This window comes from Hyperoodon ampullatus, assembly GCF_949752795.1.
Source record: "Hyperoodon ampullatus genome assembly, chromosome: 1".
NCBI classification, from domain to species: domain Eukaryota; kingdom Metazoa; phylum Chordata; class Mammalia; order Artiodactyla; family Ziphiidae; genus Hyperoodon; species Hyperoodon ampullatus.
This window is the reverse complement of record NC_136914.1, coordinates 180,471,126-180,532,073: the sequence shown is the minus strand read 5'-3', so window position 1 is coordinate 180,532,073 and position 60,948 is coordinate 180,471,126. Positions and strand designations below refer to the sequence as shown.

General features: G+C 37.1%; 1 protein-coding gene across 3 annotated transcripts; it reads right to left on the bottom strand.

Moving 5' to 3' along the window:
• Positions 1–1,837: 1,837 nt before the first annotated feature.
• Positions 1,838–30,305, bottom strand: BMPR1A (bone morphogenetic protein receptor type 1A; the record flags this gene model as incomplete). Of its 3 annotated transcripts, none has more annotated exons than XM_079713945.1 (11): positions 1,838–1,963; positions 2,051–2,181; positions 3,209–3,384; positions 5,011–5,308; positions 7,701–7,893; positions 12,008–12,152; positions 16,430–16,532; positions 16,696–16,792; positions 22,815–22,917; positions 25,449–25,611; positions 30,239–30,305. In XM_079713945.1, 11 exons carry the CDS (start codon positions 30,303–30,305, stop codon positions 1,838–1,840), a joined length of 1,602 nt encoding a protein of 533 aa, XP_079570071.1. The 3 variants fall into 3 exon arrangements, with proteins under 3 accessions (XP_079570071.1, XP_079570072.1, XP_079570073.1); XM_079713946.1 differs by having other exon boundaries at positions 7,701–7,887; XM_079713947.1 differs by lacking the exons at positions 12,008–12,152; positions 16,430–16,532; positions 16,696–16,792.
• Positions 30,306–60,948: the final 30,643 nt, after the last annotated feature.

The following is a 60,948-nucleotide window of genomic DNA, read 5'->3' as shown; positions in this document are numbered from 1 at the left end:
GTAAGATGAAAATTATTAAACTTGGTCAAAACTGTTAAAGCAAGTCTCAAATTTGTGATTGATGTATAGACAAATATGTAAGCATTTCATCCTTTAAATGTCAGTCACATTTATGGCAATGGATGGATACATCCTCTGATTCCTCCCCTTTAAAGATTTTTTTAACTATGTTGCGATATAATCACATTTATTTTATGCTATATTCAAGAAAACTGTCTCACTTTATGCACCCATGAGTTGTTTCTTCAGAATAAGACATTAATATTTAAAAGGCATTACAGAAGTATAGTAAGTTTAAGTAGATCAGAATTACTCCTTGGGGAAACAAGGCATCCATAATATATGTAGCATTTTATTGAATAACAGCTATATGGTATAGATATAGGTACTGACTAGATATTGAACTTTTTGCCTGATTCTTCACTGTCTTCACAAACTTACGGAACAGAAATCATAAAACCAAAAATCTCAAATGATTTAAATGTCTAAAACAGTTGTTGACAAATGTATATTAACTCTGAGACAGAAATCTCTAATTGGAGGATCCTTTCATAAAGGAGAATTGAGATGATGGCATCTTAATGAAAGTCTATACCTATGGTCAGTTCTTGATATTTAAACAAAGTCCTAGACTTGATATACTACTTTGAATTAATTCTGAAAATTTACATGTAGTTCTACTTTACAACTTTTTTTTTCTGAAGATCTTTTAATTTTTTTTCCCTTAAGGATGGTATATGAGGTACACATGAGCTGGTTTCTATAGTATGAATGTATGTACATACATAAAATATGGTTGTAAAGGAGCAGGTGTTTTGCAAGTAAAGCATATTACACACAAAATATAAATAACTTCCCTTTTAAAAGTTACTGAGAATAAAGAATACAGAACATGGTTATAGGCACTTAAATTGCTATCAAATGCAGTAATTAGTATTCACTTCAATAAGAAGTGTTTTCTTTAGAAGGTTCATGGCATTGGAAGTTCCAACTTTGGATAGGATGCTTTTCATGACAAAAATAATAATTATAAAAAAAAAAGTTTGTGGTGGGAGGAAAACAGTCCAAATTTACATACACTTTAAACTCCTTTTGGCCTTTATATCAACTTTAATGTTAAAAAATAAAGTTGGTGGAGAAGCTAGCTCACTTGCAAGGTAAATGGCTTTTATGTGATTGGCAAATCTTGGTCAGATAATGCATTTTTAAAGCACAAAACCAACAGCCACCAATATCTTCCTGTGCATTCATAAATTATTTTCTTCTAATTCAAATGGCAGCAGAGGACCTGGTATGCATGTATGTACACAGACACATACACACACACCATTATCAAGGCATGACAAACTATCATAAACTAAGCAGTATCCCAAACAGATCATGATCCATAGGCTGTTTACAAAGGTAGAATACAAATAGATTAAATTTTCTCAGGTAGAAGGTAAAAGTGTATATTTCTCCATCTCTGCTGAATTCATTTATCTTCTTAAGGCTTTCACAGAAAGCACCATTTTATGAACAGGTAATTCAGCACCCAGAGTTTGACTGGAGACATTAATCAGGATTGAAGTCTTGATGCAGTTCATAAAAACCCAATAAAAAAAAGCCATCAAAAACCACATTTATAATAAAGCTGTCCATATATAAAGAATGAAGTGTTTAGAAGTTCCCAGCTTGTATTCTACAGAGTACTGAAAGGTTTAATATTAGCAGCCTGTGAAGGTGTAGTGAGGAAAGAGTCTGAGAACCAAGTTAACATCCTTATTCTAATTCCACCCGTTCCTTGGGTGAAAACAGTTCTTGCAGTCTAGAATTTCTCCTCATGATTATTTGTCTGTCAAATCTTTACATCTTGAGATTCAACCATCTTGGCAAGTGTCTTCTTGATTCTCAGAGCTGTAAGTCTGGAGGCTGGATTGTGAGCCCAGCATTCTGACATTAGCTTCAAAACTGCTCGTAGACACTGAAAAGTAAAGAGAATGTAGTGAGTAGGTAAATATCGTTGGCAACACTCAGCAATTACTTCCTAAGGGGACTGAATTCCACTTACTTCATCACTGTTCCATCGATTAGACACAATTGGCCGCAAACGTTTGACACACACAACCTCACGCATATCTTCATATGATGGATCATTGGGTACCATGTTATAGTATGGCAATTGGTACTCTTCTACAATTCCTGTAGTGAGTTAGAAAGTATAGTTGGCACAAAAATGGTGGCTGGACAAAATACATCAATCCATTCAGTACCTCCTACTGAACTATGGAACTGAAACAAATCCCTCCATAAAGAAGAAAAGATTACAGAGTGGATGATTCACTTTTAATAGTAAATGTATGTTCTCTTTTTTTTATGTCTAATTATTTTCTCTATCCCCACCATAGCTGCCCATATTGGACATACCAATATCCCTTAAAATAAAATAAGCAAGGTGAACCACTCACTTACCCTAAATTTTCAGTCTAATTATTTATGTACACAATTGTTTCTACTAATGAATGAGGCTTTAATTTTTTTAATTATTTTTTTTTCTGCAGTAGAAAGACAACATATATGCAGAAAAGAGTTAATAAAGCAGACCTGAAACTGCTATTCTTAAAAGGCCTGCTTGCAAGACTGGCACTTGACTGGTGTCTGAGAACTTGCCTGGTAAACAGCTCCCTACACTCATAAAACTAATGAAAAGGTGAGTCACTGTGTCTAGACTGTTTGTGCCAACAATATGGTTTATGCTGGACACCTGGCTTTCTTTCTAGGAGTTTGGAATTTTGATACATACTAGGCAGAGGATGCCCACGTGACCAGCCTCCAAAAAAATCTCTGGGTACTAAATCTCTAATGAACTTCCCTGGATGACAATATTTTACACATTATCACAATTCATTGCTGGAGTAACTTAAGCAAACCCCAAGCGACTCCACTGGGAAAAGACTTTTGGAAGCTTGTACCTGATTTCCTCTAAACTTTCTGCCCCATGCACCTTTTCCCCTTTGCTAATTTTGATGTGTAGCCTTTCAGTGTAACCAATTTTAGCTGTGAAGACAACTGTATGTTGAGTCCTGGGAGTCCTAATGAAATCACAGAACCGGGGAGGGGTCTTGGGGATCCCTGACACACACGACATCTAAATTATACAACTGGAGCTGTTATTTTTTGAATTATGAGTATACAAACATAACCAGAAACATGCTACCTAAACTCCTACCTCCTGTGATACAACGACGAGCCATTTCCCAAATAATCAGGCCAAAGCTATAGATGTCAGCCATTATGTAGGGCTGGAAATGGTTTTTATTCAGGCTTTCATCTAGCACTTCTGGAGCCATGTAGCGTTTGGTACCCACCCTAGTATTCAAAGGTACATCAACTTCATTTGTATCACTGAAACAGAAGACAGACAATGTCCAGGTTGAGGGCCAAGAACAAAATCGTTTCTCATCTATTTTTGTCGCATATTGTAAAAGTCAGGGTCTCTCTCTGTATATGTATAACAAAATAAAATAAAGATCTATCTATCTATCTAATATGTCTACATTCCCTTATCAGAAATCCTTGGGGTCAGATGTACTTTGAAATTCAGCATCTTTCAGATTTAAAAAAGTAATATACCCTTTAAATATATGCTTTATATTATATAAATCTCCAGCAGGGTCTGCAGCAGTACTCAATCAAAATCATTAGTAAGTACACAGTGAAAGACTAAGTATGAATATTGATACTAAGCTGGATAAATAAAGACAGTAAATACCTCACATCAGTTCAAGTTTTGTCACCAAACAAGTTTTGTGCCTCTCTAAGAAAGAGAACAATACTGAATATTAAAAAAGTGGTACATAATTATATCCCAGAACAAGTGAATGTGAAAATTAATTGAGAGGAATCATTTGCTTTTATCATTTTCATGTGAGCCTTTGTGATTTAGGATGACATTTTATTTCTTTATGGGTCCAACCAACTTAGCTCTATTGTGAGTAATGTTTACATAATCATATTGAAATGATGTTTATTGTTTTTTTCAATTTTTGGAGTAAATTTTAGAGTTAGAAGACACGAATGATTTGTTTTTAGGTCCCCAGATCTATTAGGTTCTGAAAACTACTCTGAGGCAGAGATTAATATAATGTATTTTATATTTTCTTAAATTAGCATCTGATGAATATTTGAGCCAATAAATACTCCACTGATAAAAACAACAGGTTAGAATACTGTAAAATGATGGAAGAAGATTAAAATTTTTTAATGTTTGCTTTATTATGGACTAGTACTTCTATTTTATGGCCTGAAATGAGTTTTGAAATGTGAAATGGCTGCTGTATTCCAGAATTATAACATTAAAACAATTTAAATGGTTTTCTAAAAATCTGATATTCTCATTGTTTAAAAATATTGACAATATCAAGTAGTGATGAAGAAATGGCGTACTTATACCTTGTTTATGGGAGTGTAAACTGATGCACGCTTTCTAAAGGGATAACCTACAACATACTATTAATATAACTTAATATGTACATACTCTCTGTCTAGCCCCTTCTCTAGCAATCCATCATGAAGAAATACTTGCACAAGTATTCAAGGATATTATATATGGATAAAATACAATATTCATTAAAGCATTTTTAAAATAATAGAGATAAACTGGAGGCAACTTTAATGCTCATCACTTGGGTCACAGATGAAATAAATTATAGTACAGCTATAAAATGGAAAACTTTCCTTAACACTGTTAAAAAGAATGAAGTAGATCTATATATACTGAAACGAAGGATGTCTAAGACAATAAAAAGTAGGAAATCAAGAATTATGTAGAGTAGGATGTAATTTTTGTTAAAAACAGAAAACACAATGACAACAAAACACGAAGACAAAAACCCCCCAAAACCCAATTTATATAATTATATAAGCACAAATACATGTTTGGAGATCCACTGTCCTGAATACAAATATAAACAGGTAAGTATCTTTAGGAGACTGAAATAATTTCAAAACTATAGGTAAAGAACCACTCACCTGTTGAATTTAACAGCAAGGCCCAGGTCAGCAATACAGCAACTTCCATTTTTCTTGATGAGGATGTTTTTGCTCTTTAGGTCGCGATGAGCAATTGCAGGCTTTCCTTGAGTGCCATAAATTTCTGTGTGGAGATGGCACAGACCACAGGCAGCTGAATAAGCCAACTTAAGCAGGGCTCTGGTGTCTAGTGTAGCACATTTCAGGAAATCATAGAGAGATCCATTTTCATGGTAATCAGTAATCAAATAGAGCTGAGTCCAGGAACCTGTACCTTTAATATCTGCTGCTATAAAACCTGTTCAATTAATGAATTTAAAAGGTTAGTTATCAGATGTGGCTAGGAAGAATAATGAATGCTCATTTAGGGTACTGAGAATAACTTAGGTATAATCTACAGGTAATAAAAATTTAACTCATCTGACAAAATCTCTTGAATATGTTACCAAAATTTTTTTTCTGTCATTTACATATAAAAGTCTAGACTTTTTAAATTAATTTAAAGTAATCTTAATGATAATCATAAAAATGATAATAATATGACTAAGAAAAAGATCACATATATAATAACCTAGGGAAATGTTATTAATCTACATGATTCTGTAAGTATGAAGAACTATAAAGAAGGAATGTGGAAAAGGCTCTTCATTTCAAACTGAAAAGTGGACCCATTAAAATAATAAAGTTAGGGCTTCCCTGGTGGTGCACTGGTTAAGAATCCGCCTGCCAATTCAGGGGGCATGGGTTCAATCCCTGGTCCGGGAAGATCCCACATGCCTCGGAGCATCTAAGCCCGTGCACCATAACTACTGAGCCCACGCTCTAGAGCCGGCGAGCCACAACTACTGAAGCCCACGCGCCACAAGTACTGAAGCCCGTGTGCCTAGAGCCCGTGCTCTGCAACAAGAGAAGCCACTGCAATGAGAAGCCCGCACACTGCAATGAAAAGTAGCCCCCGCTCGCCGCAACTAGAGAAAGCCCGCGTGCAGCAACGAAGACCCAACACAGCCAAAAATAAATAAAATTAAATAAAATTTAAAAAAATAATAATAAAGTTAAATATGTTCAACTAAGAGTTCGCTCCTAACTAAGCCAACTCCCACTTGCCCATCAATGCCTAATCACATTTTCCTTTTCAGCCTGGCTCACTGACAAGCAAGTTCACAATACTGGCCTCCTTTCTTTCTCCTTTCTCTTCTCTTCCCTCTCTTCAGAAAAAGGTGAGTGCCGAGTTGAATAATGTCCCCCCCCCATTCATGTCCACCTGGTACCTGTAAATGTGACTTTATTTGGAAACAAGGTCTTTGTAGATATAATCAAGTTCAGATGAGGTGATACTAGGTTAGAGTGGGCCCTAAATCAATGACTGGTATCCTTATAGGAAGAGGGAAATATGGACACAGACACACAGGAGGGAGGCCATGTGCCAAAAAAGACAGAGATAGGAGTGTGGTCTCCCAAGCCAAGGAATGCCGAAGATAGTTGGCAATCACCAGAATCTGGAAGAGGCAAGGAAGGGTCCTCTCCTAAAGCCTTCAGAGAGCATGGCCCTGTCAACACCTTGATTTTAAACTTCTGGCCTCCATAACTCTGAGAGAATTAAGTTTCTGTTGTTTTAAGCCACCTAGTTTGTGGTACTCTGTTACGGACAGTGCTAGGAAATGAATATAATTAGTATAGGAAACTATACTCTTAGCAACATGTTATGCACTCTCTAAATTAAAGGGCAAGGAAATAGTACCTGAATAGAAAGTCAGGGAAGGTAGATGAGTTTATGCACCCTACTGATCAGATCATACCTAGGTTATTTCGCTACTGTGTAAATGGGGGTGAGGAGAGAGACCTACTAAGCATAGAACATAATAAATAAAGCTACATCTTATGAGGGAGGGGGGTGATTTAATTTGCAACAGGCAAAGGTACATATAGTTCAAGTTACCCTAGAAAATTGCTTAAATTACCTTAAAAGACTTGTTTTTTGTTACTATATGACTAAGTCCAATAAACTATATTACTTCCACTTTGAAACTCACTGCTATTTCTCCTCAGCTGGGTAGTAAATATAGACACGCCTTGTTTAACTGAGCTTCACAGATACTGTGTTTTTAGCAAATTGAAAGTCTGTGGCAACTCCTGCCACAAGTCTATAGGAGCCGTTTTTCAAACAGCATTTGCTCACCTCATGTGCCACATTTTGGTAATTCTCACAAACCTTCAAACTTTTTCATTATTATTATATTTGTTATGGTGATCTGTGATCAGTGGTCTTTGATGTTAATATTGTAATTGTCTGGCATTTTTTAGCAGTAAAGTATTTTTAAATTAAGGTATGTACATTGTTTACTAGACATAATGCTACTGCACACTTAATAGACTACAGTACAGCATAAACATAACTTTTATATGCACTTGGAAACCAAAATATTTCTGGGACTTGCTTTATTGTGATATTTGCTTTATTGCAGTGGTCTGGAACCCAACCCCAAAATATCTCTGAGCCATGTCTGGAAAGTGGTTGGTTGCCATCCAGGACTGGGTTGTATTTAAACTGTATATTCCACTAGATTTCCTTTAGCCAAATGCACACAACTGAACTCACATATGTTTTCAAAGCCCATGCGCCAGGCTTCCACCGGCATCCCACTAACCTTGAAGAATATGGAACTGACTAAAATCAAACATGTACTCACCGAGTATGTTTTCATGGCGCATTAGCACGGTTTGATAGATTTCCGTTTCTCGAAACCAGCTAGCTTCTTCAGTGGTAAAAAACACTTTGACTGCCACTTTCTCACCACGCCATTTACCCATCCACACTTCTCCATATCGGCCTTTACCAACTTGCCGAACCATCTGAATCTGTTTGGCAATAGTTCGCTGAACCTTCATAGTAAAAAGTAAAATGAGAAGAACATATTAAGATTGAGAAAGTGGTTTAACAGGCCATCCCATCAAAAAGGATGGTACATACAACCAACAAACTCGAAGATTAACATATATACAGTCAGCCTCCATATCCGTTCCGCATCCTTGGATGTGGAAGACCGACTGTATGGGACCTGAGCATCTGTACATTTTTGTATCTGCAAGGGGTCCTGCAACCAACCCCTGAGGTCGATCCTGAGGGAGGACTGTACTGTATTCAAAAGGAGATGAAACAATGTACAATATATTCTAAAATCACAAAATAACAAGTTAGTCAATGTGGCAGATTTTTTGCAAAAATGGACTATATAATTCCCCTCCCAGTACACACACCCTTGGGTAGTGTCCTCCAGACTCTGGGCTTGGCTACATGTCTTGCTTTGGGCAAAAGAACAACAGCAATTGTAAAACAAGTGAAAAGTCTTTGTGCACCGGGGCTTGCCCTTTCTTGCCATTCTAGGGCACACTGTGACCAAAATGAGCAAAACCATACCAACTGTTGGTCATGTACATAAACTATACCATTTGGCTCTAGCTGAGCAAATTCAGAAAAAGAACTGCCCAGAAGACCCACAGAATCATGAAAAATAACAAATGTTTGTTGTTTCAACCCACTAAGCTTTGGGGTGGTTTATCATGTAGCAAAATCTAAATGACAGTTAAAAATACTCAACTCAGTCTGTAAGACCCTACATGATCTGGTCCCTGCCTAACTCTCCTGCCTGATCATTGACTTTAATCCCCTACCCTCACCCCTCTTATTTACCTTGTTTCAATTTTTAGAATTCACTCAAGCTCATTCCTGTCTCAATCTTTTTGCATGTGCAGTTCCCTTTACTTTTTCAGAAGCATTAGCAGCCATTCTAAATTAAAAAAACAACACTAAGGTCCCGGTTGGAAATGTAGTTAAAGTGGGCTAGATTTTATGAGCATCTAAACTGACTTACTTTATGTATTACTTATTACAAATTCCTTTTGTGATTTCATTTTAGAAAGCCAGAATTATTGAGGTCTAATTTACATATACTAAAATGCACTCTTTTCGAGAACTGTGTTTTGACAAATGTATACAGTTATGTAACCACCAACATCACAGTTAAGATACAGAACATTTCTATAACCCAGGAAAGTTCCCTTTAGCGCCTGAAAGTCAATCACCTCCCCACCTACCTTGAGTCCCTGGCATGACTGATCTCTTTTCTTTCCCTACAGTTTTGAACATGACATAAATGGAAACATACAATAGGTAGCCTCTGTATCTAGCTTCTTTCATTCAGCATAAAATACTTTGAAATTTACCTGTGTTGCTATTGCATGGATCAGTAGTTTGTTCCATTTTACTGACAAGCAGTATTCTACTCAATGAATGTACCACAATTTGTTTATCCATTTACCAACTGATGAACTTTTGGGTTGTTTACAATTTATTATGAATAAAGCTGCTATGAACATTCACAGTCAGTCTTTGTATGGACATGTTTGCATATTCCTTCCATAAACAATTAGCAGGACTGCTTCACTGTATAAAAAGTATACGCTTAACGTTTTAGTCAGCTATAAACCTGTTTCCCAAAGTAGCTGTATTCTGCATTTCAATCAGCAATATATGAGATTTCCAGTTAATTTTATTTATTTATTTGTTTGTTTGTTTGTTTATGGCTGCGTTGGGTCTTTGTCGCTGCACGCGGGCTTTTCTCTAGTTGCGGTGAGTGCGGGTTACTCTTCGTTGCGGAGCGCGGGATTCTCTTGCTGCGGATCACGGGCTCTAGGTGTGCGGCCTTCAGTAGTTGTGGCACGCAGGCTCAGTAGTTGTGGCTCGCGGGCTCTACAGCACAGGCTTAGTAGCTGCAGTGCACGGGCTTAGGTGCTCCGAAGCATGTGGGATCTTCCCGGACCAGGGCTCGAACCTGTGTCCTCTGCATCGGCAGGCGGATTCTTAACCACTGTGCCCCCAGGGAAGCCCTGATTTATATTCTTTTCCACTTAATATTCTCAGTTTTTGTCATACTAGTGAACATGTAGTATCTCACTGTGTTTAATCTGCATTTCCCTGATGATGCTGAGCATCTTTTCATGTGCTTATCTGTCATTCTTATATCTTCTCTGGGCAAGTGTCTGTTCAAATCGTTTGTCCATTTTTTAAAAATTGGGTTGTCTCATTACTGAGTTGTAAAAATTCTTCATATATTCTGCAACACAAATTCTTTATCAGAACTCCTTTGCCAGTCTGTGACTTGTTTTTTCACTTTCTTAACAGTGTCTTCTGAATAGGAAAAGTTTTAAATTTTAAGAAAGACCAATTTATCATTTTTTAAAGTGACTCTTGCCTTTTGTGTCCTAAGAAATCTTTACTCAAGGTCACAATAATTTTCTAAAACATTTTCTTTTAAAGGTTTTATACTTTAATTTTTACATTTAGGTCTATGATCCATTTCAAGGTAATTTTGTATATGGAGTGAGATAAGGGTCAAGATTCACCTTTTGGCAAATGGATGCCCAATTTTTCCTGCACCATTTGTTGAATGGACTCTTTTCCCCACTGAATTACTCTGGCATCCAAATCAATTGATCACACATGTGTGCGTCCATTTCTAGACTGTATTCTGTTCCACTGATGTACATACCTATCCTTATGCCAGGATCACATAGTGTTGACTACTGTAGTTGTACAATAAGCCCAGAAATCAGGTAGTGAATCCTCTTTATTCTTCTTCTTCAAAATTGTTTTGGCTCTTCTAGGTCCTCTGCATTTCCAAATAACTGTTAGAATAAGCTCATCAATTTCTACAAAAGTTTGCTCTGATTTTGATTTGGATTGAATTGAAACTATAAATCAATTTTAGGATAATTGAAATCTTAATACTGAGTCTTCTGATTCAAAAACAGGTTAAAAACCTTAACGCTTATTAAGGGTTTTGTTCATTTCTTTTGGCAATGTTTTCTGGTTTTTTTTCTTTTTTCTTTTTTGCGGTACGCAGGCTTCTCACTGTTGTGCCCTCTCCCGCTGCGGAGCACAGCTCCAGACGTGCAGGCTCAACGGCCATGGCTTCACGGGGCTAGCCGCTCCGTGGCATGTGGGATCTTCCCGGACCGGGGCACAAACCCGTGTCCCCTGCATAGGCAGGTGGACTCTCAACCACTGCGCCACCAGGGAAGCCCCAGGTTTTCTGATTTTAAGTGTACAGGTCTTACATAAATTTTAAGTTTATTCCAAAATATTTCATGTTTTTGATGCTATTTTAAATGATAGTGCTTTTAAAATTTTAATCCCTAATTGTTTATAGCCAGTGTACATAAATTCAATGATTTTTGTACAATGACCTTGATAAACTCACTTATTGGTTGTTGTAGCTTTATGTTATCATCTTTGAGATTTTCTATGTAGACAATCATGTTGTCTGCACTGTCCTTTCCAATTCAATTACAGAATTACCTGATTCAATGAATTTTATAATTAGAGATCAATGTATTTACTTTAAACAAACCAACTAAACACAGAATTTAAAATCTATCTAGATATCTAGTATTTATTATAAGGGTCCCCTTGACCCCTAAGTCTGAATATTTCTATATATATAATTCTCTTAGAATTATTTACAACTCGCTTTAACATCATTTTTATGAATTGTGTTTCGGTAACATAGTATTATATTGAGGGAAGTATCCTCTCTATGAAGATGATCTGTGGGAGTAACTTCCTTTTGATTTCAGAATCTGAAATAGTTATACTTCTCCCAACCAAGCAGTTTAACCTTACAGATGCAAGGTATTTTACACCTGATTCCTCAAGTTGGCTGTTAAAAACCTGTGAGCTAATGTTACATAGCACTTCATGACCACATTTTCTCTCTTAACCTTGCTTGTGACTCTACCTTACTTGATATTCAATTTTTCTTATTTCATATTTTAACTAATTTCATCTTGCATTACTGTAACCATCTTTCTAAATAAGAAGGGAAAAAAGTGTGTCTAGTAAAGTCCCATAATATGTAATTATTAAGCTGTCTACCATCATATGACAACACATTCTATATTAATAAACCATTCATGTTTATATGACATTTCAGCTTACCAATAAGGGTAGTCCAGATCCACTACCAGAACTTTGTGACTGGTCAATAAGGTCTTTTAATGATTCCCCAACTGGAATAAATGCTTCATCCTGTTCCAAGTCACGATTGTAACGGCGTCTGCTTGAGATGCTCTTGCAATAATGTCTTTTAAAAAAGCAGAAAATAATCTACATTAACATTCTAAAACTATAAAATTCTAAGGTAAGAAAAATCTTGAGGTTGTTGACACTATCATCCTTCCTTCATCACATGGGTTCATATCCAAATTACTCTTATCATAGAAAAATATATCCTCTGTTAAAATAATGTCCAGAAATGGAGTTTATGAGGTAGAGAGCTATATACTATCTTAAAACGGAAAGACGTCCATGGTACATTGGCAAGTGAAAAAAACAGATCAAAAAACAGCATGTAAAGTATGATCCTAGCTATAAACGTTTTAAAATTCTATGTATCTATACTTGTCTAAAAGGATCAGAAATATATCAAGTTGTATATAATAGTTATTGCTGGGAACGTAGGAATATTTACTTTCTACTTTACATATGTATTTTCATCTGAATTTGTAAGCATGTAGTTTTGTATCAAAACGAACAATAAATATACTTCCATTTTAAAAAAGAGTTTATGGAAAAGAAATCAAACAAGTTCTCTTAATTCATTCTAATATTTTCAAAGGCTTTTTTAAAAATTTCAAATTATGAAATGTTTCAAACATGTAGGAAGGTAGAGATTAATTTATTTGGCACCCATGTGTAAACCATTTAAATTTAATAAATATTGACATTATGCTGTTTATTCTAGATATATTTTAAATAAATAAACATTAAATATTTGCAGCTGCAGCCATTTCCCTCATAATTCCATTTCCCTCATTTACTCCTAAGAGACAAACACTATCCTGAAGGTGGTTATATCCTTCCTATCTATGTATTTATACCTTTACCATAAAAGTATATACTCATAAACAGCATCGTTCCTCTGGACACAAATGGCGTATGTTGTATTAATATTTTACATCATGCTTTAAAAAACTCCTTATGTATTACATATTTACTCATGTTGATACATGTTAAAAAAACAATAGCTCATTTTTATTGATGTTGAGTGTGTGTCAGGCAGTGTTTTATGACTTACTTCATCTTTATTAAATTCCTAAGAGGTAAGTACTATTGTTTCCATTTTACAAAAGAGAAAACCATGTCCCAGAGGCTCATCATTTGTCCCAAGTCAGACAGCTGGCTAATTATTCTCCAATACTGAGGCAAGACCCTTCTGAGTACTATAACCAAAACCCCATGAATTATGAGGTTTTCAAGTCACATAGCTGGTGGGAACAGATACTATCCCCAGTCTTGTGTGAGCACTGAATACTGTTTCCTTCCATCTTTTTTTTGTGTGTGTGTGTGTGGTACGCGGGCCTCTCACTGTTGTGGCCTCTCCCATTGCGGAGCACAGGCTCCGGACGCGCAGGCTCAGCGGCCATGGCTCACGGGCCCAGCCGCTCCGCGGCATGTGGCATCTTCCCAGACCAGGGCATGAACCCGTGTCCCCTGCATCGGCAGGCGGACTCTCAACCACTGCGCAACCAGGGAAGCCCTCCTTCAATCTTTTCAGCCGTTCTTTCCCAGCCTTAGGTGGTTTCCTCACTTGAACACACTGATCAAGATTCAGCTGAATATTCTATGGGAACGTTCTGAAGATGTCTGGAGTTCTTTCTCTGTGAAACTCTCCTTTCCAGTACTCTGTACCTATGAACTATAGCTGCTGCTCTCTCCCCAGACTCTCAGCTGTATCTCCTCGATTCAGTGTCTGCTGGGCTACACCTGAGTTCTTCCTGTGTCCCGCAGCCAGAAACTCTCTTCAGGGAGTAAGCTGGGCAATCACAAGACTCACCTCATTTGTTTCCTGTTTCTCAGGGATCAGTGCCCTTCCCTGGCTGATTGGCAGCTATTAGTATGTGATTGGGGCTTACTGATTACAGGTTTCACTGTAAGACAATCTGCTTGGGCCATTTCACTGGACTTACTAGAGACAGAATACTCAGGTCTTTTTTCTTGGGCTACATGGATTTTCCCCAGGAACAATCTTCTTATATGTTATCTAGAGGGAACATGCTTGGTTAGCAGGGTTCTGGAGGGTAGGGGGGGCCCACAAATTAGTATGTAAATATTCACTTTACCTCCTTATTTTTATTATAATACCTCACCCTCAACAATGGGATACCACAGCTGAGAACATTTTTGTTCTTTTCAGAGACTACATTTCTAGCCTTCTGTTAGAGAGATGGTGGAAAGTCACATCATTATTCAGAAAGAGTAGGGATCTCAACATCTGTGGTACTTGGCATCCAAAATGGCCCACAAAATTTCTCAACTCCTGGTATGCCTGTCCTTGTTTATCTCCCTTCCATAAAGCAGGGCTGATCTCTGTGACCAACAGAATATGGCAGAAGTGATGGTGTCACTTCTGCATCTAGATCATAAACAGCACTGCAGCTTCCACCTTGGTCTCCTGGATCACTCACTCTGGGGTGTGTGGGGGGAGCCAGGCTTCATGCTGTGAGGAAGCTCATGCAGGCAGCTCAGTAGAGAGGCTCACATCAGAGGAACTAAGGTCTCCTGCCAACTTGTGAGCCTCAGAAGCGAGCTATCTTGGAAGGGGATCTACCAGCTCCACTCAAGCCTCCAGGTAAGCGCAGCCTCTGCTGACATCTGAGCCACCCAGTCAAGTCACTCCTGAAGTCCTGACCCACAGAAACAATGAGAGAGAATAACTGCTGTTTCAAGCCACTAAGTTTGGGAGTGATTTCTTAATGCAGTATTGCACAACTAATACAGCATCTGACTTTCTAAAAACAGACTTTCAAGCAATCCTCTTGGTTTTACTGCCCTCCTCAACTTCACTACCATAGATAACTGCTACTGCCAATTGAGCTTCTTGGGGAATTTTACAGTATAAACTGGTTGCTGTTTGTCTTTCTCATTTTCTAGCCTGGGATTCAGATTTCTTAGGTCTACAATGTCACTACTCATCCATGAGCTTCACAGGTTCCACAGCTTTTTGCTGTTATCTTGTCTCCTTGCCCTAGTTGGACAAAAAAGTTAAAAACTCTTTATTGCTGTTTTAGTGGGGCACAACAAAAGTAAGTATGCTCAATCTACTTCTTTATCTAAAAAGTCTATTATCAAACATTTGAATCTTTGCCAGTATAATGGGTAAAAAATATCTCAGTATGATTCTAATTTATATTTTTCATATTATGAGTATTCTTAAGTCATCTTTTTATTTTTCTTTCAAGAGCCATATGTATTTCTCTTTAGGTAAAACATATGCTCATTTTTGGGGGCCTAATTTCCTACTGAATTGATTTTTTTCTTTTTGATTTATAGAAGCTCTTTATATTTGAGAAATCAGCTCTTTGTAATATAAGCTACGGATATTTTTCACTGTTGGTCTGTCTTCTGACCATTTATGGTGGTTTCTACCACATAATAAAGTTTTATTTTTATGTAGTTGACACCATCAATCTTTTCTTTTTTAATTTTAAGGGTTTTTTTTTTGGTTTTTTTGCTTGTAAGCTTTGTGTCAGACTCAGATTGTTTTAAAAAATTCTTCCAAGGTTTGTTCTAGTATTTTAATCAATTCAGTTTATATATATATATATACATATATACATATATATATATATGTATATATGTATATATATATATATATATATAGAGAGAGAGAGAGAGAGAGAGAGAGAAAGGGAGAGCGAGCACCCCAATCTGGCTAAAATTTATTTCAGTGTACGGAATTGATTCAACTTCATTTTCTTCCATATAGCTATTCACTCCCAAATCCATTTACTGAATAAGCCAACTTTTCCTCAGTGATCTGAAACGTTACCTTTATCATATACTAACTTTCTTTATATACTTGGGTCTACTTATGGGTCTAGTAACAAATTCCACTGATCTCTCTGTTTATTCATATGCCAGTAAGATAATATTTTATTATTGAAGTTTATGCCCTCCTCTTATTGCTCTTCTGGCAACTGTCTTCTGAAATCATGACTAAATGCAAACAATTCTGAACTGCCAAATAACTAAAGAATGATAATACATACAGTTGATTTCTTGGGACAGGTTTTTAAATTTAGATATAAGGAAGTTCAATATTCTATAAATAAGAAAATCTTAAGTACTCATGAACGTAACAAGAAGTATAATGTTGTGTCCAATTAATTGATTAGTAGTAAGGTCCTCTGTTCCCTTAAGAAAACTATAATATAGTTAATTAAAGGAGATAACCAGAAAATACAAGTTAATGGTTCCTGAAATACATTCAGTGTCAATGGTTTCTGCCTACTGGCTTTAAGAACAACTGTTTATATCTAATATTCAACAAAATATTTTGCATCAAAATAATTATCTTACTTGTAACAAAAGCAGCTGGAGAAGATGATCATAGCAATTATGCAGACAGCCATAGAAATGAGCAAAGCTAGCCATCGAATGTTGTTGCCATCGAAAAATGGACCTGATAATGGAAGTAAACAATGAAAAAGACATATTATCTTTCAATCACATCTTAAAAGGAAAAAATAACTTGTAGTGTTGAACTGTAGAAAGCTTGCTTATTGTTAAAACCAGCGAAAATATTTTACTGAGAATCATGATTGCACTTTTCTCTGCTAACCTACCTATAACAACAGGGGGCAGTGTAGGTTGTAAATACTGGTTACATAAGTTGGTCCGACAACATTCTATTGTCCGGCGTAGCTGGGCTTTTGGTGAATCCTAAAGGAAGAAAATTAGAAATAATTTGATACATGAAACTGATAATTAATTTTAAAAATATTCATAAAATACAGTTTCTAATTCAGTGAGTGAAAAGGACCTGCTAAGTGTGTGTGAAAGTGATTATTGAAAAATTTAAATCTATGGTGAAATAGTGTTGTAAAGACTCTAAAATGTTTTTTCTTAAGGAGAATGTACGTATGTGGATGGTGTGTTAGAACACTAGACTATAACTTAATTACAGATAAACAAAATTTTATATATATTTTTCACCCAAAATTTGGCATATCTTAAGATATGACTATTCATTTGTTTTTAGTAAAAAAGTATTTAAAATCATGAGATCTTTTCCTAAAAAACATGGGTAATACATTTTATTACAGTGATAAACTAGCAGGGTAAATATGATCTCATAGTAGTATTGAGACTTAGTTGGATGAGACTTAAGATCTGACTAAAAAGTGGAGCGTGTCCTAGGCCAAAGAAATGACAGGTTAGAAAAGGCAGTCAAGTAGGCAGAAGATACAGTTGATTCTGCCTATAACAACTATGTCGAAACTAATGAACCTGATACGGAAGCAAGTTGAAGTGTATGTGGTGAGGATTAGGGCAAAATATAGAAACAATATTTCTGAGAGTTTCTGGGAGACCACCAACCAGATATGTGTCCCTAATACATCAGAAAATGAGCACAGGGAAAGACTATAGTCATGGGAACAGATACCAAAAATTATATGTGAAGTTTTATTTGATTAAAAGTACAGTATTTGAGAAGTTCTTAACTTGAATGCTGACATTTCAGCACTACCTGGAAGAAGTGCCATGCTAGACCAAAACAGTAACAGAAAGGAATTGTCTGTCATCATAGAAGTAGCAAGAATATAAGCAGAAATCAACCTTCTTATTCTTAAATATCAGATGGGCAGAAAGGAGAAACCCCGATATAATCAGGTATTCCTTTAAAAATGTGAAAATGAGAGTCCACAGGGGAATCTATATGGGATTCTATAAGGGACTTGAGATTATATAAGAGAAGATAAGATGGGTCAAGAGTACTTGGAAACCTCCAAAAGCACAAGTTTTACATTTTAACTGAATTTTTAACTTTCTAACAATTTTTTTTACTTTTAAATGATCATAAAAAGAAAGAGAAAAGAGAGACATGTCAGAAGTTACACAGGTGACTCTGAAAAAAATATCCCAGATCTAGAGAAAACTTACATGAAGGATGGAATGAAGAGTATACAACTAAAGATGAATAAAAGAAGTGTGAAGCATCCAAGAACAGTCCCAGTATGGCTAAAGTTCAAAATGAGCTCAGCCTTGCAGGACAGAAAATGTAAAGAAAAATCAGGAAGGGGTTTTTGGCAGTGCTCAAAGAAAGACCACGAAGCAATGGATGTAGTATTGCTGACAAAATACTAGGTAATGGAGGACAAAGAAAATGAACACTTCCTTAACTCTCATTTTGTTTCAGTCTTCTCTATCAAGGATGATTGCAGGAATGAAGAAGGCAGACCAAACGCTAGTAAGTGGGATTGGTATCCCAGAAGTATGCAGAGACCTTACAATGTTTTTGTGTTCTGTCTGAATTCCCATCTTCTCAGCTAGGTGAATTACATCACAGGAAGTTGAGAGCACTTGGGAGAAGGCTGAAAGTGGTATGATTTAAAGATTTTAGAAACAAGGAGTGCTGTAAACTAGATAGCTAAATGTAATATTAAATTTAAAAGGGAAAGAAAGACTTTGCCAACAACAGATTGGGGGCAGCACAGTATTATGGAAACAACAAGGATTTTGGAATCAAATAGCTTAAATCATAGCTTTGCCATTTATTAACTTTGTGACCCTGAGCAATGAACTTACTTCTCTCTGGGCTTTAGTTTCCTCTGCTATAAGACGGAGGATAAAAAATACCTGCCTTATAGGGTAACTGGGAGAAAATGAGGTAAAATATATCAAGCACTTAGCATATTAAATGCAAATAGTAAATGTTCAATAAATTAATTCTTCTTCCTCTAGTGAATGTGACATAGATCCCAGTTGACATTCTAGAATAAGTCACAAATGCTTGTAATCTCCTGGAAGACTCAATGTGGCTTCACTGAGAACAAGCAACATGAAACTCACATCTTTCTTAGGTAGGTTAACTATATATCTGGATAGGCAAAAGTTACGTGTGTCTAGATTATGAAGTTGGGTGACACAAGCTTTCCGGTTCCTGCACTCCCCACTCCCATGCTCCACCCAAGTCTATTTGTATCTCTGGATTTAGGTGGGCAATAAAAATCCTTGTGGGGAAAAAACTCACTTGGCATTCACAAAATAGGAGATTCTAACTTATTTAGTGAGCTTGAATGGGGGGCTGCAGATGAGGCGGAGTGGTATACAATAAAGGAACTGAAACCAAATTACAAGAAATGGCAGTGTGGTTTCTGAGAAATAATTCATCCTACTGGAAGAAACAGAATAAGCCAGATTTACCTACAGAGACTGGATTGTGTGAGGGAAAATCAAGGTCTGGGTGAAGCATGGTGATTATCACTTGAACTTGTTTTGATTCAAACCTGACAGTATGTGAAAGCACTGGGAGGAAAAAGCTTAGGTAAAAGTAGCAGAGCTGTTCTGCTCAGGTTAGGTGCCAGGTAAATTAAGAGTGAGATATAGCAAGATACACAGAAAGTGAGATAAGTGGTGGTCAACATGTTTTGTCTGTGTAACCCCTAAATGAATTCTGAAAAACAATGTATCCCCTCATATATTTTTAGACTGACACCTAAAATTTTTCATCATAAATAGCTGCAAAGAATATATTGATAATTACTTGCATATTGCACATATTTTAAAATAAAATTAAAATAACTCAAATCTATTCAGTAGAGTCTAAATAATATAGCAATTAATACCCGTTATCATTATTTAAAAAAATAAATGGTCAAAATGCTTCTTTAACAATTGAAAATTTTATAGTGTTCCTTTCGCTCCTTGAGCTCCTATTCCGTTTCCACATTTTCCACAATAATTATGTCCTAATGTTCATGGAGAGGGGGAAGGGTAAGGCAGGCCGAAGTGAGAGAGTGGCATAGACATATATACACTACCAAATGTAAAACAGATAGCTAGTGGGAAGCAGCCGCATAGCACAGGGAGATCAGCTCAGTGCTTTGTGACCACCTAGAGGGGTGGGATAGGGAGGGTAGGAGGGAGACACAAGAGGGAGGAGATATGGGGATATATGTATCTGTTATAAAGCAGAAACTAACACAACACTGTAAAGCAATAATACTCCAATAAAGATGTTTAAAAAAATTGTCCTAATGTAATATGTATCTTGATAAATAATTCTCCACATGAAAAATAAACATATATAATCTATTTTATTTCCTGTGATAGTATGTCTTTAAGCCAAAAAATTATTTTGGTTTGATTTATCATCACAATTATTATTAGTATAAAATTAATCAAAACTGTATATATAATCTTTATTAAAATACTAATATAAAAAGAAAATTTTATTGGAGAGGTATGAGATGAATGACACTTTTAAAAAAACTACTTCATAAATTCATGGATAATTACTTATTGCTAGAATGAGGAAGTTTGGCATTAACTTTAATCCTATTTTTATCTTTTCCTTTTTTGGGGTCAGTACTAAGATTCTTTGTTCACATAAACAAAAAGATGATAATGGAAGGAACTAGTTATGCCATTGTCTCCTAATTCTTTAGAGACCTTCCAATCGTATGCTAAAACTCTTGTAATGATCCTATTAGGAAAAATTATTTTACATGATCTAGCAAATTGGTTGAAAGCAAAAAATGAAAAACTACCAGATACGCAAATATATCTGCTATCCCCAAGTTCCCCACACTGATACTTAGATTTCGAATTATAACACTGTTTGGAAACTTGAGTATTTACATTCCAGGCCACTAATCTGGAAGCTGTAACAAGGATGATTGTGAAAAGGAAGGAAGGAAAAGAGAAACTGCTTAAGAAGCTCTGGTCTCAGGCAGATCAATATTAAGCAATAGGACCTGTGGAGGTTCATGATAGGTAAACCGATCCCCTTAAAACTATCCATGTGCTTATGCGATCCTTGTGTAATGTAGTCTGTGTGCACCCAGGTATATGCGTAACCCAGTTTAAAGCCTGCTTGGTTACATCATCAATATGGTAAAAGCTAACATTTACTAAGTCCTTACTATGTGCCAGTTGTGCTAAACTCTTTGCATATATGCTACCTCTCATTTGACCCTTACAAGAACTCCTTTGCTGATGAGAAAACAACTTAAGAGAGTAAAGCTCCCTGCTCAAAGTTCCACAGCTAGCAAGAGGCAGCATGTCCATCTGAACACAGACTGTCAAGCTTAACAACTAAATTACATTGATAAATTCATTTGGGACACATCTAGTTGAGGGGGCCTGCGAGACACTGGTTACTACTGTCGAGCTCAGTGCTGCTTTAACCACAGAGAGGTCTTTCTTCAACATTTTAAAGTGTTTAAACAGTGTACTGTTTGTGCGGTTGATAAATATGCAAATAGCATAAAACTGGAAGAGAGAAACAAATCAGCATCCCCCAAATCCTGACAAATTAGAGCAAAGGATTAATTTTAATACAATGAAATTTAACTTAGACAAGTATGTGACAATTGTGTAACAAAACTCATTCCATTCCCACCTACTTGTTTGTGTCAAGAAACCAACAGCACCAATAAAGAATGGAAGAGATAAGGATGAGCAGTAGCATGAGTGAAAGACATGGGGATTTCAGCTGACAGAAAACTCCATATATTTCAAGAATATGGTATGACAATCAAACCTCTAACATGAGATTTGGCTGCATTTAGGAAAAGGGAAAGGAGTTACTAATTCTTGGGGGGTTTTTTTCTTCTTTTTTTCTGGCCAGACCACAGTCAATTCTGCATCTTACACTGAGAAACTGAAGAGTGAGTAACTCTAAAGCTGATGATTATAAGGAGCAGTTGAAGTCATTCTGAACTACTATTTTCATTGGGCAAAGACTATAGGGTATGGGGAGTAAAGCAGTACAAAAAGAAATTTCTTCACATAGTAAAGGGCTACCATATTAAAAAGGGATTCAATTTGTTCTCTATCGTCCAAGGAAGTACAAAAGGAAGAGAGACTTGCAGTCATTCAGAGGAAAAGCTTTCTAAGGATAAGGTCAGGTCATTACTACAGATGAAAAAGGTGGGCTTGGGAGGTAACGAGCCCGTCACTAAATGTGTAGCAAACAGAAAACAGATGGGATGCAATATGTGCAAGTGTGTGTGTGTGTGTGTGTGTGTGTGTGTGTGTGTGTGTGTGTGTGTGTGTGTGTGTGTGTGTGTGTGTGTGTGTGTGTGTGTGTGTGTGTGTGTGTGTGTGTGTGTGTGTGTGTTCGCGTGCGTGCATGTGTGGTTTCTATCAATCCTGAGAATTTCTCATTAATTGGAATAATTTTCTAAAATAGCTGAGGCTTAAATTTGTTAACAGCTCTCTCTGGAGCTGTTTTCAAAAACATTGGAAGGATCCCCTAGGGCAAAATTACTATACAGGATTTTGAAGAGATTAGGTTTATAACCCAAAGCCATCAATATGTTCATAAACTATTACTGATCCTCTGATTCCTTTGCTGTGCTGTTAAAGTAACTCCACTGAGATCTCCTTACAAGGACTTAAGGTCTCTAAGTTGTCTCAGAGAGATATAAAGGTTATTTACCTGTCACCTTAAAGTCTTTCCAGTCAATTTTATAATCCAGAAATAAGTGTGACAGTATCATTTTTTACAGGCTTGACAATTTAAAAAAAAGATGATTTAAAACTTTTTTTAAAGTAAAATAATCTGTAATTTCAATTGGCACAATCATACAACCTGAAGCAAGAGCTAAGCTTCCTCCAATATATTTGCTTCCAGAACACACAGCAATGAGCAGACCAGGCACACTTCTCCCTGGGGAATCAGCTTTTCCTGTGGCCGCTCCCTTTTTTATTTCATAGGCCTCAAATTAGGTCTTACCTTGCACTGAAAATCAGATCCTTCATATTTCATACACCCTGAAGCCAGCGTGGTTTCTCCCTGGTCATCTTCTTCTATGATGGCAAAGCAATGCCCATTAGTTCTAAAAGAAAAAAGCCAAAAAACCAAAAACCAACTTCACATTGGAAAGTACTAGTTAAATCTCAGTATGAATGTGACCAGTTACTGATGGCTTTTAGTTCTGAATTAGAATTACATTCACGTTTGACTTACTGGCAAAACAGTATGCGTTTTAAGGCAAATGAAAATTGTCACATCTGAACTAAAACCTAAAGGTCTAATAAAAATCCTGTGTCAGGTAGAAAAGGATTTTCTATTAAACAAGTCCCACCAAATATGAAATACTATGTAACTTCTCTTTGCTAATCATAGTCATGTGATCACAGAAAGATGATTTATACAACTTTATAAAGTAAATAATCTTAACGTTTAAAAATATACTTAAAAATAACTTTGTCTCTTTTCATCCATAAGATTTTCAGTATTCCCATACTGTACATAATAATAAATAAAAACAAACTTTCCTGTGAAACATAAAAATAGATTCAATGACAAAGAAAAGTATATTTGGGAAGACCAGACTAACTAAGATCCTGAGAGGCACTTTTAATTTAACATGATAGGAGAAAAGGGAGAACTTTTGAATAGCTGAATTTTCAAGAAATTTATATAAATGGATTTGTATTTAATAAAATGTTATCGGGACCTCCCTGGTGGTGCAGTGGTTAAGAATCCTCCTGCCAGACATGGGTTCGAACCCTGGTCCGGGAAGATCCCACATGCTGCGGAGCAACTAAGCCTGTGCACCACAACTACTGAAGCCCGCGCGCCTAGAGCCCGCGTTCCGCAACAAGTGAAACCACCGTAATGAGAAACCTGTGCACCACAACAAAGAGTAGCCCCCGCTCGCCACAACTAGAGAAAGCCCGCACGTAGCAATGAAGACCCAATGCAACCAAAAATAAATAAATAAAATAAAAAATTGGAAAACCCTAGAGGGGAGTATCTTTAAAAAAAAAAAAGTTATCATTTTAGTACTAGTATGCCAGAATTTTCTCCTAATATATTCATTAGGCTTTCACGGGTAGGAAGAAACATCTAAAAGATTTTTTTGTGTCCCTCCTTACTGTTCATATCAGTAAGTATACTGCTTACAGTTAAAAGAATATTGCAGAATTATTCATTTTCTGAAATGAGAAAATGTTAAGTGTGAGGTGAAATTCTGTTAAAATTGATGATTCCCAGTTTTACTCTGGGTTACTAAGCCTCTAACAAATAGCCCACACAGATCAAGCAAGAACTACAGACAAGAAGTCTGGCAAGAAGTCTCTTGGTGACATAGGGAACACTCCCCTAACAACAGATCACCCAGTCTGCCACAGTAAAGTCAACCACTACCAGCACAAACAACAAATCTAAGACATGGTGAACGATCATATAATTTCAGTGTTTTATATGTATACATTTTGGCTTTATATCTGGTCACATTCAAAGAGCATAAAATTATTAGGAAAGTGCAAAACAAATCAATAATTATTGATTATTACACCTTTATAACAGGGAGACAACTGACTGATAAGATTGAGTCGTTCAGGGAATTTTTTTGGCTAGTAAGTCAATTCTTCAATGTTCCCCAAGAATACGGAATAGAATTACATGATCATATATAAATATTAATTAGTTAACATGAAATTAAGTAGAAAAATTAAAGTGGTTATATAAATCAGATTTGGATTTGGGAGTTCACATAAGAAAATAACACAAAATTAATTAAATATCACAATATCATTCTTATAGACCTGCAAAATATTTCAAATATTTCAAAATATTTCAATTTTTAAATTTATTTAATAGGAAGGTTTTTTTAAAAAAAAACTATTTATTTATTTGTTCTTATTTATTTATTTATTTATTTATGGCTGCACTGGGTCTTTGTTGCTGTGCGCAGGCTATCTCTAGTTGCGGCGAGTGGGGGCTACTCTTTGTTGCATTGCACGGGCTTCTCATTACGGTGGCTTCTCTTGTTGTGGAGCATGGGCTCTAAGCACGTGAGCTTCAGTAGTTGTGGCACGTGGGTTCAGTAGTTGTGGCTCAGGGACTCTAGAGCACAGGCTCAGTAGTTGTGGCGCATGGGCTTAGTTGCTCCGTGGCATGTGGGATCTTCCCGGACCAGGGATCGAACCTGTGTCCCCTGCATTGGCAGGCGGATTCTCAACCACTGCACCACCAGGGAAGCCCCTATTTCAACCAATTTAGAATTACAAGGTTTTAGGTGAATTTTCAAGGTTCCTTTTTGGTAATCTCTAAGTTTTCTACAATGAATATCAATCACCTTATGATAAAAAGATCACTAAATAAACCCAAAATGCTAGACAAATACCAGATTCCTTTTAACTCTTTAAAACCTATATTACAATGTTACTCTAAGGAAATACCCATCAATCACTTAATAGTAATAAATGTTCCTATATAAAAAACAAGGAGCTTTTGGCTCTTTGGAAAAACCATATAAAGTTAAAGAAAAAAAATTCAGACAAAGTAAACAATTCTTAAAATAGTACTAAGTGCAACCCTATTCTCGTAACTTTAAGAAGAACTGCATAAAATACTTACATGCATGTGTTGTTAATAGCATCATCTGGGCAGTGTCCTGAGCAATAGCACTTTAAAAAAGGCAAGGTATCCTCTGGTGCTAAGGTTACTCCATTTTCTGACTTTTTCTGGTCGGAGTCTGATTTCATCCCGGTACCATGGAGCATACTGTCTAGATTCTGCCCTGCATTCAAACATGAAGTTGTAAATAAACCATTCGGAAAAGCTAATTATTTTATTCCAATTTTCAGTGAGAAGTTTCTAAGCTTTCTTATTTTTTTTTTTCCCCAGAGGCAAAAGCAAACACAGTGTATTCATGAGTGAGGAAGGGGGTTGGGGTGGGGGAGAGAGGGAGAGAGAGAGAAAGGGAAGGGGGAAAGGGTAGGGAAGAAAGAGGGAGAGGAAGTGGAGAAGTAAGGGGGCAGATCCGATAGATCAGTAAGCTTTCTTATTGTATTAATTGCAGCTGTGTGTTTTAATTAAAAATAAATTTCATTTATATGATTAACATTTATTAACAGCCTAAAATGCACAGAAAAACTATCCCAGGTATTGTGGGATATATGGAGATGATTATGTCACAATTTTTGCACTAGTGAAAGACAAACAAGAGTGGCACAAGGTAGAATATGGTCATAACTTGTAAGAAAGGTACAAAATCTAAAGCAGTTTCAGAGAAGAGCAAGATTATTTCCAATCATTAAAAAATATGTACAGCTGATTCACTTTGTTACACAGCAGAAATAACACACCATTGTAAAGCAGTTATACTCCAATAAGGAGGTTTAAAAAAAAAAAGGCAAATTACAGTTCTTTTTTTAGACTCTCTGGTTCAAAACTTGTGACTAGTTTAAAAAAAGTAAAGTCCTTTATTTGTACCTCTATGTGGAAGTGAAATTACTAAGCATCTTGCTCTGGATTTTAATTGCTTAAGGGAATTATGAGAGCATGGGGACTAATCATATTATCTGGTGCCTTTTATCTCAAGGTCATTGGTTCAAATCCAGACTATGCTGCCAGAAAATGAAGGTCACTGGAGGGCAGTAGTTAGCGCATGGAAACAGAACTGTGTTCTTGCATTAGACTCTCGTAGCCTCAAATGACAGATACTGTCATATTTGGTACTGATTCTTTCAGGCTGAAAGCAGAACAGAACTAAAACAACGTTTTAGTAATTCCTTTCTCCCTCTGAATCAGCTGAAATCAGCTAGGCTACTCCTTGTAGAGTTGATCTTCATGGAATGAAATGTAGAGCTAAAACAGGTATAAAATATTAAGAGAACTGTGTATGTATTTCATTATAGATGTTAAATAAGTGGTTCACAGCATAATGTGAACTTGACTTAAAATTTAGCCGTACTAGTGAGATGAACTTGAAAAAAGAAAAAGTAACACATACACACACATTGATAACAGGAAAAGAATGTGCTGCTAAATAAATTTTAGTGATTCCATGCCATAAATTTCAATAATGTTCACTTATTCCTATAAGTTGCTACAAAATGTAGACTTCATTTATGTTAAGAACATCAACAAAAAAAAAGGGGTGGGGAAGAGTTTCAGGAAGGGAAGAAATCCACTGGTCTAGAAATGAGGAAATCTAGATTCTGGTCTACTATGTTCCTCCACCATTTATCTAGCTGGATGATCATGGACAAGCCATGTCATTTCAAGCCTCATTTACTCAATAAGACTATAGGACTAAAGCATATCTGAGGTCTCTTAACCAGTTTTAAAATGATATTACAACAACAGAAGGAAGCAACAATTTAACTACGGGGACCAAATGGCAAATAATATATTTATGCATGCAATTAGTTTTTTTCAAAAATCTAATGATACATTGAAAAAGCAGTATAGTGTGGCAGAAATAACACTGAAATAACAGTGAGAAGTCAAGGGTTCAAGTCCTGAATATCTCCATTGATAAGTTAGTCTCTGAACCTCAGGTCTCTATCTATAAAAAATGATGATAATAATTTCTGCCCAATTCAAGAGATTATATATAGATCAAATGAATGTATAATAAAGGGCTTAAATATAAAAGTGTATAAATGAAGATATTACTAATAACAAAGATCATACGAAAAGATCACCAATACCTGGAAAATTCAAAGTTACAGATGGTTAATACACATAACTTCCTAGAACACTGTTTGAATTTAAGAGATAGAAATATTTTAATTATGATAATTTGCATCTGAGGTTTATATTATCTCAAGTATTAATTAACAAAACACTGATTAGAGGCCAACTACGTGCAGGCAAGTTACCTCTGAACGTTGGAAACTGATGTGGTCCTTGAGAAACTTGGAAGGAGACAAAGGTGTATGTGTGTGGAGGGGATAAGCACATAAATAAACACAATTCAAAGAGTGATATAATACAAAGGTGCTATGTAAACAAAGGAAGGAGCCAATAACACAAACTCACCCTAGGGCGTCAAAAGCAAAGAAACCTGAGCTATACCTTAAAGTTGTAAAATTTCACTGAATAGAGGCATGGATACAAAGAAAAATAGCTAGCAACAGCCTCTCTGTACTCTCTCCCTAGATGACAGCACTTATTCCCATGGTTTAAATAAATCTCTTCGTTGATGGTTCCTAGATTTATCCCTTCAGCCTTGACTTGCTTAAGTAACTCAAAACTAACTCGTCTAAAATGGAACGCTTGACTTTTTTCCTCAAACCTTGTCCTCCCCAGGTCTTTGGCTCACCTTCCAAGATATATGTCACTTTTTCTCATTTTGGTCTAGTTCCTGCTATTACCCGGGCCCATCATATCATGTCACTTCCAAGATAAGACACTGATCTCCCTACTTCTGTTTTTGCCCCCTCCAACCCATTTCCCACATAGCAGCCAGAGTTATCTTATAAACCTAAATCTGATCCTGTCATTCCCTGCTTAATACCAATTAATGGCTTCATATACACTCAGAATAAAATCCAACCTCCTTCACCAGGCCTACTGAAGCCCCGCAGGATTTGGACTCTGTGGACCTCTCTCTCCCATCATGCCCAAACATGCAGCCCTGTGTCAGTTCCTAGAACACGCCAATCTCTTTCTACACACAAGTCCTGTGTTTACAAAGCATAAAATTATGAGTCCTGGTGTGGGCTGGAGCTATAGGTTATATATATAACACCACTCTAGCAATCCATAGTAATCTCTAAGAAATAACTTTTTTTTTTGGCTGCTCTTCGCGGCATGTGGAATTTCCCGACCAAAGATTGAACCCGTGCCCCCTGCAGTGGAAGCAGGGAGTCTTAACCACTGGACCACCGGGCAATTTTTTCTACATTGGTTTTAGTTCTTTTCCTTAAGAGCAAATATTTTTATCTTATTATTTGAAGGGAACTATCAAACTAATCTTCTTTGAAAGGAAATGTAACAAATTTCGCTTATATTTCAGAGAAATATAACGCTTACTAAGATTTTTCACTTATGCCTGGTAACTAATTACCAATTTATTTCATCTGACAAAAGTTTATTGGGACTTCCCAGGCGGTCAGCTGGTTAAGACTCTGCGCTTCCACTGCAGGGGGCACAGGTTCGATCCTTGGTTGGGGAACTAGGATCCCACATGCTGTGCAGTGTGGGCGCAAAAAAAAAAAGTTTATTATATAACAACTTAGGATGGGGAATGAGAATTTTGTATCATATTGTCTCTGTGTGATCTATATAGATTAAAAAAATTTTAATACTAAATACTGATTACCTGGGAGTAAGGTAGCAAATACAAATGTTACTATTAACTCATCTTCAAAACTGACAGCTTTGGTTGACACTGATCAACAAGGCATCTAACAAAAGACGTTAAAATAAAGATGTTTTATTAAATAATGTGGTGTTTCACACAAAAAAGTAGCTTTTGCAAGAGTGCTTTTATATTCTCAGCATGGGTACTAAATAAGGGTACTAAACCTAAGACAAAATACAAAGAAGCTACAGATTTCATTATTCTGTTCACTCAAATGAAAATGTCAAAAGATTTATGCTGTTAATCGTAATTCTTATTAGCAGATTTTAATCATCACTGTGAACAAAACATTATGAAGAACAATCTGTGAAGATATAAACTTAAGAGAACGGAGATGTTCAGTAAGTTCTATATAAAATCATTTTGCCAAATACCACTATCTCTTCAGTTTAAAACACTGTCCTAATTAAACCATACAGGGAAAAGCTCATATGCAAATATATAGTCCATCTGATCCTAAGAGTCATCAAAATAACTTCCTGTTTGGGAGTTCTAAGTTGTGAATGCACAGTGTAAAATTACAATATTAGTCATAAATAAAACTTTTGAGTACTCTGAAGAAATTTTAATATTTGGCACACAGAAATTCCATTTATGTTTCTCAACTCTTTTAACAACAATAAAATGTTTTTAAAAAATTGACATTTATTCCTTACTGTATTTTAAAGCGGAGAGGAATTTTAAAACTAAGTCTTGAGTACCTATTACCCTTAGGCACTAGGTCACCTACTTTATTTTATATTTTATCTCATTTAATCCTCATAAGACCTGGTGTTGTACATCATAATGCCTATGTTACAGATAATACACAAAGTTCAAAGAGACTGAGATTTTATACAGACTTGAAAATGTTTCTATCATAGTCAAGTTCAAAAATTATTTGGCATGTGTTTGTTCTTTGCCTCTATACTTAAAAGCTATTGGCATACTGGACCTAACTGTTCAAAACGGGACATGAGTTGAAAAAGCGGTCCTAAGAATGAGTGTTTTTTATATATAGAAATAAATTACTAAAAAAGAGATAAGATTGCTTACATGAACACTGATTTACCTTGAACATGAGAAATGATGAATAGATAGGCTCCCAATAATCTGATGTAAGTATACAGCTGAGTCATTGTTCAATTTTAACGTTCCCTGTACACTGTCACCTTTAATAACTAGTCTTGTTATGTCACTAATTTAAAAGACTTTCATTCAATGAGATTTTCTTGTAAAAGGTCTCAATCACTTGACAATGACTCCAACTTCCACTGCTTTCTCCTGACTCCTGAAAGATAAAAATATTAAGAAGGAAATGAATATAACTGAATTCTGGAAACTTTTCAAAAACTAGGAGAGGAAAAACAAATGCCCAAACATACCTTTAAACAATGAAATACATTTTTAAAGATTAATGTTATCATTGTTAAAAAAAAAAGGCACTGTAATTTAAAAGCTTAAATAATTTATTAATAGGTTGCCACCTCTCCTGACCTTAGATTAACCATATGTAAAATAAGATAAGAACACTAATAATCTTAACAGTCTTTTCTGGCTGCTCTAAAGTAATTATTTTATTGCTATTAAGAAAATTTCTAAATTATTAAGAATAAAACAGGAAGAGCTGAATTTAGAACACTAAGCTAGGACTTCCCTGGTGGCGCAGTGGTTAAGCATCTGCCTGACAATGCAGGGGACACGGGTTCGAGCCCTGGTCCAGGAAGATGCCACATGCCGCAGAGCAACTAAGCCCGTGCGCCACAACTACTGAGCCTGCACTCTAGAGCCCGCGAGCCACAACTACTGAGTCCACATGCCACAACTACTGAAGCCCATGTGCCTAGAGCCTGTGCTCCTCAACGAGAGAAGCAACCACAATGAGAAGCCCCGCACCACAATGAAGAGTAGCCCCTGCTTGCTGCAACTAGAGAAAGCCCGAGCACAGCAACAGACCCCCAAAAAAAACAGCCAAAAATAATAAAAAAGTAAATTAATTAATTAAAAAATAAAACACTAAGCTACTCATCAAAAATTTTCAATCCTAGTAGATGTGATAAATAAAAACACCTTGAATCTTTCTAATAAATAATGTATTCTATAGATAGAAGAGAAGGCCTACCTAGAGAAACATTTAAATATGCAGCATGCTTCCTCATTAAAGCAAAAACATTAGAAATGTATCTTAAATAAAATTATTTACCTAAAATACTACAAATCTGAATTCATTAGGATAAAACTGAGCTTTTCATATGGATGACATGAAACATAACCTCTCCAATTAAGGTTTGGCAATTACAAGATAGTTAAAGAGGTAACAGAAAAAAAGGTTAGTTTGTGTAAAGATGAATATGATTCTGTTTCTTCTCTCCTCCTGTTGGTTCAGGCAACTGACTTTACTGACTTCAGCCTGAATTATTCCTCACTGAAAATGATATTATTTATTTGTAACACAATTATCCTGGCATGATTTCTACCATAAATAACCCAAGCTTTCTATGCTAACTAAGAATTTTTCACTTTAATTAGCTCTCCAAAGGCACTTAAGAGTATTGAGGAAATAAGGTTTACAGTGAGATGTCATTTATATTGTACATTTTATATATGGCTTATTCTAAAATCTCTAATTTCTCTACTATGAAATTAATTTGCTTTCCATCTACATAATGTTGAGAGAGTAAGATGTAAAGTCTAAAATTATTACAGAATAACATCTGTAATATGATTTAACAGTATTTGAGAAAACTCACTTCTTGAAATTATGGGATTGTGACTCTAGGGATACTTGTACCAGGTTTCAAATTCAAAAGAAGTTTCCAGTATATTTCCAACACTGAACTCTCTCCTTATTTCTATTTGCCTATTAAATATCTCTACTAGGATTACATCCCGCCTGTCCAAATCAAACTCACTAACTTTCCTTCTCATTCCTCTAGACCTGCCTCCTCCTCCTCCATTTGCTATCAGAGGAGGGTGGTGCCATCTCTCCAGTCACCCATGCCCAAAACCCTGGCATCATTTCTGCCTCTCTTCCTAGCTCTCACTCTCTCTCCATACCTTCATTCATTTATTCATTCACTCACTTATTCACCAACAGTGTTTTCTGAGTATGTATTACACATCAATGCAAGGGGCTAGAAATAAAAATATGAGTATGACAGATTCTACTTCAAGGGCCTCATATTCTTGGTCAGGAAACTGACTGCTATGACTGGTTCCATCTTTCAGTGTCACTGCTTCTTCATCAGTTTATTTAAGCTAGTATGTGGTCTTGTCTCATTACAGGTACAATGAAGGCATCCTGCAGTGCAGTCGATGAGACCCTAAGCACCTGCCACACTCACAGTCCCTTTCAGAGGAAAGGGATCATGTGTGATTTCTTCTACACAAACACCTGCGACTCTACCACTCTCAGAACAAGTTTAAATCCTGGATCTGCCTTAAATAAGTAACTTCACCTCTCTGGATGAGTTTCCTCATCTGTAAAACTGGAATTATATTAACTCACAATTCTTTTGAGAACTACATGAGGTAATAGCTAACATATATTCACCTGTATGTGGCAGACCATTACAATGCTTTGAATATATTAATATTAATTTACAGAATCATCACAACCACCTTGTAAGATAGGCACAATTTATTATTTTAATTTTACAGATGAGGAAACTAAGGCAAGTGGAGTTTAAGGAATTTATCAAAGATCACACAGCTGGTAAGTGTCAGGGCCATAATTCTAATCAAGAAGATCTGATTCTCGAGCCCATGGGTTAACTGCTACCCTATGCTGCCTTGCTGGATATTTTACATACATTACATAATGTAAACTATACATTATGAAGTATTTAGAAAAGCCTGGTACAGAGTAAGTACTTAATAAAAGTTTCCTCCTCTCAGACATGTTTATAACATACTTGCCAACCTGGCACAGGAAGTAACAGGTGCTATCCACGACAATCCCATCTGCAAGACATTTTTATACACTAAAAACCCTGCAACAACTTGTATGGAGAACAGCTATCAGCCAAGAGAAGGCTAAAGGTAAAATGGCTTCAAGTGCCTCATTTGTAATCTAACAATGGAAGCCCCTAATCTTTAAAAGAAAAATGTTAGGTTTTAGCTGACTACAAGCTCAATAAGCATCAGTGCTTATGACAATTCTAAGACATGAAGGCAATCTAATCAAGCATTGATAGAAACACACTGCCATAATCAAAGAGGGTAACCATCTTACTTTATCCCACCTGGTCAGGCCTCAAATACTTTAGAGAAGAATGACAAGAATGCAAAGGATAGAGAAATGACTACACTTGAGATACAACTAAAAGGACCAGGGATCTTTGCTCACAGAGTATCAAAGGAATAAAGCGTGAATGTACCTCTGTCAAGGACACCACAGGCATGATGCAAACAAGACTAGACCAATTAAATGACTTACAGATTCCTTCCAGCTCTGAATTCCTGCGTGAACAGTGTTCTCGCTATTGAATGTTAATTTATTTCCCAAATATTTATTAAGTGCCTATTATATACATGATTCTGTATGAGACACTGAGAATATAGTGAGAGAGCAAAACAGACTGAGCCTTCATGGAGTTCACAGTCAAATAAGACAATTAAGATATTTAGACATCAAACAAGACAATACAAATGATATGTGATCACAACTTGAGGTGAGTGCAAGAGAGAAAAGTGCCAGGTCCTCGAGGGACATGGGGAGTGACCTAATCTAATCCAGATAGAGAGGTCAAGGGAAGCAATGTAGAAAAGTGACATTTAAGATGTAATCTGAAGAATAAAAGAGTTATTTAGTCAGGTAAAGAAATGAGGTTGGGGAGGGGGCTTGTTCTAGGCATAAGGAACAGCCTGCACAAAGATTTTGAGGCAGAGAAGAGCAAAGGAGAACACAATGTTTCTGAAATGTTGAGAACAAGGGTTAATGTAGTGGAAGATGAGGTTGAAGAGACAGAAAAGTCAAGGATCAGGTCAGGCAAGTTCATATGAAGGATTTGGGATTTAAATGTAAGTGGGATGGGAAGGCAATTATCTGGTTTCTCTGTAATGAACTGGAGGGGACAAAAGCAGAAGCAAACAGACCATTAAGAAGGATATTGTAGCAGTTTAGGAGAGGGACAATGGTGGTTAAGCTTAGGGTGGTGGTGGTACAGTGGATGGAGTCAAGATATATTTCACAAACAGATTCAGTAGGCCTTGGTAATGGATTAAATGTGGGGGGTAAGGGAGAGTGAGGGGTCAAAAAAGATCCCTACATTTCCGGCATGAGCAATTACTGAAAATGGGGACAAATGGATTTTGAAAGAAGTGGGGAGAAGAGGTCAATGGTTCAATTTTAGACATCTGAAATTACTCAAAGGGAATGTCTAATGGGCATTTGGTTCTGAAACTTAAAGGAAACTTTTGAGACTGAAGATATAAATCTGTTATGTCAACAGCATAGAGATATTTAAAGCTGCGGTTCTGTATGAGATGGCCTTCTAGAATGAAAAGAGAAGAAGGCACCAGAATACCAATGTTCATTTAAAATTTAGATTAATAAAAGCATTAACATCATATATATTTACTGATAAAAATAAGTTCATCATTTTTCACTGATTCACTGATAAAAATAAAGTTCATGGTCCAGGATCCATCATGTACAATATTAATATAGTGTACATTACCACAGCTGGAATATAAACTAATATTCATAAGTGACATTTTTCACAGTTAAAAAAACCCCACCAATCTACCAAAAGACCATTATGGTGATCTGAAATATGTCCACAAATGCTCTGACACTATCTTCAAAAGGTAAAGCCTAATTTCCTCCCTTGAATTCCCACTGGACTTAATGACTCACTTCTAACAAAATAAAATAAGGTGGAAACAACAGCTTGTCTTCTGAAACTAGATCATAAAAGGCACTTCAGATTCCTCCTTGCTCACTCTTAGGGAAGCTAGCTGCCATGTCAATAAGGACACCCAGGCAGCCTAATGGAGAGGCCCATGTGGCAAAGAACTGAGGCCTCCTGCCAACAGCCATGTGAGTGAGCCACCTTGGCCGTGGATCCATCGGTGTCAGGGAAGCTTTCCAGTAACTGTAGCTTCATAGACATCTTAACCACAATTTATGAGACTTTAAACTAGAACCATCCAACTATGCCTCTGGTGGACTCCTGATGGTCAGAATGAGATGATAAATGCTGGATGTTTTAAGCTGCTAAGTTTTTTGGTAATCTGTTGGGCAGCAGTAGATAACATTCATTGCTATAATACAGTCAATTCCAAGAAATTTATAATAAAAGCCTAATCACTATAAGTTATTGCACAGTCAACCAAAAGACAGAAGTCTGGAAGGCATAGTCAAGTCAGAGTATAACAATACAAGTATAACATAAATAGGGAATTCCCTGGCAGTCCAGTGGTTAGGACTCCACGCTTTCACTGCCGAGGGCCCGGGTTCAATCCCTAGTAGGGGAACTAAGATCCTGCAAGCTGCGTGGTGTGGCCAAAAAAAAAAAAAGTATAACATAAATAGTCACAATGCCCAAAGAACTAACTGGATAATACAACTAACATCTTTCTTTCAAAGGAGTAACCTGAGTATATTCTTTGTTTTTAAATTACCTCAATAAGTAAGGCTCATTTTTTTGTGGGGGAAGAACTGTCCCTAGTTCCACACTATACACTGTTACATTTGCCCTTTTAAACTATGGATTCCATAACGATGACATCACTTTTGTGTTCTAGGTAAAGGCACTTTTCATATAATATCCTGGCAAATTTAAGAAAGTAAATTGTGATGTCAGTCTATTGGTTTCAAAAATCAGCTCCAGTATTTATTTGCTATGTAATTTTGGGGAAGTTATGTAAGCTATCTAGGTCTTGGTTTCCTTAGCCACAAAATGGGGACAATATTACTAACCTAAATGAGTTAGTGCCTTGCATCTCGGTATTAAGCACTCAATAAATAATAGATGTTAGTTGTTATTGTTGTAACTGTTGTTATTCGTAACAGAAATACTGATGATTTCCCCTTTATTTGTCCTAGCATATTAACTATTTCTAAAATCATGATATAGCAAAAATAGTAACCTTATTTTGCTACCATTCCTGAAACTGAGTATTCTATAATTCTAACATCTGAAAATAAAAAAATGTTTTTAAATTCCTAGAATAATTCATTGGAATTTTTATATGAAAATTAAAAATATCTGATCATGCAATGTTAAGAATATAAGGAAATGCAGACATTTGAAATGCCACATGATCAAAATTTTTAAATGATTCTCATGTTTAAAAGCTATTATTAAATAGTCCAAAAAGGCATCTAAATACATTTACTTTCCTTTGCTATATACACAGGTTGGTGGCTTCTTTTTCAGGAAAATAAGACTACAACAACATTACTCAATAAAATATAAATTATTTTTAAATAAAAAAATTTAAAGCTTTGCAAACAGCAAGAAAGCTAAAAATAGTTCAATCAGGATTTTAAAAAAACAAAACAAAACAGGAAAAGGCTGAAGTCAGCTGAAAAAACAGACTAAAGTCATTCTTTCCTCTTCCCGTTAAGCCCCCCACCCTTAATTTTTACTTTCTAGTAGTGAGGTTTGGGAATTTTCAACAAGCTGGCTAACTGCCAACTCCATAAAGTAGTAAGGAGAAAACTCTCCCTTACAGGGGTCCCTCCCCCTAGGCAGCTCCAGGCGCCTGGTCTGACAAGCTTTCTGAGGACTAGACTCACTGCAGACTTTCTGGCTCCACAGCCATTGTTTGCACGGCTGCTTTGCTCCTGATCCAGAGCTTGGATTAGCATAAGAATATTGTCTTTTCCCTTAACAAGCAACTCATCCATCCCCTCCCCATTTCTAACCTCCAACCCCATCAATTCCTAAACTAATATATACACATACAAATGGAGCAACACTACTCAGGCTATTTTTATATCAGTGTAAAAAACAGTCACCCAAATCTAAACATAAACCCTTAAAAAATAACATGCTTAAATAAATAGTTATGAGTGTATCTGTGGTAATACACAGGAATCTCACCAAAAAGCCTGCCTTGGAGTCCGTGCTGTGAGAACTTGTGATGGGTGAGACATTCATAATGAGAACTTTTGTAAAGTCTGAAAAAGGAGCTAAGAGAACCAACCATCTAGCTAAATTCTGACCTACAGTAGGGATGGGGAAGTTCCACTTTATAAAGACATTTCTAACTGTGATGTCTTCATCCACCCTGAGGTCACTAATTTCATCATCACACTTGAAATTACCTTCTGACTAGACCTTCCTTTCCCCAATGCTCAATTATTTATTCAAAGCAAATTTAACAACATTTAACCTTTGTATTTCTGCTCAATTGTCCTCTCTTCATTCAAAACCTTTCACTTTCCTTCTGTGCCAAGAAACTGTTCTCCCCAACACAAGTAAAATTCTTCGAGGAACAGAGAGGTAAGACAAACTAGCATGGCATTATTATAGTTGATGCACTTAGATGTTTTATATCCCTCAGTGGGGGCCTCAATATTAGATGCACAATAAATGCTTCTTGGTTTATGAACTATTTTAAAAAACATGAGATAGTCTATTTTTAAAACACCATTCAACTTTGTACTACAAATTCACTAACCTAGTTTCTCCAAAGCTTTTTTGTTTGTTTAATCTTATTAAACAAAAAAACCTCACAAATAATTAGAACTAGATTATGCTATATACCAATCTTTGGTACATCAGTGCTCAGAAGAAATTCTTAATGCCAGCAGTTAATTGAGGGGGTCTGGGTGTTATTCTTCTGTCTCTCCTCTGGAATAGATAGCACAAATGACAAAAAAACAGGTAAAGTGAATCAGTAGTCGCAGAAATGCCTAGGAGGGAACAGAATTTGGTCAGCCTTATAGGTATATTATGAGTAATGGTAAACAATACTGCCTTTGTTTCTGCATAATATTTTTATAGAGATAAAATCAGTATAATGTGGTTAGTGAATAGTTCAGGGTCTAGCATAATACAGATCTAGGTCTTTTGTGCCAATTAAATGAGAGAAAATCATATATAGTGTTTAGTGGCAACTTTATGTTAGCACATCACCATCTTAATAATTTGCCAGTTAGTTTTACATGCCTTATACCATACGTATATGACCCTTACAGTAAGTAAAATTATTCCTACTTTTACAGAGAAGAGACAGGTTCAGGAAGCTAAAGTGATTTGCTGAACTCTATACACTAGTAACTTGAAGGAAAAACTAAAACCCAGGTCTTTTATTCCCAAGTGCAGTGTTTTATCCAGTAAGTACATGAGCAAGTACATCAAAAGGGAAATAGGAAGTTATTCTTTATTGAGCCACATAAGATTTTATTTCATCCTCACAACTCTGCAAGGAAAAAGTGAAGCTCAGCAAAGTTAAGAAACTTGCTCAAGTTCACACAACCAATAAGTAGCAAGTCTGCTGCTGAGAAAGCTCAAATTCCATTCACTATTGCATAGTCAGGAGAGACAGGTAATGAGAAAAAAATGGAAACTACTGTGCCCCTTATTACATTATTGCTTTTCAGCAAAAACAAAGCAATAACAAGCCCCACCCCCCTCCCCCAAATAAAACCTAACCATTCTGCTTTGTGATGCTGACCTGGGATACCACTAACAAGTCTTTTACCAGCTGGTTCCTTGATAGGCTCTGCCAAAAGGGGAACTAGAGAAGGCTGGAGGGAAGAAGGGACTTTCATCTTTCTGACTTTGTTTGTTGTTCCTGTCAGAGTTATCTGAACAACAGCCTTTGCCATAGCAGCAGCAGTAGATTCCATTTCCAGCTTCCTTCCACACTCCCAGAACCAGCCTCTTGGCCCCTGTTCAGACCCAACCGTGCCTACACCTCAGGGTCTGAGTGCCAATGCCTCAAGACCCCAGAGCAGGTCCTCGGGAGCCGGCAGTAGCTGGGCTCTGAGCTCCCCCAACAGAGGACTGGGTCAGGGCTCCACAGGGGCACTCCTTCTCCGAGCTTCTAGGTTCTGAAACCTCAGCCTCTTAAGGGTGGTATTTGCTTCCCACAATTAGTATTTCAGTTTAATCCCAGTGTTCCTTTAGCTTTTTCAATCCTCCAAGTCAACTCCCTACACCAAATTCTCTCTGTTAAAATAACCAGTGTGGTTTCAGCTTTCCTGACTGGGCCCTGATTGATACAAATACTTTCAGAAAACAGATCTCAGAGGGTAACTGACTGACTATATCCACACATACCACATACACATTTTTTAATATATTCACTTCACCAAAGAGGTCTAACATTTCCTAAGTGCTTACAAAGTGTGTTTTAATATATATTCAAAGAGTATTCTAAGATATTCTGACTTTAGGAATGAATTCTTCTAGACTCAGTACCTATTTCACTTTTCTCACCACAAATAATTTTAACTTATCAAAGTTAGAAATTTGTTCAAGATTGGTGGGTCTTTCTGTTCTAACCTATGTGACTCAAGTCAAAATGCTTGAAAGAGCACCAAAATTTGGCTATCAAAACATTTCTCTTTTCCTTAGCAATACTACATTTAATCAAAAACTTTTGGAATTAACTCAGTAAATCCCTGTGGCCAAAAAATTAATTCAAATGCTAAATCAATTTTTAAGGAGAATATATCTAACTTCTAGAACTGGGGGAAAAAAGTCAAAGCAGAACTTCGAGAATAACAAAAAACAAACCCATTTTTCACTCAGGAAACCAAATCAAAGTGTATCTGTATTTATGTCCTCAATATGAAACACCCTTTCAAAAAGAGTCACAAGTTTTTGCAAGTTTGTACCTCCCTAAGAAGATATGGAAATATACAGGTGATTTTTCGGCTGGAACAATGACTGGGGTAGGACAGGACACAGAGTGACCAAGGCCCAAAATGGAAAATGCAATGCAATGTGCAAGGACAATCCCTCAAAACAAAGAACTGTCTCAACCAAATGCCAGTAGGGCTCTCCTTGTGGAGAAACAACTATTCTTGACTAGAACAACCTATCAGATTCCATTTTTTTTTGGCCACGCCACAAGGCTTGCGGGATCTTAGTTCCCTGACCAGGGATCGAACCTGGACCCTCGGCAGTGAAAGCGCAGAGCCTTAACTGATGGACTGCCAGGGAATTTCCTCTTAGGTTCTAGATATTCAAAAAGCAATAGTTTTAGGCCTCTTAGAAGAAAAATTATCTTAATCAAACTAATGTTTGAATGCAACTTTACTTTTACTTTACTTTTTTTCCTTCTCATTTGACCACTTTACAAAAGGAATCATATTCATGCTGTGTTAACCACAGTGCTTGTACAATGCAGAAGTAATTTAAAAATCAACCATTTTTCTCCACTTTTTTTTCTCTATCTACAACTTGAAAAAATTCATTGTACACAGGTTTCCCTGAAGCACCAGAAGTAGAGGCTCTGTCCTAGGCCAAGCCAATCAGCATATTCTATCTCCTATGCCACAATGAAAAGTTCAGGGGTGAGCCGTACTAACATGGTCTAAGGACTTCAGCTGGCCCTGCAGAGATAAAGTCACTCTTTCAGATTGAACATGAATAAGAAAATAGCAGCTGCTGGCAGCTACGTTGGGACCAGAAGGGGAACCAGAGGCAGAGCTGGGAGAGTAAAAGAAGCCAGATCCTTGGAGCTATCAATGAGCTGCTCAAACAACCCTGCCTGACACCTGAATTACTTAAGGACTTTTCAGTTAACAGCCAATAAATTCTCTTTATTTTTTAGGTCAGAGAGAGACAATTTTTCTGATATAACCAAAGATTAAAGGAAAAGCTACACTTGAGTATTCTGGGTTAGATCAGCATAAAATTAGTACTTCTGAGTAATGTCAAATATCTCAGAAAAAGATACTCAATAACACATATGCAAAAAAAAAAAAGACTGGTACAAGATAGAATTACTTTTAAGATAGCTCAAATAGTATAAAAATTTCCTTAATAATGTAATCAGCGGCTATATATTTTATCATTCCTGGTCTTTCTCCTCTTACCCCTTAAATCTGCTAGACGCTCGGTCTTTCTCACCATAACTTACAGCCTCTCTACTTCTAGTTTCCCAGGCCAAAAGTCTTGGAGTCATTCTTGGCAACTCCCTTCTTCCCTCTCATACTCCACAGGCTATGGGTCAGCAAATCGTGTTGGTTCTACCTTCAAAATATATCCAGAACCTATGCACTTCTCACCACATCCATTACTATCTCTCTGGTCCAAGTCACTAACTAAACTTTTGCCTGGATTACTGAAAAAGCCTCCAAGAACTGGACTCTTTGCTTCTACCCTTATCCACCTACAATATATTCTCAACACAGCAGCCAAAGTGGTGATGAAAAGCATATTAGATCACATCACTCTCCTTTTCAAAACCCTCCAATGGTTCCCCAACTCACTCGGAGTAAAAGCTGAAGTCTACCATGGCCAACAAGACTCCAACTCCTCTACTTCAGCAGCATGGGCCTCCCGGTTCCGCAAACATTTCAGGGATGGCCCTGCTGCAGGACCTTTACATGTGCAAGTTCCTCTGCCTATAACATTCCTCCCCAAGACATCTATCCGCATGACTTGCTTACCGGACCTCTTCCAAGTGCTTACCCAGTATCCCTTTTTTATTTGGTGTTCACGCTCATCCTATTTAAAACTGTAATCCCACCCACATCCCTGGCACTCCCATCTTCCATCCCTGATATTTTTTTTTTCTTTAGCACTTGTCACCTGTAATTTTATATATAATTTACTATTTGTTTTGTTTATTGCCTGCCACCTGCTCCAGAATGTATGCTCCGTAAGGGCAGGTGTATAAGCCTACTTTTTCACTCTGTATTTGTAGCACCTAGGATGGTGCTTGGCACATATTTGGAACTAAATAAATATGTGCTGAGGGAATGATTGAGTATAGAAGAAGGAATTAAAACGTTATGCCAATTCCTTTTACTTTCACATACAAATGAGACTTTCCCATAAGGGCTAGGCTATGGATAAACTATTCCATTTCCTTATCTCAACACAACTGAAATGATACAAAAACCACATTACTTCCTTTTGCTCACTTTAAGCCCTGACTTGTGTCAAGATCCAGTAAAAAAACCTTTTTTCCACTGTTTTCACTGGATATACTCAAGTTTGAGTATATGTGAGTAAATTAAAAGGTCTTGAGTATGTCTTGAGACTCAATGTCTTGAGTATATTTGAGTAAATTAAAAGGTCTTTAAGAAAGACATGTATCAGTAAACATTATTTCCCAAGATCTAAAATATTGCTTAAGGCAAACAATGGCTTGGGTTATATTCTGACAGTACCACATAGTTACAGCAAGTTAAATAATTGTGGAAGTAACCACAGACGAAAAGAAAATACAGTCCTTTGGTACAAACAATGTGGTCTGACAAAGGGAACTTCAAAGCACTATCTAAACTCAACTGCAATCTTTCAATTAAGTAAAGGTTCAAAGGTAATATTTATATGTAAATTGTAAGTAACCAAAGGCCCTGAATAAGACCAGAGGGTGTTAAAATCAGATTGTTAACAGTTCTGCCCTGACAAGCATGAACCACAAACTATAGGAAACTAAACCCTGCAAACCTATAGGTCTGAGAAACAACACTCAAGATTACAAATTCGGGCTTATTAATGTGAAGAGCTTGGAAATCCAGAAAGAATTTTCCCCGTTTTAGATGAAACATCTCCATTTTATTTTCTTTACTCTGTCAGAACATGTCTTAGGTTAAAATGTGCTGGTTTAGAGTGTTTTCATGAAGAAATTCTGTGGCAGACTTGACATTAACTTGTCCCTTTTCGTATCTTTCTTTCAGCTCCTAGTTTAAATACTTATCAACTTATATTTTTATTAAAGAAAGGATTGCTAAGTAACACAGTCTTAGAGTCAGGAGACCTAGGATTCAGTTGCAAATTCTGTCTAATTGGCTAACTGATCTTGGCCCACTCACTTCCTTCTCCAGGCCTTAGTTTCCTCATCTGTAAAATAAATAATACCATGAACACTTCTACCTCTCATATCCTATGAGTCTATGACTACACTCACTGAATATAGTGCCTCAAAGACTTCACCTAATTATATAGGTACTGAGTAAAGCAGGGCAAATACCACTGAAGCGCCACCCTTTCCCTGGTTCTGAGGGAACCACTATTCTGATTATGGTATTTAACACTCATGTCTTTACATGCTTTTATACTATATGGGGTACATATCCCAAATAATATTGCTTTGCATACTGTTAAATTTGCTATAGACATATAAAAATTGTATCATTCTATATGTTTTTTTTTTTTTTTTTTTTTTTTTTGCGGTACGCGGGCCTCTCACTGTTGTGGCTTCTCCCGCTGCGGAGCACACGCTCCCGACGCGCAGGCTCAGCGGCCATGGCTCACGGGCCCAGCTGCTCCGCGACATGTGGGATCTTCCCGGACCGGGGCACGAACCCGTGTCCCCTGCATCGGCAGGCAGACTCTCAACCACTGCGCCGCCAGGGAAGCCCTGTATATTTTTATAATTTGCTTATTTTTCACTCAACGTTGTGAGTGATTTCCATCATAGATACATATAGTTCCTTTTAATTCATTTTGATTGTTAGGTAGTATTCCATTTTATGATTATTTTATAGCTGTATTTATCCATTCTTATGTTGACAGACATTTTAGGTTGTTCCTAGGTTTTGGTATTATAAGCAATGCTGCAATAAATAAACTTGAATAGATGCTTTTGTTATTGTTGTTTGGGTAAATAATTCTGAAGGATAGATTTCTAGAAGTGGGATTCTGGGTCTAATGGTACTTTTGGTAGATATTTTGGTAACCCCTCTGGGATTGTACCATTTTGTACTTCCACGTGTACAACACTGATACAAGGACAATTTTAAAATACTGCTGAAGGATACAGAATAAACTTTAACACATGGAAAAACATACCACATTATGTACAGAAAACTTCAAGATCATGTATATCAATTGTTCCTAAATTAATTATAAATTTAATGATATTCTTTATCACATCACATTACAGTTCCCTTCTATTCTTCATTTGCTAATAAGAGTTTTCATCATAAATGGGGTTGAATTACATCACGTGCTTTTTCTCTATTGATATAATCACAGTGGCTTCCTCCTTCAATGTGTTAATGTATAAATTAATTAGTAATAATCCATATTAAGAGCTCTCTTTGTTTTTAAGATTTTTTTTTTATGTGGACCATTTTTAAAGTCTTTATTGAATTTGTTACAATATTGCTTCTGTTTTATGTTTTGGTTTTTTGGCTGCAAGGCATGTGGGATCTTAGCTCCCCAACCAGAGATCAAACCCGCATCCCCTGCATTGGAAGGCAAAATCTTACCCAATGGACCGCCAGGGAAGTCCCTGAGAGCTCTATCTGTGGTAGTTTTAAAATATGTCCACAAATTCTTTCATATTCCTCTTTTCAAGAGGTGGAACCTCATTACTTTGAGAGTGGGCCGGACTGAGAGATTCCCTCCTAACAAACAGAATAAAGTTAAAGTGACAAAGTATGACTTCTGAGACTACGTCTTGAAAGGTAATGCAGCTTTCTCCTTGCTCTCTTCCTTGGATATTTATTCTGGGGAAACCCAGCTGCCATGGTGTTAGGATATTCAAGGAATCTGTGGAGAGGCTCATACAATGAGGAACAGAGGCCTCCTGCCAACGGCCATGAGAATGTGTCATCTTGGAAGTGGATTCTCCTCCAGTCAAGCTTTTAAATGAATGTAGCCCCTGTTGACAAAACTACAATCTCACAAAATATCCTGAATCAAAACCACCCAGTAAATTGCTCCTGAATTCCTGTAAGTTAAGCTTTCATTATTTCAAGTCCCTACGTTTTGGGATGAATTGTTATGCAGCAACAATAACCAACACATTAACATCCTTGGATTTCTGGGATAAATTCTGTTTTGTCATCGTTAAATAAATATTTTGTCTGGTCTCTGTGCCTGGTTCCTGGGTAACAGAAGTGTCTTTGTTATTCACAAGCCTCATGGATCACACCTGAGTTTATGCTAATGAATGACTCAGGATGGGGGATGGTCACCAAAATGACCAGTGATGTGATTAGAAGAGGGCTGGGGCTTGGAGCCAGCCCAGCCTCCAGGGAGTATGGATAGGGAGGGCAGAAGATTGAGTTCAGTCACAGTGGCCGATTATTCAATCATGCCTACATAATGAAACTCCAATAAGAACTGCACACCATGTCTCAGATAAGCTTCCTAGGACAACACACCCCAATTCCATGGGAAGAGGGCATGGAAGCTCCACATTTGGAAGCCTCCTTGACCTCACCCTGTGTGTCTCTTTCGTTTGGCTGGTCCCAATCTGTATCCTTTATATTGATAAAACTATCATCATAAGTATACCACTTGGACTTCCCTGGTGGCACAGTGGTTAAGAATCCATCTGCCAATGCAGGGGACATGGGTTCAAGCCCTGGTCCAGGAAGATCCCACATGCCTTGGAGCAACTAAGCCCGTGCGCCACAACTACTGAGCCTGAGCTCTAGAGCCCACGAGCCACAACTACTGAGCCCGCGTGCCACAACTACTGAGCCCGCGCCTACAGCCCATGCTCCACAACAAGAGAAGCCATGGCAACGAGAAGCCCGCGCACTGCAAAAGAGAGTAGCTCCTGCTCACCACAACTAGAGAAAGCCTGCACGCAGCTTTCTCTAGAAAGACCCAACGCAGCCAAAAATAAATAAAGAAAATAAATAAATTTATTTTAAAAAATAAGTCTACCACTTTCTTAAATTCTGTGAGTCATATAAATGAATTGTCAAATGTGGGGGGTGGTCATGGGAATCCTCCTGGATTTGTAGCCAGTTAGTCAGAAGTGTGAGTAGCCTGGGGACTTCCAAACTTGTAACTGGCATCTCAAGTGAGGGCAGTCTTGTTGGGGACTGTGCCCTTAAAACTGTGGAGTCTGACACTAACAGTGGGTAGGCAGTGTCAGAACTGTATTGCAGTACTGTAGACATGATCACGTTTAGATACACCACTGAATTTGTTTTGCTAACAATTTTGTTAGGTTTTACATCTATATTCATAAGAAAGACTGACCTATAATTTTTTTCTCATGTTATCCATGTCTGGTTTCAGTATCAAGGTTATACTACTCACACAGAATAAGCTGAGGAACTTTCCTTATTTTGCTAATCTCTCAAACAGTCTTTGTATATCTGGACATATCTACCACTTGAATAGTTTGACAGAACTCACCTTTAAAATCATCTGAGCCAAGGGCTTATCTGTGAGTATATGGGAGGAGGCAGATCTTTCACTACAAATTAAAGTTCTCTAATAATTACAGAAATATCTAGGTTTTTTATTTCACCTTAATCAATTTTATTATCACGTTTTAAAAATTGTTGTTTTATTTAAATTGTAAAATGTAGGAGTTCCCTGGTGGCACAGTGGTTAAGAATCCTCCTGCCAATGCAGGGGACACGGGTTCAAGCCCTGGTCTGGGGAGATGCCACATGCCACGGAGCAACTAAGCCCGTGCGCCACAACTACTGAGCCTGTGCTCTAGAGCTTGCGAGCCACAACTACTGAGCCCGCATGCTGCAACTACTGAAGCCCACATGCCTAGAGCCCATGCTCTGCAAGAAGAGAAGCCACTGCAATGAGAAGTCCGTGCACCGCAACAAAGAGTAGCCCCCGCTCACCACAACTAGAGAAAGGCTGCGCTCAGCAACAAAGACCCAATGCAGCCATAAATAAATAAATTTTTAAAAAAAGTATAGGCATAAACTTATTCAAGGTCTCTTATTTTTTAAAAAAATCTCTGCTATATCTGAAGTTATGTCCTCCTTTCCATTCCCAATACTACTTGTGCTTTCTGGGTTTTTCTTGATCAGTTATTCAAATGGTTTGTCTATTTTATCAGCCTTTTCAAGAAACCAACTTTTGGTTATGTTAACTCTCTCCATTGTATCTTAACAAAACAAAATAAAACAAAACAAAACAAACTTTTCCAATTAGCCCCAATTCTATCACTTATTAACTAGAAGTGTAGATAAGTTTTTCTCTGTGACTCAGTTTTCTCATCTGTAAAGTGGGAATAATAAGAGCACCTACCTCACAGGGTTGTTGCAAAGATTAAATGAGATAATCCTTGTAAAGCGCATGGAACAGTGCTTGGTAAATATAACAAGTGCTCTACAAGTGTCAGCTTTTATTTTTATCACCTATTTTACTTCACTTGAATTTATTCTGTTGTTCTTTTCCTAATTTAAATTAGGTGTTTATCTTATTAATATTTTTAATCTTTTAATATGAGTATGTAAGGCTTCAACATGTCACACAAATTTATTAAGTCTTAATTTTCTTTATTGTTTAGTTCTAGGTGTTTTCTGACTTGCATTATCATTTTTTTTTAATTATTATTATTTTTTTTGCGGTACACGGGCCTCTCACTGCTGTGGCCTCTCCCGTTGCGGAGCACAGGCTCCGGACGCGTAGGCTCAGCGGCCATGGCTCACGGGCCCAGCTGCTCCACAGCATGTGGGATCTTCCCGGACCGGGGCACGAACCCATGTCCCCTGCATCAGCAGGCAGACTCTCAACCACTGCGCCACCAGGGAAGCCCTATCATTTTATTTTTGACCTGTGGGATTTACGGAGGTAGGTTTTAAAATTTCCAAATGTGTGCCTGTATATACTGTTTGTTACTCAGTTTTAACTTAAGTGTATGTTGACAAAAAGTATGGCTGATAAGATCATTTGAACTGTATAAGAACTTGCTGTACAGCCTAGTACATGATCACTTTTAATAAAATGCTAACTTCTAAACCAAACCTAACTTCTAAAACTAAATGACCTTGTCATGCTCTCTGCTTAAAAAAAATCTATAAATATTCTCATTTCATAGGATGGAATTACCAAGACATAAGAAGAATTGTTATGATCTGGCCTCCACCAGGCTTTCTAACACCACCTTCCCATTCACTCCTCATGATTCAACTACACTGAAATCACTGAAGCCTCTATATTTACAGGCATCTCTTTTAGACTCCCATCCTTTGCACATCCTTTTTGTTCTTCCCTTTGTTTCTCACCAAGTTAACTACAGTTCACTCTTCAGACCTGATCTATGCATCACCTGTGTAAGCAATCCCTGACCCCTACATAGAAGGCTGAGTGAGCCGGCCCATCTCTGTACTTCTAGTGTACCAAGAACATGAACCATAGCTGCGCCTTAGCTCTTGACTAACACTCATTCATAAAGTATTTATTAATTACTTGGTATGTGCATCACACTTACACAACAGTCAATGAAACAGACGTGATCCCTCCTCTCATAACGCTTATTTAGTCAGGTGATTTTTTTGACTTATCTTGCGGCACTTGTAACCTCTATTTTCTAGCATGTTACTAAGCAAAACAATAAATGTTCAATAGGTGAATGAAATGAATAAAAATAATATTAATATCTTAAGGGAAACATAACTGGGGAGTTAAATCAACTATAAAATCACATAATAAACTCTAATAGTTCTTTGTAAGTATACTAACATCTACAAATGTATCTCCAAACCTTACAGTTATACCCAGCTACTACTAACCCAACAATCCAAGTACTAGCTCAATAACTTTGCTCCCCAAATCACCACCCCTCTGGTGATTTCTAGATGTTAGAGAAAAGAAATTTAGATCCAAGTCATGAAACAGGGAACCTAAGTATATGCAAAAGCCCTTTCCCCCCAGATATTTCTGCCTTATTTCATATTTTGAATTATCTTTGCTCTAAGTTTATTAGCTTTTTCTTATAATACTGTTTTTTATACTATGAAGTAAGAACTCTAACATGTTATACATACTTGACATGTACTAACTCATTTAATCCTCACACTAACTTTATGAGGCACGTATTCTCATTATGCATAATTTTATAAAAATAAATCCCCCAAATCAATAACCTGTAATGTAAAGGTCGGTGAGGTGCAAATGGGGTGGAGGGGTGTGTGGTAAGGAGGGCAGTGGGGTGAGGGTAGTGAAGAGGGCTTTAGGCTTCGGTGCATACTGTCAAAATTGTATGCAAGAACTTATTCAGGCCTCATTTATGTAGTCCTTTTAAAATTAAAAAAAAATGTTCTGCAAAGAGACAATTAAGCCTCCTCTAGCCCTTAACCCACAAAAAAATGGACGGGAGGGAGGAAAGGAGGGAGGAAAGGAAGAAAGGACAAAAAGGTAGGAAGTAGATGAGCTCAGAAGTTAAACTAGAATTTCTATCTGAGACACCCAGAAGGAAACTATTGCAAATATAAGATAGTAGAACAGGAGAGAAGTATTAGGATGGAGGATAAAGACAGGAATTGAAATGTCCATATATATTATGAAAAGATGCTACTGGAAATCTTGTGGCATGCTCTTCCTACAGTACCATATGCAGTTGCAATAACACAAACCACCACCGGAATCTAAAAGCATCCAAATAAGTAAGCAAGGAGAATACCCACCAAACTTAAATTAAGAAAAGAATAAAGATATCTGAGTTATGAGGAGGCAGTCTGAATTGAAGAGAATGGGAATAGACTTTCTCTGTCTCCCTTTCAGGAGCAGCACAATAACCAAAGAGCCTGAGGGCAAGGCCTGTAGGATGTTTCTGAGACCATGAGTTCTAGGTTTCTCTACAGAAGACAGTAGGTGTGGGAATACATTTTCAATGGAGTCCAAGGAGAGACCAATAGGAAAGATGAAGCTCATCTTCAAGCCTGGTGCTATAACTGCGTTACTGCAACGCTGGACCCTCAAAAGGCTGCTCCATCTAACAGATCTCAGCAGATGTAGAAGCAACTCTCATCTGCCACACTGCTAACAGATCTTGCAGTCGGGAGTGCCTGGAAGCACTGAGGACTGCTCACAGAGCTTCAAGAAATGGGCAACAATTTGTTGGCCCCTTTGTTATCAGTCCACAGGACAGAAACAACTCTGACTTTCGTGCCTATTGGTTTGCCACTGAATAATAGATGCCTATAGCCAGAACTAAATGAGTGCTTAGGGAACCCAAGCCCCGGAATGGGCATAAAAAAATACAATTCATTTAAAGGGAGTTCAGCAAACGGAGGGAAGGCTAAGCTGAAAATCAGAACAGCGGCTTCTAGTTAAACGGAACTATTAGAAAAGATTGGGTGACAGTGAATATCCAAGACGCCAAGATGGTGTTAGTTGTACCAGTGGAGAAGAAACTCATGGATGTCAAAATAAAGGCTCTGCCAAACTGGATACTGATGCAAGATTTCACCCCCAAAGGCACCATCAGAGCGTTTCGAAGAGGTTACTACCAGTATGACAACAAGTATGTCAATATAAACAAAGGGAGCACCCTTGGGGTTTCTATGGTGCTGGAAGCTGACGTGCTTTTCAACTACTGCATTTCTTACAAGGAACTCAAACATGAACAGCTACGCAAGAACCGCTGATGAGGGCCCCGCGTGAAGGGTGCTCTCTGCAGTCCTTACCATGACCATCTTTGCCCTGCACCTCTCTCTGAAGAACTTGATCTTTGCTGAATCCTATTACACCCTAATTGAGAATTAATGCCCAATGAAAGATGACGGGTACATTTAAAAAAATTTTTTTAATTAAAAAAAAGAAGAGGGCTTCCCTGGTGGCGCAGTGGTTGAGAGTCTGCCTGCCGATGCAGGGGACACGGGTTCGTGCCCTGGTCTGGGAAGATCCCACATGCCGCGAAGCGGCTGGGCCCGTGAGCCATGGCCGCTGGGCCTGCGCGTCCGGAGCCTGTGCTCCGCAATGGGAGAGGCCACAACAGTGAGAGGCCCGCCTACCGAAAAAAAAAAAAAAAAAAAGAAGAGACTAGGTGACTCAGAAGGCTGCCAGTTTTGATTAGGATCTAGAGGAGAAGAGGCTCTCAGCAGATCAAGCTCTGGTGCAAGCTGCCCTGATGCTCAGATGCAAAGGTATTAGAGACATCTGTGGTAAACGGACGCCATGTCAATTTTCTGGCAAGTTCCCGTAGGAGAGTTGCAGCACAGCCCTCTAGATTTTCTGAAGCAAGCACATAACTTCTACAACACTGCATGAAAAGTGTAGCTCCTGGCATGATATTGGGCCCTAGCAGAGTTCCCAACCATGAAACATTAAGGTTTAGTGACCAGAGCTACCCATCATGATCCACCAAGTCACAAGGTTAGGCACAGCAGCAATCCACTGTGTGATGTAATAGGGCCTAGGCAGGTCCAGAAGGCACTAGTAAACTACAAGAGGTGGCCCAGAACTTCATGTCACCTACCTCTACCATATTGGTATCTTTACTTCTGCTCACACCAATGACTTTATGGTAGGTTACTGGTGGCCAATGACAAAAAAAAAACAAACGAACACCTGGGGCCTGGTTAACAGAAACAAATAAAAAATGCATTACTACTGCTCTACAGCCCTATTTGGATGGCTCTGAAAGACAATGATGAGGTAGAAATTCTCTCAGTGGGTACAGTGCAGGGAGAAGTGACCAGACAAGGGAAAACATGGACTCCTTGGGAGTGGCAAACGGTATGGCTGACTGGTTAGGGGATAGAAGGGGCAAAACTGGAAAATAAGACAAAGAATTTGGAGAAGAGGCATGTCGATGGTTCTGTGGGAGCCAGCACAAAGTGCCAATCTTTTATGTCTTATGTTAATGCCCACCACAAAGCACCAAGAGGGAAGGTGCATTTAACTGCATCCCAACTACAGATGGAGTGACTTGTCAGTGGACATCAGCCAGCTTCTCCTCTCGACCACCTCAATGCTTAAGCAATAGGGCTGTGAATGGAGGAGCCCTAGTGACAGAAAGGAAGGCTTTACAAAGGCCCAGCAGCATGGTTTCCTTCTCGTGAAGGTGACTTAATTACTGCTGCTGTGGAATGCCAACTAACACATGCATGTGCAGAACTGACACTGACTCCAGATGTGGGTTTGCCTTTCCCGCCCACAATATACCCCATGGACAGCACCACTATCCCACAGATTACAGGATCAATTACGGCCTCAGGACCAGCTGCAATAGAGGGACTACAGCATGTTCCCCTAACCCTCCTGTTTTAGAGACTGCTTTTAGCAATTACAACCAGCCACCACTCTGAAGGGTCAGTGACAGAGTGGACTTAAAAGAACACGAGGTAATCTGCGTAATAAAAGGGGTGGCAGACACTTGCAGTGCTCAGCCTACCTTTCCTCATTACAGCTGCAGTGGACAGATCTATGCACTGTCCAACAGCATCTGACGTCAAGTGTGAGCCAAGGCACTGCTCTGTTTTGTTCCTCAGGGCTTCCTCCAAACCCAAAGACGACTGCTCAGCAGTATATAGGCACAACTACACAAGTGCTAGAGTTGGAGTTCCAGGAGCCACCCTCAATTAACAAAAGATGAAAGTCAGTGGATAAATGTCCCAAGTTCCTGTCCATCCTTTGGTGGGACAATGCTGAGGTGCATTCAGAAAGTACCCAAGGAAATTGAATCCCAGTTGCTCACAGTGATAACTAGCTCATGAACAAATTTTATGTAACTTTACTTTCTTCTCTCTCTCTCACTTTTCCCATTCTCTCATTTCTGCTTCTTTAGATCATCTCCCAAATAAACTACCCAAGCCATAAGTCCCTTTCTCAGGCTCTACTTTCAAAGAAACCCAAACTAAGATGTGGTGCAGTTAGGACTCAAACTGAAGCAACTTTGCTCCACTGCCTGTGCTTTTAAGAAGAGTGTGTTGCCTCTAAGTAGAAGAATGTAGTGCAGTACACTATGGGAAACTAAACATAAGTTAGAAGCAACAAGTAAGAATATACACAGCAACATGAAGAGATATAACTTTCTGATGCTAAAGAAAATAGTGGGGAAAAAAAAGGGCAGAATATCTGTAGCAAAGCCTAATTAAGTCAATTAAACACATACACACCAACAACACTTTGTTTTATAAAGATACATTCATTCAAAGATATAGAGCAAACAAATTAGAATGGTTTCCTATGGCGGAAGGAAAAGAAAATGGGAGTGGAAGTCAAGAATAAAGAAGACAAAATAAAATATATCAACTCAAGGGCCTCATAGAGAACAAAGATAGTAATTTTACTGCCATAAATTGAAGGTATGATTAACTCTAATTTCTGAACCAGAATTCAAAACAGAGAGAAAATAAAGGTGAACATAATTGTCACTATGTTAAATATTACTTGTCACGAATAGGTTATCAAAATAAATATATAACTGGAAAAGTTTACAGATTCATCTGTGTGCCACCTAAAATCATTCTGAATACTACCAGTGATACACACTCAACACTTTGGGAAACACTGTTGTGACTATTCTGAGATAAGAATGATAGAGGAGATCTTAAAATATATATACATATATATTTATACACACACATACATACACAATACATGTAGTACAAATATTAATTAATTTGAGAGCTTAACCAAATTTATGTTAGAGAGGAAATAACTTGAAAATATAGTTTAATCGTAAAGCCTTTTCTTAATGTGATGTTTCCTTCCTCAATAATGTTTTCCAATTTTACACAATGCGTAATTACAAAACAAATAGTGACTACTTTATTTTCAACATACAGTGTTGCAATATTTCTGAATATGGCAAAGCCCTAAATCAATCATCAATTAAGAGTTGAAAAGAACTTTAATAAAAGCATTAAAAGTGGTTAGTTTTATATTATAAGGTAATATTACCTCACTATAAGGTATTTCTCTAAGGACATTATCATACTAATGTTTATTTGTTAAAGTGGAACCATCAAATTCTGCTTAATGAGCGTCTTCACAGGTCTCCATTCATTTAGCAATAATTCTATTAAATGAGATACCATCTTTCAGTAAGTGTCAGAATTATACCTGCAGAAATACTTTAAACATTCTTAAATTTTACTAAATCTTATATAGCATTTAAAATAATAATGAAAGAGATAAATATGAGCAGAATAGTATTTATTTCTCTAAAAACTACGCTTCTAAAGAGACAGTACTTTGCTTTTTTCACAATACATCCTTTTCAGTATGCTAAGGCTTGAAAAACAATGTGCAAAAATATCTGTTGTATGTAAACAAATGAGGAGACCAACAATACAGCAGAACATCAATTTTAGTGTTTCTTTAAACTTAGAAAACTCGGATTTAACTAGATTTGAAGAATTACTTATGTTTGCTATTAACAATGCCCAATATTATCCCTGCTCCCCAGATAAAAAATGTGGGCATCATCATTTCAACATCTAGTCACAAATCAGTGTCCCTTCTTCCTTCACAACATACCCTACTCCATTTAGTCCTTCTTTTCTATTTCCACTATCACCACTCTGACTGAATTCTGATTACCTCATGCCTAACTACTCCTACAGCCTTCCAAGCTCCCTGACTCCTCACTCCATTTCTCTAATGATGTTTGTTCATACATCACTGCTAGAGTAATTCCCCTAAAATATAGTTTTCTCTATGTCATACTTCCTACCCTCTCCAAGACCTCTTCTACACTCCTATGGAAATATTCATTTTCTATCAATCAGCTTTTCCAGAAACATCTTTTAATGCTTCCTTTACCTACCAAATTCTACTCATCTTTCAAAGCCCAGATCAAATAACCTCTTCTATGTTCTATCTGTACTTCTCAGTGCTACAGAACTCTGACTGGAAGTAATAAATGACTCCTTTGACATTTATCACTTTCACCTGGCGATGCTGGTTATCATTACTTGTATTACTTATATACATACTTTACTGAGATGACTATAAGCAGAGGTTGGGGACCATGTTCTTTATTTTCTGATTCCTCCTTTGTGACTTGTTGTTACATAATTTAAGAGGGACCCAAAAAAGTAATATTCTGAAGGACAAAAATAAGTGCTCTGGGGCCTTAAACTAGATAAAGAGGGAAAAACACACACCTAGAGAAAAAATAATATGAGCAGAAGGGAGAAAAAACACAGGACAATTTCAAATCATCGGCTGAAGAGTATCATACATGCAAGGGGTATAGAAGAAGAAAATTAAACATTTGCTAAATAATTAATGCTTAAAGTTTTTCATAATTTCAGGTAAGTTGATCCCTACCTTAATCAAGATTCTCATTATTTCTTGCTTGCAACAATTAAGAGTATCCTAATTGTCTCTCTGCTTTTGGTATCTCCCCCTTCCAAACTATCATTCACATCACTGTTATGTTAATTGTAACAAAACACGATTATGATCCAAAATACCTCTGTTAAAATTTTTCAAAGACTGCCAACTACTCACAAAATGAAGTCTAAACTCCTTATCATGGCATCCAGAGTTCTTCACAAACAAACTCTCTTCCAGCCTTGTCCCTCAAATCCTCTCTCACGTCCTGAATTCAAACCATACAAAATGATTTCTTCTGTCTTTTGCACATTCTATACATTTCAAGTTTCCCCTGCTTACACTGGGCTCTATGCATGAAATTCTACTGCCTCCAAATTACACTCAGCAATCTTCTACTTATCCTTTAAGACTCTACTCAAATGCCATTCCCTATGTGAAGCCTCCCTGACAGTTCTCGCCTCTAACAATGTTGGTGGAGCCTTTCTAGATGATACCAATACACTTTTCCAATTTCATATAGCACTTTTCAAGTTGCACTCGCATTAACTCTTTGTATACTCATCTCTAAACGGATTATTCTTTGAGAGTAAAGTAAGGAACTCATTTTACCGAATGTTGCATATTCTCAGCACCTAACACAGTGCCTGCAGTAGAGTAGGTGTTTAATAAGTGTTTAAAGGGAGAAAGAAATGGATGGATGCAGGGAAAGCTGTCACTCACTTAATGCTACACTGTTGAGAGACTTTATTACTAGAGGAGTTTGTTCTTACTTTGGTAGGCTAACAAAGAGTTACTGACAGTACATGCAGAATTACCTTTGAGAAAATTTAAGCTGGTAGCAACACACAGATGGAAAAGAGAGTGAGGAGAGGCACAAAGTGGGAAAAGTCCTGCAATATTTCAGGTGAAATGTGATATAAGAACTTAAACTTGGATGATGACGAGGGGATTAGAAAAGAGATGATGAAAACATTCATGATATATTATAGAGGTAAAACTGATAGGACTGATCTCTTACTAAGAGTAGGAAGGAAAAGATGAAGAACCAGATTTGGCACTGAGACTTTGAGCGTGGGTGACAAAAAGGTCCAGTAATAGAAGTGGGAACACTGAGTGTGAAGCAAGCAGTTGAAAATATGTGTCAAAGCTTAGAAGAGTGTCACAGCAGAGATATGAAGTTGAGAGAGATCATTTTAGAGGTAATTGCTGAAATCAAGAGATTAGGAAAGACATAAAAAAGAAAAACAAGAATTTCAAATATAAAACCTTAGGGACGGTCATTATTTAATCATAGGAGGACAACTATTCTTTAGTTAAAGAAATAATAGGAGGAGAAAAAAAATTTTGAAGGAGTAATTAAAGAAGTAGAACTAGAAGAGCACAGGGTCACAGAAGCCAACAGCATTTCATGAAAGGAAAAATGGCAACTACTACAGTGATTCAAGAGTATGAAACCTAAAAAAAGACAATTAGAAAGTCATGAATATTTCTCAAAAGAACAAATAGACCAGCTTGGAAGGGACAGAAGGATGATGAATGAATGCTCTAAGGAAGCAGAACCTACTGTTTAAAGAGGAAAAAGTAGAGACCACTTCACAAAGGTGTATGTTCCGGTTTTTATTTTTTTATTTTATTTTTTTATTTTTTTATTTTATTTTTTTTGTGGTACGCGGGCCTCTCACTGTTGTGGCCTCTCCCGTTGCGGAGCACAGGCTCCGGATGCGCAGGCTCAGCAGCCATGGCTCACTGGCCCAGCCGCTCCGCGGCATATGGGATCCTCCCAGACCGGGGCACGAACCCGTATCCCCTGCATCGGCAGGCGGACTCTCAACCACTGCGCCACCAGGGAGGCCCCCCGGTTTTTATTTTTTAAAGTACAGATCCCTGAAGGATTAAACCTTTTACCTGATAATCTGTGTCTCCATGGATTTGAAAATAATGAACTTGATTTCTCTGTATGTATTGTCTTAAAATGGCTTCTTCTCCCCTGTCCCTGATGTTACTGCAGTTCCCACTTCTTTGAATAAATTCTACCTCCAAAGATATATTATTCAAAGTAACAATTTTATCCTAAATTCTAAATATGTGAAAGTTTCAGAATAATGTAAACATTCATTTTAATATAATCTTCCATTCTAACCTGTTTTGTCATCATCAGAGGGAAGAAATTATTACATACATCATTTAATGCTTATTTTCTACAATTAAAGTTGTATTAGTAATAAATACTTTTTACTCCTGAAGAGGTTCAACATTTATAAGGAGAGAAAAATATGTTATAACTATTGATACTTATGAACTCATAAGGAAGGTGATTAAAGAATAAAGAAGCTAACATAAAGCTGCAGTGGTAATACAGAAGGACTATTTTCAATTGTTAAGAAATGAGAATTTTCATATTATTCTAATTATTTTCTTAAAAGTCTTTTTCTTACCTCAGAGATGTGGCTAGATAAAACTGTACTTCCAATTTTCTCCAAACAGCTTTGACCTATGCTTCCATCTCATGAATTCCAAGACAGTATTAAACTGATGCATATTTTCATAAATCTGTTTAGAAAAAAGGAACATATTCAAGACTGAAAGAATGTTTATTTGTCAGAATAACACATATAGAAGAAATACCAAAATTTTATCATGTATAAAACTATACATTTTCAATGTAAAGTCAACGAAAACTTCTACAGTACTTTAGAAATCTATCACTTAATAAACTTCTCCCCAAAGAAGTTTCACATTTTGAGTATTTTCAACTTTACAACATAGTAGTTCTGCAGAAAAAATTACTCACATGTAAAATTTCTGTATCGGCCTAAGCTTTTGAAAAAAAAAATCACATCTCAAAGATAACAGCCAGAAGCAGCACTAAAATTTACAATTCTACAATATTCAGATTCCCACCTGAACAAAAATTGGACCACCCAGCCAGTATTTCACTTTCTATCACAAAGTCTCAGTAAGCAGTTTTAATTTCAAACTTCAACCTAGAACATTAGGAATTGTGAGGGTCAAGAATTAATTGCACTGCTTGGTCTAAGTCCATGGCATAGGTTTCAACTGTGTTACTACTGCCATTAGTACCCTACTGCTTTAAGAGACAATGTTCATAAATCTAAACGAGGAAAAACATTAAAAATTTTAATTTACTGAAAGGCAGGTGTGCTGTTTACTTAGAGATCATAAAAATAATTTCATTGAATGTATCTTTTAACTGAAATGTCAAATAGTACAGTATTCTGTTTCATATTTTAAAAAGAAAAATTTTAAGCTGTGTGAATATTACTTATGTCCCACTGCAAGGTCAAAATGCCTTTGTCTTCAAGCCCATTTCGAAGTATCACTTGTGTCACACTGAGGTTTAGTAGTCTTGGCAATAATGACTAAATTCATGTAAACTGGGGCAACCTGAAACGGTCTAGCATATCAGATAGCCTTTCCTAAGGACAAGAGTCTCCACTCAGCAGACAGGCTGCCATAGGGCCATGCTAAATCTTTCATGGTCCAACTAAAGACAGACTGACCCTGAAAGCAATTAGTAATGCTTTGTCTGCATTTAGAAGCCTTTTAACAGTCTTCTCAATGCACTAGTTACCTACAACTTCACCAGACCCCTGACATTTTTCAGGGTATTCATATGACTATAAAACTCTTAGACCATCACTCAGAGAAATCAGGGAGAGCAGTAATGGAGACCTGGTATTTAGGTGTTTTTTTTTCTCTGAGATGATCATAGTCTTAAAAATTTACCTTATACTAATCAAAAAATAAATGCGTTGTGTTTCCACTTTAGAAATGGCATAAAGATTTTCCTCCAAAGCCATTCTTTGCCAATAACTCCGTTCTTCCCTAAGGGTGTATGGAAGAGAGGGGAGGCAATCACTACATTAAACAAAGCTCAGATTAACCTAGTCTCATAAAGTTTTAAATAGTCCATCAAAGTGACTATGTTTAAAAATATATGGCCCTCATTCGTACTTCCCTGGTGGCGCAGTGGTTAAGAATCCGCCTGCCAATGCAGGGGACATGGGTTTGAGCCCTGGTCCGGGAAGATCCCCACATGCTGCGGAGCAACTATGCCCATGCGCCACAACTACTGAGCCTGCGCTCTAGAGCCCATGAGTCACAACTACTGAGTCCGTGCTCCACAGCTACTGAAGCCCGCGTTCCTACAGCCCACGCTCTGCAACAAGAGATGCCAACCACAATGAGAAGTTCACTCACCGCAACGAAGAATAGCCCCCAATCGCCACAACTAGAAAAAGCCCGCGCGCAGCAATGAAGACCCAACACAGCCAAAAATAAATAAATTTATTTACAAAAATATATGGCCTGATTCTAATTCTACCAGATATTTACAATGGATCAAATAATAAATAAAATTAGCATGTAAACCACTTATCAACCATTGTTTATTATAGCACTATTTATTACAACACTACTTCCTTGGTGTGAAAAAAAAGTTACAAGCTTTAGGCTAAATCTAAAGTTAATTTTTAAAAAAAGGAAAATACATAATCACAAAGAATCTTCAAATATACCATCTGCAAAGTCCAAGACCCTGAATTATCTATCCTCTCTCAATTCTCTCTTATGTACAAATACATGACAAATCATAAACTTCAGAAAACCTTTTCTAAGGATTGAATTTAAGACTGGCTAAGGAAAACCAAGTAAGATTTGACTTCATTACTAAGAGGAAAATAAAAGGCAATCAAAGGACAGGATGTGCTTCACGATACAGGTCTGCAAGTCACTTTTTACATACTAGAAATTGTGTGAGTCAAAGTAAACCGTTTTCTAATCTCTGCAACTACAGTCCTTTAAGCAGAGATCTATAAATATATACAGGCACAGAAATAGGATTTACATAGGCAAAATGCCTGCAACAACTTTAATCACTCAATTTATAAGGTAATTTGCCACAGGCTTTTAGCACTATAAACTGTGTTTAACAGTGACAAGGGATCCAGTCAGAACCAAACACTAAACAATTGTAAGGATTAATATTTTCACCAAAGATTTTGTGCCTGAAATTTTCAAGCTTCTTAGTTCTAGAAAACATATTAAGGAAAGGTAATTCTTTTAAAAACACATTAGAGCTTCTTAATGACTCATAATAAATGAAAAGCGAATCTTTCTGGATATATTCTAGTACTTTGTAATTCGGAGCGAACATTGGAATTTCCTCAAAGTTAATAAGTATTTGCAAACATGGGAAAAGTTCATTTTAATCCCATATTGCCTTTACAAAAATCTTTTTTTGCCATAAAAATGTACACATCCCCCTCGGTTTTCAAATTAAAGTGGTTAAATCTTAAAGCACTGGGATACTTTAAAGATCACTAACCATACAGAATCCATCAGTGACAAACATCAATTGTGGATATTTTAGCTATCTTTGAGGTGTTAGACATTACCTATTAACTCCTATATTAGTAAGATTTGCAAAAAGAACTAGTATAAATATGCTTTTGATAAATACTCAGTCTAAGACAAAATTTAAGATTGCTTTTCTATTTGTACCAGATGTCAAAAAGTAGATTTCTTAGTATTCACAAAATCAGCAATATTGATTGTACATTTTTCCTTCCACCACTCCAAATCCCCTCTTTCTTCATTTCCCCTCTCTTAGCATTCATAAAAAGCACCCCACATACTGTATAAGTACTGCTGTAAACATCATAGC